Below are 65,226 nucleotides of genomic sequence, written 5' to 3'. Positions count from 1 at the left end.
ATGTGCTAACGCTGATGACAGACTGTAATTACAGTCTGATGAAGAAAAAAGGGAGCTTTTATTATCATTGCACCATGGAGTCCTGACCTGTTCCAGTTTTGTCTTTTATTGCTGGAGGAAAGTGATATAGACACAGAGACAACACACTCAGCTCAATACAGTGTAAAATTGGTGTTCATGCTCTTTTCTGCTATTGTTACTTAGGAGTTAGTTGCATCATGAATTCATTTTTACATCATTTATGCAACTCATAAATCTAGTAACATATAGAGCCCATGAAAATGAGTAGTAAGGTAGCCTGGAAGTGTGATGTGTCTCTGCAATATCTCAGGAATGTAAATGTGTGTGTTTGTGCGTGTGTGTTATCATCTGCACAGCTGCAGCCTGACTGAAGGCCTCTTTTCCACCAACAAAGAGTTGGAATCTGAAGCCACTGGGGCACACACTAGAGTTCATGCCTCCCCCAGTGCAAAGGGTAAAGGCCATCGTATGCTTGTGAGTGTGCGGTCATCGCATGTGTGTCTGGGTTTGTGTGTGTGTGTATTTGGGGTGCCTCTCTCCCCACTTCCCTGGTTGTCATGGCAGCCAAAAGGCAATAGAGCCAAGATCAGCACAGCAACACTGTTTAACACATTATGAAATGCGCGTGCATGTGTGTACATGTGTGAGAGTGAGCGGGAGGGGGGAAGGGGGGGTTCCCTGGCAGAACAATATAGGCCAGTCAAGAAAAACAGCAATGAGACCACTTCAGGGTTCGTGTGTGTGTGTGTGTGTGTGTGTGTGTGTGTGTGTGTGTGTGTGTGCACCGTGTGGGCTGCATCCATAATTGTGTGAATGTGTAGGTGACAGCCACATGCACAACTGTCACATCACCTCATTTCTAGTCGGCCATCCCCCACCAGCAGACATCAGCTTTGGGATTAACTGGGATGTGGTTTTGCTCCCAAGGTCACGAGGATACGACACACTGACTCTGCTGGTGTCTGTGTGTGTGTGTGTGTGTGTGTGTGTGTGTGTGTGTGTGTGTGTGTGTGTGTGTGTGGGTGTGGGTGGGTGGGTGGGTGGGTGTGGATGTGTGGCCTGCATCACTGCTTGCAGGGAAATCTGATCAGGATGCCACTAAAAATATCACTTCCTGCCTCTCAGCTAGGGCCTGTGACATCACTTCCTGACCTGCTGAATGAACACTATTGCTGTGTTTAGGAGCATGAATATCGTTCCTTCCTTCCCTCTCCCATTTTGTTCCCTCCTCACCTTTCATGGGGACTCTTTAAATCATAGGACAGCTGCTGAAACTTATTTAAACATTGTCTCATCTTCCTTTTCCTGTTTTCTTCCTGCATTCTGAATTGTTAAGAAATCAGCCCCACCCCAAATCAAATATATACACATACCAATACTTATTTCAAATAATATAGTTGGATTTACATTCAATACGTCTGGTAACAACAAAAGGTAATTTTTCTACTTTTCTCAGATATCTACTTGTTATTTTGTTTTAAAGACCATAATCTAGATCTGATTGTTGACTCACATGATGCACATTTAACATAATATGTACAATATGTTCAGCTCATATTATGGTATGTAACTGCATTTAAATGTACATTTACAGCTATCGCTGGTAGCATTCCAAATTCATTATTATCAGTTTTATACCCAGTTTGACTGACAGCTCCACAGTCGGGATGTGTCTAAAGGAGCTCTGTTGCGCCGTCTACTGGCCGAAGGGACTCACTACACCTGATTATGCACCGATGACTATGGTTTATTTAATCCTTCCTCTGTCTCCCTGTCTCCCTGTCTCCCCCCACCCCCCGCACACACACACACACACACACACACACACACAGATTCAGTTGAAGTGGCAGGTGTCGCTGGTCATTGCCACCACTTTCCTGTTGTCTCCCCCGGGTCCCCCCTTTCTTCCTCTCCCTCGTTCTTCCCTTTCTTCCTCTCAGTGTGCCATCCGCTCTGTTCCTTCTTCTCTTACATTTTCAGAAAATTTTGTATGCTAATGGGACCTCAGACTCCTGCAACAAAGAGTTGAGGCCCCTCTAGAGCTCCCCTACTTACTGGCACACACATACACACACATTCACACCAGCTGTTCTTTGTTAGTCTTATTACACACACACACACACACACACACGCACACACACACACAGTTCCATTGAAATTGTTGCTTTATATTGAGATATGAATATTTAGTTTCATTCAGACCTTCATTCATCTCTAAAGATCTTTATTTCAAACTTTGCTCTGATCACCTCAACAACCTAAAGAGGAACCTAAAGAAAAATGTGAACTTTGGGCAACTGTAACGTCATCATTGCCTTTGTGGAAAATGGTTTACCTGATTCTTTTACAGTGTTTTTTCCTTCTGTGGTTTCTGTTTCACAGTGTGAATAATTGATTAGTGATAATTGATAATGGATGACAGCATGTGTGTGACAGACAGACCATCTGCTGACACATAAACACACACGCTCACACCACACCATCATCCAGTCACTACATAAACACACACACACACACACACATGCACACAGGAGGCCATTTTAAGGTCCACACTGCAGCCGCCTGGAAGTAAAACCAGGAGTTACACCAGTTTCAATCTACTACGCACAAAAGACACTTTGTCTCTAACCTGCTCATCAAGCTCTGAATGACAAATGTCAGTATTCATTTGTGCATTGTGTTTCCTATTATATACTGTTTATGCAATAAATATACCTGCACTAGACTGTTGTTGGCCGTTTCTTTCACTTTTGTAAGCTGTTGCCCCAGGTTTTCACCTGACTCGGCGTGTTCGAATCAGAAATATCCACATTTTCCATTTTGAATGCAGCACTTCACTAAAAAAAGTGCTACAATGCGCATCACTTACATCACCTGTCAAAAATATGGTTTCCTTGTATACATTCGCTGGATGGTATGGCTGAAAATGAAAATACCTTATTGGTTTGTAGACCCAGGAGCTGTTTTGACCATTCAACATCCAGCGTTTAGGATTCTGCTGCCCCCGGTGGTGAGAACACATATTGCAAAACCTAAATCCCCGCATGAATATCAGTAAACAGCCGGCCGATCCCCTGGTGCACATGTGTGCAGCGCCGGCTTTGTGGAGCAGAACTGAGCGTGGCTTTTATGGAACGTTTCTGGAATTTTACCCTGCAGATCGTCTCATCAAGACCTTCTGTTGTCAGCTGAGGCGACGCAGAGGTTGAACGAAGTTACAGCATTTTCACTGCATAACTGAGCTTAATGTGTGTCAGCCGCAGCAAACAAGTCTCCACTGTACGGCTCATACGGTGATATAATGTGAAAATTAGGTCAGTGTGAGGAAGATGAACACACACACACACACACACACACACACACGCACACGCACACAGACAAGATCCAAGCAAATTCCTCTGACTGAAGAAAATGGCATTGTGACTAACCCAGTTATCTGGGTGTTACCAAAGTTGCACGAGTTGTACATAAAAAAGAGCGTGCACTTCACACACACACACACACACACACACACACACACACACACACACACACACACATACACACACACACACACAGCTCATTTTGCTTCTTATATAACAACTTGTAACTCAATTTATGAGTGGAGAAGCAAATAAAGGATAAAGGTGTCGCCCCCTCCTTTCCCTTCTTCCCTTCTCCCATCTTTTTCTTTCTTTTTCTTCGTCCATTTCCTGTGTCTTATCGACGGAATGACGGAGAGTGAACAAGAAAAGAAAGAATTTACAACAGGTCTGTGATTAGACACTCCTATGAAGGTCACTCATGAGGCGTCGACCTGCAGAAGACAACCAATCAGTGTGCAGGAACTAATCTACACTACTCACACACACACACAACACATACACACACACACACACACACACACACACACATGAGCTGTACAACATATGTGCGTTTGCAAATGTATGGTTACGCAACTGGGAGCCTGTGCTGCAGGTTGACCTACATTTTTGGGGTTTGACTCTATCCCACCATTCAGGGAATCCCATCCCATCTCATCTCTCCACACACACACACACACACACACACACACACACACACACACACGGGCACAAGCAGTAACATCTTGTCCTGATCCTTCAGGCCCCTCCCCTTCTTTCCTTCCCTCTCTCCCTCATGTAGCCTTCCAGTGAAACCTGAACTGAGCCCATCCTTTTCTCCACATTTCCAACACTGCAGAGGGAAACGTAGCTGTTTTATTCAGCCTCGCTGAGCAGCCCGACCCCCAGCCTCAACCAAGGGATGCCTCGCCCCAGTCTCTGTTTTCACCCTGGTCTTCCTCATTTGTGGAACAATAAAGTTTCCGCTGTTCTGGCTGAGCACACACACATACATACCAGAGTTTAGGACCGGTGGAGAGGAGGTTAAAGACGTTACTGCTATCTGATAGAAAACATAGGACAAAAAGATCAGAACTGACAATTACGTTGCCCCCCTACTTTCTCTGTCAGCTGCTGTTTTTCAGGTTTTGCTGCAGGATGAGGAGACCTGGACAGGCAGGCCCACATCAGACAGGATACCACGCAAACCCCGCGCATAATCATGCAAGATTCCTTCTCTCTCCTATCAATGAAACTCGTTCCCCCTGTTTCTGGTGAAGGTCGAGGGAGGAGAAGGCTGTGGGGAATGTACCAAGTCAGGCCTCGGGCAAACAAACTGCCCAGCGCTTTAATTAGAATCTGTCTATTCATTTCCTGTGGTAGGATACTGGACTACTGCGAGAGATCTCAAATATTTGATTAGCTCGGAAGCAAATGACTAATTCGTTATCTGGTGCTGATGTTTTGATTTGCAAAACTTGATCTACCAATTGAAAGACACGCGATGTGTTGATGCAACCCCGGTGAAGCAATGTGTGCCCTCTCAGCTCTTCCTCAGCCCCATCCAATCACAGGCAAATTGCTAAACATTAGCAAATATATTGCTATCAGCAGCCATTTTATGGGCACTGAAACCGAGAATATGAGAGATTATCCTTGATTGAAATGCTTTTTTTTGCCATTAAACTCCCAATTCTTTTACTTTAGATCCCCAAACTTGAAGGTGGTTCAGCATCGCCTCACTGACACAGGTGTTCTGAGACCCAGAGGGAACCTCTGCTCTTTTTGCTGGAGGATGTGGCATCATGTTCTACCTGCAGAACTAGACCTTTGGACCTCTGGAAGGTTTACTGCCTCACCAAGTTGGAACCTTTTATAGGTTTGGGTTTCCACTCTTTCACTTCTGCTCTTAGTACAGGGCAAAGACTTGAGACTTAAGTAGTTTTGGACCTCAGGAGTCTGTTTTCAGTATAACAGCGGCCTCTATAACTCTCATTTCACCATTGGGTGACCTTTCCCCTCTTTTTGTTGCCACTGATTCAATTCTAAATCTAGAAACACTGAGGAAAACTCTTAACTCAAGGAAAATGAAACGACTAAAACAGGAACCGTGTCAGTTCATGGTGGGAGAAAAGAGAAATGATGTGCTGATGACAACTAAAAAGCCTCCTGTTGCTGCTTTAAAGCTTCCTGTCCTTGTGCCTAACAAACACTGACGGGGTTAAAACTGATAGAAGTAGAATAGCTGCAGTGTTCTGGTACAAATATTTGCCCTGTGCTGCAACAGTGTCGCCGTCGGAGCGCACGTTAACACCATCTGTATCCATCCCTATCGAAGAGTAACCTTATATGGAGTCATATAGAAAATAAAAAGGAAGTTTCATTGTGGTTTTTTTTCGCAGGCTACAGGCAGCAGCATTGAGCAACGTCAGATGCAGCTCACACAGCCACTGCGGCTCCAGGAAGTGCTGATTTTCTTTTTTTAAGAATATCATTACACATGAGGATATTGTAGCATTTCACCTCTGACACTCCTTACCCTGGGAGGGTATAGTGATCAAAATGAGCCCTCACACACGCACACACACACACACACACACACACACACACACACACACACACACACACACACACACACACACACACACACACACACACACACACACACACACAGTACATTTTTACATCCTCCTGTGCAGTTTCCAGTTAGTGATACATAATGTTAGAGAGAAGTGAAATTTGGTTTCTGAGCTGTAAATTCCCCTATGATCTCCATCGTTCTCTATTGCTTTGTGGCTGCCATGACAACCAGAAGGTGGGGGGCTCCCCAATCACACACACACACACACACACACACTCACTAATACCTATGTAGATGATTGTATGCTTGCTTTAGGGTAAAGAAGACCTGCCTACACAAGCTTAATGTCATGGCCCAGGTGGTGGTGGTGGTGGTGTGTGTGTGTGTGTGTGAAGCTGATTTCCTTGAGTTCCATGTGACCGGCCTTGCATTCCTCAGACTGCTGTCATGTGACAAACTTAAATATGTCCTTTTATGGATGGAATCATTTACCAGCGTGGGCGTGGCCTCAGTAATACACTTGCAGGTCAACAAACATATAATACACACAAGCACAGGAAGAATAAGCTGAGACGATGCTTCTTGACACAGTACTGCCAAATGAACCCCCCGTAAAAAAGTCCATACAAACGGCCCCCTGAGCACGCAACAGTGTACCTGCCATGATCAAAGGACAAACGGCTCAGGTCGTGGTCGTGACACACCCCGAAGACTGTACTTTAGTAATAATTGTCAGCCTACATAGAATCAACTCATAAGCCTCTCCCTGGTGCAGGACAAATGACGGTTAACAGAAAGAGCCCAACCTGCAAAAACAGGGTTATATTCTAGGAAATCCCTCACGCAGCAGGACAACATGATCGGGATTATTTAGCATTTTGTTTTGGTGTGGGTAGGATTGCGAGTCATTTCTGTGTTTCATTTTGACTAGGAAAAGACCCATTCTACGGTAATCTCTTGGTTGCATAATTCCACAGCAAACACCCAGTAATGCAGCCAAATTTAAGATATACATCAATGTGAAATTCCAGAATATGCTTTTTAACCATGAACTCTTTTACCCCCCTCCTTTGTTACATTACATCACAGTGGGATCATAGAATATGGTCCAAACATGTGCTGCTACATAACTTTGGGTGAACTTTGAACGCAACTGTAAAGCAAAGCTCATGTGCTGCAGTAAGCCCAAAGATTGCTGCATGGCTGCTTGTATGACAGCTTTTTTTAAAGACTCTAATCAGCACAGGATGTTTAAGAATGAGAGGGGCGAGAGGAGGGGTGTATGCTGAAATGAAAAGATTGGAATAATTGGGTTTTAATAGTAAAAGGGATGAAGAAAAAGGTGTGGCAGTGTCTCATGAATTCTCCATTGGTCGCACATTTCTCTGCCGCCGGCCGGCTCGCTGCTTCCTCCTTCCTCCACTTCCTGTCTCTGCTGCTGCCCTGTGCCCATATATGGCAACTGCGCACAGCCAATCAGCATTGGGCGAGCGTCCCATTCAAACGGTGAGTGTGAGAGATGAGAAGGGTGGGAACTGCAAACAGAGCTGAACCCCCCCATCCCTGTCCCCCTCCCCGTCCCCCGTCCCCCGTCCCCTGAACCAAATAATGCACCCCACCAGGGCAAACTCACAATCCTGGCTGTGAGGTTAGAATGGACAAGAGAGGAGGCGATATGCAGCCAGGCAACAGGCAGCAGGTAAATGCTGCAGTGCTGCTGTGCTGAGACACACACACACACACACACACACACACACACACACACACACACAGAAGAGACTGAGGGAACAACAGAGAGTCGGAGTCCACCTCTCAGGCTGCTGTTGAGGGGGGCAGCAGCGGGCTACGGGAGACCAGGAAGTAAATGCAAGGTTCAAAATTCCATAACAAGCCAATCAGGAGGACAGTAGCTTGTGCAAAGAGCCAATGTGGGACGAGAAGCCCTCCCACCAGACAGAGACAGATGGTAGAGGAGAGATAAGCCTCCCTGGCTTCTTTACTCTATGTAGGGGTGAATCTGTCTGCATGTGTGTGTGTGTGTGTGTGTGTGCGTCTGCACTTAAAGCAAATATCTATAATCAGGTGTTTAGTTCCTCCTCTGCATGCAGTAAACACACCAGGATGTGGACACACGCTGTGGGCTCACCACCGACAGCCGGAACTTGACACCAGAATAAGCCTTAAAAGGCTTATTCAGATCCAACGTTTGGCCAATGAGAATAGAGAAGAGTGAAGGAAGTAAAGCAGGGGTACAGGAAAAGGAAGAAGAGAGGACAGAAGGTTGTGTGTGTGTGTCTCACGCCTGAAAACTGGGTCACTCGATGACTCCGACAGCAATCACATGATGTTTTTTCAAAATGGATGCTGATTTGTCGACGAACTTTTAGATTTTATTAAATTAGCCATAGCTGGTGATATTAAAAAAGTAGCTGCTCCAGCAGCTGGAGGGAGATCAGCACAAGTTGTGACACAGATTTGGGAGAAGATGTGCCGAGCATGCAAGTCGGAGGAAAAATATCTTGGCATCCTGGCAACAATGCGAGCGACCGTGATCCAAAAGTCTTTTTCTTTTAGAGGAATTCATTTAGCTACAAAACACACTGGAAAATATGAGCAATGTATAAAATTTGGAGACAGCCATGAGATATATTTTCAGTGAAGTTTGTACAATAAAATGCTGCTGTGTTTGGGGTGTGGTCAGCTGGATATGTGTGTGTGTGTGTGCGTGCGTGTGTGTGTGTGTGTGTGTGTGTGTGTGTGTGTGTGTGTGTGTGTGTGTGTGTGTGTGTTTCTGTGAAGAAGTGGGGGCTGAGTCAAGGATCCATTTGGGCTGTAAATGGGAAACTAATCCAATCGGGGCACGAACAGGCCAGCTGGCAGGCACAACACACACACATAACACACAAACGCACACACGTAACACAACACACAGCTGGTAACTGGCCCGTGCCTCCGAGTCAGACCATCACCACGGCGATCCACGGATCAATGACGCTGCAGAGGGCTAATCTATTGGCTATTTCACTTAGAGGGGCGGGTGTGTGTGTGTGTGGATGGGGGTGATCCTGAAAGGGGGTGAGGGGAGAGCAGTGAATAGGACTTCCCTCTCTAACACCGTGACCAGTCACAGATGGCAAACAATCGTTCAGCCAGTCACTTTTCAACAGGCTGCAAACACAAGTGAGAAGCAAAGGGTGTGGACAGAGAGGAGAGGACGGAAATGCCCACGTAGCTGAATGAATGAATGAATGAATGAATGAAGGAAGGAAGGAAGTGTTGCTCCCTCGCAGGGATCGATGAGAGGATTGATGGAACACTTACCTTGTAGTGAAGGGGTGGAACAATGCAAGCTACTGTTGGTCAGTGTTGCGCTGTGCTACTCAGACTGACCCTTCATTTTTCAGGGAACAATCCAGCCCAGTGAACAGCAAAGCTCATAACGCTGACTGCCAAATGCTGATTGGGTCACTTCTGTGTTTAGTAAGGCCACGGGGTAACTAGAAAGAAGCAGCCAGTGGAGTCCACAAAGGAGAGATGACATCCTAGCATGTGGTGCGCGTGAGCATGTATGATCTGACCAATAGGCCCTGTGAGGAACCAGCAACCACGACCAAGTTTAGCCATAGCAGCAACTAATTTAGCTTCTGCTTTAGGTTCAGGCCTAAATTGTGACCGAAAATGTGACGTGATGAAGCTGTGTTCAATGCCAGAAATAAAACAACGCTTCATTCTGTGATATAGCTTTTTTTGGACCAGTCGATTTTTGTAACTGAAATGTAGAATAGAGGCTTGAGATGCACTTTCAGGTTTTGTAGTCAAAATGTTGAAGCAAAATTCTCAAATCTATTTTCATATTTGTTCTTTCACACCCCTGTGGGTAAAATCAGAAAAGCTTTTTGCTAATGGGCAAAGCAGAGGACACACACAGACACACACACACACAGTTTAATTGACACTCGACGAGGTTGAGGGTCAATGCAAAAACATTAGTCACAATTAACCTTGAGAGAAGCTGAGAGTAACTGTGGATGTTAAAAGAGGAGCAGAAAGCAGTCCGAGGGTGTGATGAGTGAGAAATATTAAACCATTAAATGGAACCAGAGTGCAGTAAAGATGGGTGAGATGATCAGAAACAGAAATTGTGTTAGAAATGTGGGAGTTTCCACTTAATGCAGTGTGTGTGTGTGGAGAACGCACTGCGTAATACACACGCGTTTGCTCCTTCAGACGAACGCTTATAAACCTTAAGGCAAAGTAAATTCTGATGACAAAAACCAGCCGTAATATCAGATCTGTGTGACAAAGTATTGCTAAGGTGGTAAAAGTGAGGAGCCCATGACGTCACCCGGGGGCCACCAGCAGCTGGACAGGAACGCGTGTGTGTTTGTGCCATTGCAGCCCCTTCACATCGCCTTATTCGGCTTATCTCAGCTCACTCATACTTGCAGCATCATCAAAGATAGCATTTGTTTATGATCATCTGCTGTCATTTTAAATTCTCTGACCTTCGAAACGCACACACGCCCTCATGCGTGCGACACCGGCCCCCGCGTTACTGATTTACAGGGTACACTGCGGTCCACGCCGCCATCTTGGACTGTTGGTGGGGTTGGTGCTGGAAACGGCTGCTGTTGAACTTGAACACGTAACCATGAGGGAAAGCCCTGTAAATTCATTTGCCGGTGTAACCCGTTACGGAGTAGGTCAGTCACCAGAAGAGCGGTGACGCTCTCATCACGATAATTAAAATACACAGACAGCGGCAAGGCCCCGCCGGGGGGAGGGGGACACTGGGGGAAAGTATCAGGCATCATCTCAACATAATTAAAGCCACAATGTTTGACTTTGACGTTGCTAATCTGACTGCTGCTGCTATCCTAAACAGGCCTCTCTGCCAGCAACAATACGTGCACATCTGACACACATTTCCAGTTAGGTGCACCCGAGTATCATCTTTTTAAGTAGTTCTTCAAGTAACACCCGTAAGTTGAAGTCTTCTACAATGTTTGCAGCTAAATCTGAATCTCCTTTCCCACCGTTGACCTGCGTGTTGTATCCGTGGCAGTACTATTGACGAGTGCGGGACAGGACAACGCGGGTGTTTGTGTATCACAAAGAAGAAAAGATGAATGGCAGCAAGTGTTAAAAGGCAGCAACACAATTCAGCTAAAAGCTTTGTAGCACCTGGTCGCGGCCCCACGTTGGCTTCCACTTTCAGGCAGCTAAATATCCTTTATGTTTATGTGCAGCGACGGTGTTTACTGAGGGACACAGCACAGATAAACGACAGCTATTTCCAGGACCTCACTGACTCACGTTGACTATAAAAGAACGTGAAGCTCATTGTCTACCTGTGGCTGTGCAATTAAGTGTTACTCACTTTGACAATAGGTGTGTTAAAGTAACCACAACTCCCAGTAACAGCCATTATACACCTGCACATGAACTACTGCCTGCACAGGAAATCCTTGGTTCAAAAATTCATCAAGTGGCTGGACATCGCTCAAGAAGAACACTTAGGCAACCAAGGACTCCCCCCACATGAACACAAACGCACACTGAGACGAAAAATGAGAAGAAACTTCCCAGTGCCGCATTCCAGAACTGGGATAGCAGAGATTACCACTGGAGAGCGTTGACAACACGGAAACGGACGCCTCACACACGCATGCATGCACGCACGGACACACTTCAACAGCTTATCCCAACGTTAACATTAAAATGTGCGTTAAAATGGTGGGGCCCGCATAAATGTCCAAAGTCCTGCTCACCTGAGCTCATGATTTAACAAACAGATAAAAATGTAGCCTTTACACAGTCATAATAATAATTATTATTATAATAGAAATGATGATAATAATAATAATAACAATGAATTGTTTATTTATGGAGCTGCATAAATAGATTCAGGACTGTCCATTCCATAAAAGAAACACACTTGATTCAAAGTGGAACTAAGAGACACTCCTGGTGGGTCAGATTAAATATTTCCCAGCCAAGCCCTGTTTACAGCATTACAACATCAACATTAGGAATCTTGGCTCTTCACCTCCGCCCGACCTTTTAAGATGTTCACATTGCTAAAATGCATCTCAACGTAATGTTTGAATAAACCTGGAGAGCCTTAAACTTTTAGATTTACGGTCTGTTAATGAATAAGTGGACATGGCAGACCTTTGAAACACACTTTGTCCCTATATAACGAACATTGCTATCTTGCATAGTTATCAAAAGTGTGAATAATAGTGCTAAATATTCTCCTTGTGACAAATGTTCACTCACAGTTAAGTTATTTGAGTGCGTTAAATGCTGATATGTGTTAAATGCTGATTAAAACCCTCGAGTCTGCAGATTTAGAAGGAACTTGTCTTTCACACATCTTCTAATAATACAAGCTTATAGAGATGGAAATCATTTAAAAGCAGCCCACTAGAAGGATAATATTCAGTGGGAATAAACTGAATAAATACATATAAAGGATGCCACTCAGAAAGGAAAAGCAAGTGGCAAAGTAAGACAAGCACATGTATCTGTGGGTGCTGGTTTAAAAGGGGAAGTTGCTCAACAGAGAGGAAACTCGGGTGTGAAAATGGTTCACTTTATAGTTAGATTTCGAACATTTGGTGTTGTCATCGTCTCATTTTTGAAGATGTGAGCAGAATAAAGTAGTATTTAACAATATTAGACAGTGGTATAAGGGTTTCCTGTATGGTTCAACTGCAGCTGAAAGCACAACAGATAGTGCTCTTCCACACTTCCATTGTGTTTAATTTAATATAATCTGAAAAACTTGCTTGTTTTAACACCTGCATGTGCAATGCTGCAGGCAATGCAATCTAAATATGATGACTGCCATATCTGTGACTGAAAACCAGACACATACAGCACAAGAGCTTGATCAATAAGGGAGTCTTAGCAGCTGAGGAGTGCAGAGAAGCGATGGCCTACATATGTGGTCATTCCCCAGCCCTGCCAGGGAATCTTGTGTGTGTCATATGATTGACCTGGTGATGGACTGGCTGTGAGCCACAGTGAAGTTTTTGCAAATCGAATGCTTACATCTGCATCGCCTCTGACATCGTTGATATAAAGTGAAAAGAAGAGGGCAGCCATTGACTAGCAGCCTTGGTGGAGTCTGTACAGGGAGGGGTCCCGAGTACAAATCTCTTCCGTTAACACTTAAGTATGTACTGAAGTCTTGGTGGCAGGTGCAGGGGCTGTTTGAAGAAAGTCCCGGCATCCTGTAATTGCTAAATCAAACCGATTAGCAAACTATTATCTTATTAGACCTCGTGGCATTACCCACGTTCCTTTTATTTTCTTCAGTTCTTTGCTATTATCGCCGCTCATTCTCAACCTCTCTCTTCCCCTCTCTCTCTCTCTCCCTCAAATCGCTAGCCCCCAGTGCAGCAGTGTGCACGCGACGTGCCCTGGTGCATGACGCTGGACCAATCAGAAGGCACGATTCCGAAAGTTTACCTTTTATGGCTCGAGCCGGGCAGCTGACCTAGTATAAAAGACAAGCGCCCACAATCCATAGACTCACTCTGAGCGTCGTCACACGCAGCTTGTGCGGGATATCATTTGCCTGTAACCGGTTTCCTTAAAGCGAAAACCCCCCCACCCAAAGGTAAGGCTATGGAGACGTTTACAAATGCTTAACATTAGAACGATGTTTACTACGTAAGTGGTGACGTGGCAATTTGTTTTTCATAGTTTTTACGAAATTTGGCACCGGCCACGAGGTTCTTTGTTTAATCACTGACACTAAACGAAGTTCTTTACCCTAATGTTTAAAAATGTTGTACAACTGTATTTTGAGGCGTCTACAGTAATTAATCGGGCGTATTCGCTAGCCGCAGGTGCTTTCGGATGCAGCCGGCTTTTGTCTCATGCGATGGAAATAACTGTTTTACGGGTTTTGATAAGTCATGACTTATGTGCGGATTCTGTACTAGCTTGCCCGGTATGATTCCAAACGATGTGGAGTTAGATGATTTAGGTTCCGGCTGCTCCCTTTGTGCGACTGCGACGGGGTGTGACCTACTTTAGTTAGCACGTTAGCCTAGCCGCACTATGCTAACACCGCCCTACACGCCATGCATTTTTGAAAACCTGCCTGTGGTTCACGGTCGTAGGAAATCTCGTAGGTAACTCAAAATTTCACATATTTAGACTTGTATACGATTTTTTTTTGTCTTCGTCTCTATTCAACGTGCCGGTTACATAAAGGGGAATTTATGAATGACGATCAGTCCTGGCGAAAGGCGTGGCTTTCGGGAAATTAAAGATCAGTCTGGAACTTGACCCATTCATGAATCGGCATGAGTAATGACGCAAGCCCTCATTAAGGCGTCAGTAATCAGCCCGAGTTAAAGGATATTAAGCGAGCCGTCTGTGACGCAGCTAAATTTAAGTTGCGCGTGATTCATTGTAAAAGCATAAAGACGTGAGGAGGGGGGAGGAAGCTAGGGACGACAAGGAAGTCTGGCTTGTGAAGTAGAGGGAGTGGTCGCTCAGCTCTGGGCCCGTTAACGCGTTAAGTCCGTTATGGATGTTCCTGGCAGCGCGCCATGGCGCCGGTAGCCGCAAAGCTGCTCGAAAACGAAGCATGTCCATATATGGTAACGATGGGATGCGGCGCCATTTTCTTTTGTCTGAGTCGGAATGTTGGGTAACGGCGCCCCCTGTCGGCGGTTCAGTCGACCTGCAGTCTGATCAAAGAGTGAGCTCATCGAAGCGGATGCTGGAAAGGAGATCTGATACTTTAACGTTTTTCTCCCCCCTCCCTCTTCCTGCAGTTGAGCCATGGAAGATGAAATCGCCGCACTCGTTGTTGACAATGGATCCGGTATGTGCAAAGCCGGATTTGCTGGAGACGACGCCCCTCGTGCTGTCTTCCCCTCCATCGTTGGTCGCCCCAGGCATCAGGTAAACTATTTCTATGGCATTAATACTGATACTTTCATTAATGGTTCTTGAATATAGTTAACCCATTTATTTATTTTTTTGTGTTCAGGGTGTGATGGTGGGTATGGGCCAGAAAGACAGCTACGTTGGTGATGAAGCCCAGAGCAAGAGGGGTATCCTGACCCTCAAGTACCCAATTGAGCACGGTATTGTGACCAACTGGGATGACATGGAGAAGATCTGGCATCACACCTTCTACAACGAGCTGAGAGTTGCCCCTGAGGAACACCCAGTCTTGCTCACAGAGGCTCCCCTGAACCCCAAAGCCAACAGGGAGAAGATGACCCAGGTAATTATAAAGCACTTGGCTCAACAAATCCAGCCGTTCTGAAGTAGTTGCCTCATTTCCTTCAGTTTCCTCATTCTCACATGGTCGTTCCTCCCCCTCTCCTCCAGGACTTCTCTCCTATATGATGATCTGTCATCAGCAGGTCTCTTAACTGTGTGCTTTTATCTGAATTTTTTTTTTTAAAGAGTCCCTAGACAGCACCTAGTCTGCATCTGACATGCACAAGTGTGAACGGATGTTGAGCTGCACTTGCTCCTACTAACTTGACTTTTAGCCCCACTCTAATGCATGTAGTGAGTGCAGTGATGACTACTGTGTCCAGGAAGGGTTTCTGAAGGTTCTCCTCTTTACAGATCATGTTTGAGACCTTCAACACCCCCGCCATGTACGTCGCCATCCAGGCTGTGCTGTCCCTGTATGCCTCCGGTCGTACCACTGGTATCGTCATGGACTCTGGTGATGGTGTGACCCACACAGTGCCCATCTACGAGGGCTACGCTCTGCCCCACGCCATCCTGCGTCTGGATCTGGCCGGCCGTGACCTCACAGACTACCTCATGAAGATCCTGACAGAGCGTGGGTACTCCTTCACTACCACAGCTGAGAGGGAAATCGTGCGTGACATCAAGGAGAAGCTGTGCTACGTCGCCCTGGACTTCGAGCAGGAGATGGGCACCGCTGCCTCCTCTTCCTCCCTGGAGAAGAGCTACGAGCTGCCTGACGGACAGGTCATCACCATCGGCAATGAGAGGTTCCGTTGCCCAGAGGCCCTCTTCCAGCCATCCTTCCTTGGTAGGGCTCCCAGCACTGGCAGCACAGTTGATGTTTAGACTTTGTGGTAACACTTTCGCTCATCTTCACAGGTATGGAGTCCTGTGGAATCCACGAGACTACTTACAACAGCATCATGAAGTGCGACGTCGACATCCGTAAGGACCTGTATGCCAACACTGTGCTGTCTGGAGGTACCACCATGTACCCCGGCATTGCCGACAGGATGCAGAAGGAGATCACAGCCCTCGCCCCATCCACCATGAAGATCAAGGTGAGCTGACTTGCCCTCGGTGGCGGTAAACAGATTAGTAGTTGGGCTGTTGTAATGCTTCTCTGACCCTCCTGCAGATCATCGCCCCACCTGAGCGTAAATACTCTGTCTGGATCGGAGGCTCCATCCTGGCCTCTCTGTCCACCTTCCAGCAGATGTGGATCAGCAAGCAGGAGTACGACGAGTCCGGCCCCTCCATCGTCCACCGCAAATGTTTCTAAACAGACTGTTCCTCCTCCCCCCTCCCCAACCAAATGCCCAACAACTTCAGCTCTGTGCAAAACACCACACATTTCTCATACACACTCAGGCGCAGAGCCTAGACGACCAACTCATTGGCATGGCTTCAGTTATTTTTGGCGCTTGACTCAGGATTTTAAAAAAACTGGAACAGTGAAGGAGGCGGTAATGTTTTTGGCTAGTTAAGAAGGTACCCCAGGGTTCTGTTGCATCTGGGGATCAAAAAAATGTACATTTTGTTTCTTTGAGTCATTCCAACTGTTCACTGCATTGTTCAGAAACATGATTCCAAATGTTAACTGCATTGTTCAGACATGTATTTGCCTCTGTGAAGGCTACCCAGTGGTTGGCGCATACTTAAACATGGTTGTAGTATCGCTTGTATGTAATTTATGTCTGGGTTTTTTGTACTTTCAGCCTTAAATATCTTGGTCCTGTTATTTTCTTTTTGTTGATGCAAAACCCAGTCATGACCTTAATCCCCGGGGGTATTGGGGCAAAGGGGTCTCGAGGTGATGGGGTTACAGGGTGCCAGACTGGTGGGGCCAACCTGTACACTGACAAACAATCCCAATAAAGTGCACATGTGTTCCAACATGTCTGAGTCTTGTTCTCCTCTTTTAAACCTGTTGCATCAGCTTAATTGGACAGCATGGTTAAATTCAATGTAACCTGGACGCATCTTAGTTTATCAATGACTTGACTAGTGTTGGGCCGATCTAGGGTTTAATAAAGTTGAAGGCTCCAAGTTGGTAAACTCGAGGGCGGAAAAAAATGCATGTTTGCTTTGTCCCCAACATACTGCTGACGTGAGCAGCGTTACTAAAATCTCGCTTTGTGCTCCTGCGAGCTGCAGGCAGTGGTCCAGTCTGGCCAGCAGAGGCCGCTATTGTGCAGCTGTGCCACACCTCCACTTTAATACCTGTATTGTTACATTCCAGTAGAACTACAACGGCAGTTACCTTGCAGACAACGCTGCGACAGGTTCATGTGCGTGTAACCAACCAAATCAGGAACATGGCTGGTATTGCTGATTTAGTGTTCCTTTTTTTTTTTTAAATAAACAGCTGTACTCTTACAACCTTTTTGCTATGTCTGCTCTTACTTAGCTGTTTTGTGGATGAATTACTCTGCTTGACTCAGTCTAAATCAAGTTTCTCTGCTTTAGCTATTTCAATAGACATTTGAAAAATTTGGTTTACAAAACAAAGCCAGCAACAACCCAGAGGTCAAAGGTTACATTTTAGAAAATGAGCAATGGGTTCTACAAAAGCGCCAGACAGGAGGGTAAGACGGGTGTTAGCTGGTGCTGTCGCACCTTGTCCTGTCAGACTGTCCCAGTTAGGTGTGGCATTCTGGGCTGCATGAGAACATACGACGGGCTTTTTTGTCCTGGAGGCAGAGATGTTTGCATGTGCGCGTTACCTGTGCAGATGTCTGTAAACGGAGCAGGGTCACTCTGACAGAAAATGGAGCACCTTTTCTGTCCGCTCCGCTGCTCGGGTCACGGATTTCCCCTTTTCCTCCAACAGATGGGGCAGCTGCGCTACATGTGAAGTGGGTGAAAGGCGAGCGGAAGGTTACTGCTGCTGACAGAAGGAGGCCAGCGGGGAAGCATCGATCATATTCAAATACACCACTCCAACCCCCCTTGCACGCCTTTGAGTGATTCTCAGTCTGCGGAGGGTGGCGGCTTCTCTGCACACTTATTCCACTATTCATCTGAAGGACTGACGGGATCTGGTCAGTGTAATGGAGCGTGTAGTTCAGCGTATCAGTGCGCTGGATTACACGCGGATTTAAAAAAAAAAAAAGAAATCAGAGTTAGTTGATTTAGAGAGAGTGAGGCAAACAGTCTGTGCGAGTTTCAGCAGTGCTGACATGTCACCGCCGCGTGCACTCCGGTGCGTCAGCGCGCCTTCGCTGGCCCCGGCGGTGTGGCCCAAAGGGTTTCTAGAGAAAACCCCTCCCCTCGACGTCTTGAAGCTCCAACCACAAAACTCCAGCACATAGGAGCAAAATGCCCCAAATACACATCCTCTGCGCTGCATCGCTTACTCAAGGCCCCTGGGCGAACATCGCCCCCCATCGCCGGCAGTTGCAGATGGAAATGTCGGTATGGGGCTGCAGATAAGGAGCGTGTTTCTGTTGAGTCCTAGCAAATGTTAGCAAATGCGTGTGGTGCGTTAGGAAGAAACAAAATAGTGGGTCCTGAATTCGTTAGACACGCTTGAAATGCAGACGTGCAGTTGCACGCACGTTTATCGTTTCCACATACAGCGTCCAGCTCGTTTAAATCCGCACGTGACGTCACTCCATTTCAAATAAATTCTCCCCAAACTGCGTTTGCTGACAGATAATCGCGTACTGTCAGCCTGTGTACGCGCGCTCTTGAATTGCATGACCGTCACGGTGGTGTGCACGCGGCCAGTTGTTTGTCCTGTAGCCACCCCTCCTCCACACACACACACGCACCCTGAGGTGGTCTGCCATAAAACCCTGCAAGGCTGTGTTTGATGATTGGCAGGTCTCCCATGAGGGCTGGACGCGCGTGAGTGTGCGCGCGGGGTGATGTCAGTCACCGCTCTGAGGCGTTTTTATCGCGTGTGCGCGCGTTTCTTCCGCGCACCCGGGGAACATGACAGTGCAATTAGCCCTCCTAGTCAGCGCGCTCTCGCTGCAGCGGTGCAGCGACACAGAGAAGTTGCGCATAGGGAGGGGGATGGGGGGTGGGGGGTGGATGCGTGAACCGTGCGCTCGCACGCTCCTTCTGCGTGACAGGGTTGGAATCTCGACCGTTGCTTCCATCCGTCCCTTTAATGGAAACTGGCACAGATGTGTGTCATTGTCATGATAAACATGGAGGTTTTTTACAGCAACCTCCCCTCCTGGTCACTGCAAAGGGTGAGTGGTTATGCAGGACATTTTTCTGTATTTATTTATGTCTCTGTGTAATAAACACCCCCCTACACGCGCGCGCACACAGTGCTGAATCAATCAATGGCGTCTCTGTGCGCAGTCCCCAGTGGGTTAAACTGGTGGGTACGCTTACGCACCCGGGGAAAGTCTGCAGTCTGGCCAGCCGTTCACATCATCTATCCCATCCTTCAAATGACAGCAGCATAATTAATACAAAACTGGATATGTGGAGGATGCGAATATACAAGTAACATGGAGGAGAGGTTATGGATAGCGTGTTCTTATTCTGTTCGTGGAAGAAAAACAGCGATATATACCTCATCTGAAAAAGTGCTCACACTGCAGCGACATGCAGCGCCTTTTCCTCCTCTTGCAGCAGTCTACTAGACTAATGTCTGTTGTTTTGGTTCATATTTGGGGGAATGATTTTGCACCAGACCACCTACAAATAAACCAGACAGTAAAAGAATAGTTTTAATATATCGAAAAAAAATCCCCTGTCATCAGAAAACGCTGGCATTAACCTGGGAAGAGAAGGTGGCTGCAGGTAAATGCAACAATAGTGCATGCGTTTATGAATCATTCCCCGAAAACAATTTTTAAAAAGCCTGCGCAATAAACCACACGGACTATTAAGGCGGTTCAATTAAAGCAAGGTGGATTAGTTCCCCTATTCTTAAACAGGCGAGGATGCTTTTAAGGAACCCGTCCGGACATCCAGGACCCACCTCAGAGTGGAGCGGACCCAAAGATCAGAGCGTTATTTAACAAAGAAAAGCACCGAGGAGAAACCTGCCTCCTCCTCACAGGCTGAAAACAAGGCAACAATGGGGCCTAATCTAAGGTTATTGTCTGAATTCCCAGTCGGAACGATCAGGAGAACAATGGTCGGCTTGGTCCCCCCCCCCCCTCGGACGACTTGAGACGGGACATCGCTTCTGATCTCGGCCTGGTAATTCCCTCCCTGGGTCCCGTCAGGGGTGACGGAGACCGGGCAGCGGGGCGAGCGGCGTCGCTCTGCGGCCTCTTCTTCACGATCACGTCGGCGATGTGTTCGTTGTCCAGACGGCCGGATAACCAGCACTGTACGAGCAGAGAAAGGCTACGGAACCTCGCCGGAGTGGCGGGTCTATTTTATCGACCACTCGGACGAAGCTCCGCCGCTGCCGCTCCTCTCCCTCCGCGCGCCCAACTAGGCTATTTCTCCCTAAACTTTCTCCACGCGGAGGGGCGGCCTTGAAACAGATGCCGCGAGGGGGAGGAGGAGGGGCAGGGAAAATGGAAAGGGCAGCTTGAAACCGTCTCCGCTTTTTAATCAACATTTTTTGCGACCGTGTAACGTGGAGCGGTTCACCTCCAAGGAAAATGCGTAAAAATCCGCGATAGCCGGATAGTACCGTGCGTGTGCACGGTGTCACGTGAGCGGGCTTTCAGGTCCCAGACCGGGCGACCACCGTCAACAGCCCCTGTGAATTTAAGCATAGTAACACCAAGAAGTGGACCACTTTTACCCTTTTCAAATGGTAATTCGCCCCCTCCCTGCTAAATCTTAACGCACATTATTCGACCTTCAGTTCCTGCCGAAACCAACCACCCATGTTTGTTCGCAGATACAGTGAAAGTTGTGCATTCTTTAAAAAAATACTGATTAAAATGACAGTGCGTCTGTTATACTAAATTGCCTGTTTTCTTGCGCACACTATCTATCTATCTATCTATCTGTCTGTCTGTCTGTCTGTCTGTCTGTCTGTCTGTCTGTCTGTCTATCTATCTATCTATCTATCTATCTATCTATCTATCTATCTATCTATCTATCTATATACACACACATACATATTTGAGGTCACAATAAGGCACATTTCTTCCACCTGGGAAAAGATCTTGCGATGTTTACATTGTATCGACTCGAATCCAATTTAATGAGTTGTCCTCCACTATTTAGTTAATCAAACTAAACATCAAGACTTTACGGGGTTTGGCGTGAAAGTCGCGTCTGGACAGTATTGGAGCGCCCATTATAACCACTGTTGAAATGGGTGGATTGTATGGGGGAAGAATTGCCCCCAGCGCACACACACATACACACACACACACGCACACACACGTCCTCACTAAAAACAGAAACCCTCTTCTTGTTTTTATTACTCGCTCTTGAAGGAAAAGGGGACCTTGAAACGGCTCAACCTTCTTGCTCCATAATTGGTTTTATAGTGCTGGCGAGCGGCCAGTGTTGTTTTTAAGACTTGGAATTTGATTGACACTCGGCGCAGCCAGTCAGAAAGCAGATATGTAAAAACTGTTGGAGCTCCGACGGGATTGGCTGGCAGCGGGGAAGATGGGAGGGGCTTGAAAAACAATGCTGTGTTTCATTGCTGAGGAGCTTTACGGACTCGTCAGGGGCTGCTCCCCCTCCAAGTTACACCCCAGTTTACCTTCGGACGAGCTTGTAATGGGCTACAGTTCTCCCAGCAAGCTGGAAGAATTTTGAGAGACTGTAGCATAATTTTTTTTTCAAATTCCAGTTTCTCTACTTTCAAGTAAGCGCTGGGCTTGTTCTGCGTTTCCCATGTCGGTTTCATGTTGTTTTCATTCGAAAAGACCCAACAACTCGGACACTTGAGTCCGAGTTGTTGGGTCTTTTCGAAAAGACAATTCGGGTTGGAAATCTGGCTAAAATGGGCGCGGGTGTCATTGCGTGCGACATCGTAGGTTTGGGGGTGCAGTTATCGACGCGAAAAGACCACTTTAGAAACATTTCCGCCGAGAAAGTTTTTTTGCGTGGCGTTTATGGAACCGTGAAAAGTTTGAAACGTGGCCGAAAAGCCGTGTTGCTGCGCGCCTTGCCGCATGGATCGCGACGGGGAGGCACGCCACATTTTTAAGACCCTTTCGAAAGCTATCTGCGACGTTAAAGAGATCGTTTGGGATTTTCTCCCCCCCAGATATGAAGGGCTTTATTGTGATTTCTGAACGAGCCCTTCTTCAGATCCCGCCCGCCTGCATATCACGAGTCAGTGCTTTAAGGTGTTTATTCTATCCCCTGGATCTTAATTCGACTTTCCTTTAATTTTCAACGTGATTATATTTTACCATCGCTTATATAATTGCGGTTGATATTAAGAGATGTGTGTATACAATCTTCAATTCCGCATTTTACCACAGAGCCAGTTATTATTATTGTCGTGTATCTCGCTGCAGCTTTAATTTAATTTGTTGTTGTTTCGCCAACATGCTCATTTGCGTGTGAAAACATTCGCATATCGCGAAATTATTTAATTCGACCTTCTAAAAGTCGCGTTGCTGCGAGTCGATTCCATTTCATCTGATTTTGAGATGAGCGTGGTTGTGAAAATCGGTTCTATATTTTGACACCGGGTTAAATTTGGTGTAGTTCTGCGTTAAAGTTAACCAAGCGGAGTTTTAACCAAAGCCTGGTGTGTTTACGGGTGGTTTTCTTTCCCTGGGCAGCACCCATGTCCACTGGCGAAGTAGTGTTAAACTCGATATTCGGTAACCCAACTAATGAATGATTCAAGCGTTATTTATTTTTAACCCGTTTGGAATTTATATTTGATGCCTTTTCGGCGTTAATGGTTCATACGCGGCTAGGCGGTCCTGAATTTCTGCTTTTTGCGTTAAAAGACGACCGGGCAACGGTACAACATCGATTCGAATGATAAGCTCGGACCGTGTGCGTTTCTTTCGCGGGATCGGGAGCGACCGTTCGAGGCCAGGACAGAGCGGCTGACCGCCTCTCTCCTGGTTGTTCCTCCCCGGGAAGCGCAGCTCCGGAGCGGCTGGCTTCTGTTCGCGGTGCGGTGGGGGTGGAGCGCTGCCGCTCGCAAGCGATTAGATCAAAATATTGCAGCTTTCGCGCACTGCATATCAAACTGCAGTTAAAATCCACGAAGACCAACACACGCCATCATCCCGTCGATCAGCCCGTGTTCAGCGCTGAGTTTTCGAAGTGGTTTTCCAAACTGCGTCATTGCACGTTTGCACCGACCGTTCGCTGTAACGATGACAAATCCGAAAACTACCACTTACAAACTGTTTGCTGGGTTTATTCTTTAGACCCTGGGCTTTTCCTGCTCATTTATTTCCACATCCGTGTGTCGTTCGCAGGTCAGCAGGATGGCTGGAAAGGAACCCGATTCGTCTGAAAAACAAATGACATTATTATAGCCAGAATTGGCCATTTCGGAATAAGGGGCCTATCCGCTCGGACTATTTCTTTTCACAACTTTTCTCTGTGTGGATAATGGATGGCAGAGATTTTGGACCTCCCCGATCCGTCCACGTACCACCTCCGTTGTTGGCGGGGATCGCGATGGACTCTCACCGACTCGGAGCAGCGGCAGCGGCCGGGAGGCTCCCTCCCTCCTCCGGCCACTTGGGCGCGAGTCACCCGCCGTCACTCCACTCCGGAAAATTCCTGCCACCGGCCATTAACCTACATCCAACCCACAGTAAGTAACTGATAACTTCGGGGTTTCCGTAACCTTCCACCTTCTAAACATTAACTTAAGACCGCGCTGCGCAGAAATAACGCGCACGGTTTGTACCTGCGAGCGCGAATATCGCTTGGATGTGGTTACACCATTCTGTAGGGAATTACCCCCGATTCAAACGGAATAAGGAGGTGTGGCTGCTATAAAGCAATGGCAACTTTCATTTGTGAAAGTATGGTATGCGAAGGCTTCCTGTCGCCGCGCATTAGTGGAAAATTACTTGATCTTTTGCCGCGCACACGGCGGCGGGCGAATTCTGCAGCGCTCGGTGGGTCAGGGTGCAACCATCCAGAACCTGCATGCGGACCATTTCGCCGTGCTCGCTGCGAAAACAGCTGCATTTATTGGAGGGCTGGGTTGTGATGATGTGGCCAAGCGGGAATGACTGTTCATTTCTTCCGACGATGGCGACTGGAGAGGAATGACAGCAACACTGCGACGTTTGTAAAGTGCCTTCATGTGTTTGTAATTCTGGTGGACGTCTTTTAAAAGACTGCAGGATGTGTGAGTGAAAACTGTGAACACATAAATGTGACCGGGGTGGAAGGAAAACAGTTGTGTTGAAATAGAAATGGCACGAACCACCTCTTGAAATCGGCAATTGCCTGTGTTTACATCACCCTGTCCTGTGTGTGTGTGTGTGTGTTGCTGCATGAGCCAAGCCATTATTTCACCCATAGAATGTCTCTCTCCCTGCTGAGCTGTTATGTTTTCCCCTTGACTCTGCCTGCATAGGGAGGTGTCTGCCATCTGTTTGTAGTGCAAGCATCCAAACGAAAGGGGCGAAAAGATAACGTAGGAGGCTCGCATGCAGTTTTGTAGGCAGTGGAAAAATCCAGGGTGCCGTCATCTGGGTCGATGTCTGAGTCGCTCGGGTCATTTGGGAAAATGAAAAGTCTGACAAAAGCTCCCATTGAGATGCTCGCGTCCCTCTGAATATACTGTAGCCTGCAGACAAAGATGCAATTACTCTTGCCGTGGTTTCTTGTTGGAGGTAAACCCTGGAGATAATAGCATCGCAGTTTTGCCTTCCCCTCGTCATTACCGCCGAGCGTGGGTTCAAGGCAACGCTGGGAGCGCGCACTCCAGAGGTCTGTAGTAAAGTAAGGTTGTGCACCCAGGGCAGGGCTCGGATGAAGCGTTAATTCGGCACGTCTACAGAGCTCACATGCGCGCACGGGAAAGCTGTCAAGAGACGAAATCGACTCTGCGGGTAGGGTGACGGGATGATTGATGGGTGTGTGGTAGGAAACGGAGATGCCACAGTCCCGCTACGACTAAAGTATGCAAATATTATTTCGTTGCGGCGCATCTTTAATGAAGCAGAAGTGTATCTATTGGGATGGCATTTCCAGAACGCTGCGTGCTGAACAGCCGTCCTCTAAAACATTCGTTCCAAACGGGATGCGTTTAATCTGCCCACACGTTGACCCCCTCTCGCTCCGAGTCTCATCTGCTTTAACGCATAATCTGCGCCTCCACCCACAGAAACACGCCACCGTGCGACACAGGTCATTTAGCTTTACAGCACTCCTCCATCAAATCCCCGTGCTCCGCTTTAACCCAAACTCAAGTGAGATCTCAGTGAGTCCCACACTCTTAATAACGCCGCGCAGCTCCTGTTACCAGATAATTACCCGGCAATTGCAACTGTTCATAATGTTCCTATTTAATTGCAATAAACAGCATGAATCCTGCTGCCTGAGACCCTTCGTCAGAGCCAGAGTTGGTCCCTCTATCGTTGTTTTTCTCCTTTTCTTTCACATGTGTTTGGATTTGAGTCATTTTCTGCGGGTTTGTCGTTTTGGGCCGATCCTCTGATAGCTGGCTCTTAGCTAACAATGTTTTCCCTCCGCAGTCTTTTATTTCCGTCCAGCTTTTCCATCTGAGTTAACATTGCAGCGTATTGCTCACTCTGTACGCAACCCGAGTGCAAAAAAACACTTGTTTTGAGAACCTGTAAATAGTTATTTGCCTCTAAGCCAAATAAAGGGTGGGTCGTCTCTGACCGATCTGTTTCCACTCGGCACCTCTCTGGCCTACGTTACCTTCTCATTCACAGAGGCTGCGTTTATGTAAACACGATAAGGTCTTAGTCACCATTTATAGACGCGACAGAAATCGCCCCCCATTAGCACATTGAGACAACCTGTTCTCTTTCTGCCCCGATACGTCCAAGAACGGAGGTGGGACCTGCTGCAGCGTGCACACATCGGCTTTCCTTCTATTTGATTAGTGTATTTCCACAATCTCCATTTCTGTAGAAGAACCAAAGCTGTGAAATCTCATTTACAAGCATTTTCATGTCCACTATTGACTTCTGAGGTCAAATATGCTCAGGCCCACGTGTTGTCTTACTGAAAGGAAGGGCTTGTTTCTTTACTAAAACCTACCACCAGGGGTAAGTGAGATACTATGGCTGCACATTTAGCCTGCACTGACAACAAGCAGGCAGTATATTTCAGTTGTGATGAGTGTTTATTATGGTATAGCCTTACACAGGTTTGTAATGAATAAGGCAGAGTTGTTGAGGGTGGCGTCCCATGTATGATAGCGTGTCTGAACTAGCAACTTTTCAACCCTTTGTCTTTCTCTCCCAGAGTTTTGTGTTCACCAGGGACTAAAAGGAGTGAGACACAGAGGCAAATGTAGGTGTAGCGAAGGCAGCAAAGGCAAGTCAATAAACCGAAGAAAATGGTTGAGACAAAGGAGAAGTGGTGAATGGGCACAGTCCCTGAGGTGCAAAGTGGTGTTTTGTTTTCAGTGGATAAGACTTCAGCGGTTGTTGTTTGGGAACGTTCCTGTCAGGGAAACAGTGTCGATGGGAGGCTGGAGGTCTTGTTTATGGGAATGGGAGCATGTGATTGTGCTTAGTGCAGTTCGGGCCCCGGAGTTTCCCCCATGGGGCTTTACAGAGAGTACAAATTTACTCTGCCCACAGCAGATTCAAATGGAGTCAGACAAACATGGTAGCTCTTCAACTGTTCTCTCTGTCTCACTCACGTGTAAAACGCTTTCTTTTTCACTGCAGTAGTGCGTCTGTTTTGGTTAATAATAATTTAAAAAAAGATAGCTGTGCAGTGATTTTGTGTATTCAAGAAGCGTGTCTCTATATGTGAGAGGGTAGATGCAGTTTGGAAATGTGCCCCCCCCCCCCCCCCCCCCCCCCCATCCCCCAGATTGATTGAATTCTACAGGAGAGAAAACAGACTCCTTGAGAGAATGAAGCACAAGACGCTGCTGCTCTGCTACAATAAACCTGTCAGTGGCAGACAAACGACACAGTCTCACACACACACACACACACACACACACACACAGAGCTGTCAACTGTGAGAGCAATAGGTGCGTGCGTGTGTGTTTTGGTGTGAAAGCAAGCGTGCCTTGGCATGTTGAAATACCTAAAGCATTAGCTAAGATTTTCTCTTTGCCTTAGCCCTCTCTTTAAGTCAAACAGCTCATAAAGGTCACACACACAGGTGCACCATGTTGCGTGTATGTCTCTCCGGTTGTCTTTTTTATCCATCTCCTGTTACATAATATTCCTCCAGGTACGCCCGGAGAGGATGATTAGGTCATCCAATATGTTTTTTCGTCACTGAAAAATACATTTCAGATTTGAGTAATACAAAAACATTCAATCGCTTGCTGTATTTAGGAGCCGGATCCATTTATTTTTTTAATTGTCTTCTGAAACTGTGACTCTACCCATGTTCCAACTGTGCACGCCAGTAGGCCCGTTTGTCACACCGCACAGGGATGTGTGCCATTTGCAAGCATGTTGGGTTCTGCTAGCATGGAGGAGTGTGTCAAAATGACACCTGCCATCTTTGCAGGGGATTTTTTTTGGAAGCGTGGACCCACCAGGCGCTCTAGCACAGTACTTACTGATTAAAAATAGCTGAATGTGTAAAAGCATTGAAAGGTGGCGACATATTCCTTCCAACCAAACAAGCCTTAGTTCCCTCGGATTCAGCCTGGATTCAACTATTTCTTTTCTCTCTGTGTTTTTAGGCAGAAGTAATTCAAGGTTTGTTTAATTAGCATCATTGCAGCTTTTTGTGGTTTTTGGTCTGTAAACCGTGCTACCATATATAGTATTTGGAGTCCTTTCGCAGCACACGCTGACTCACTGCAATGGCTTTTTGACTGAACAGAACAGATTTTACTAACATGATTATTAGCCTTCATGGCCTTCCTGTTGTCTGCTGTGGAGAAGCGCCTGTTTCCATTTGTCAGGTTTTGAATGAACAGATGAAGCTTCGATGCATCGGAGTTTCCAGGGAGGGTGTTTCTGTAGGAATCTGCTCAAACACTGATCACCCTTTTACACAGTGATATGGCAGAATGCTCTTCTGCAAATGTTTCGGAGAACATGTGGACATTTAGAAACCATTGAGAGATGTGGGACGTAAATGCGAGTGACAAGTGCAAATCTCACATTCTCAGTCTGTCGTTTCCTTTTCTTCCCTGCCAAAGACGGGTGTTTGAGGAGCTGCGAGAGATGGCCGTAGTAGCAGAATTTCACTCTGCTTTTTTCCAAGGAACAGAAAACAGGAAAGAAATGTTGCGTTAAACCTGCATCTGAGCTTGATTTCCCTGATTTTCCCTGTGTGGGCGTGTTTCATAGCTCACAGGATCCATTTCTAGCAGAGGTTACGCTTCAGATCTGAAGATCCAGGCTCAGCGTGTGTCGGGGAGGCTGAGATCACGTTTTTGTCATCGTTTAACTCACTTTTCCAATGTGAGAATAAATATTCTTGGAGACTATAAGATGGAAAAGAGGAGTGAAAATGTGAAGGAGCAGAAATGGAGAAGAATGCTTTTACTTTCATTTTTATTCCTCATTGTTCAGTAAAGGGACTGGAATTTTTATCTTTTGGAGCTTTTGATAAAAGGCCCATGGGCAGCTGTGATGCAGAGATTGATCGGCATACCGTGTGTGTGTGTGTGTGTGTGTGTGTGTGTGAGACCCTGGTGTTTGGCCTAAAGGAATGGAAACCGTTGATATCCTTGACAGGTGGTGTGTTATTAGATGAAATGTGTGTTGCTCTTCAGAAACCCACACAAACACTAGACAACAATTAGGAAGTGAATTAGAACCAGAATAATTTTTTAAAACAGCATTGTTGTCACTGTTCCAACGCACAGGAGGCACAGAGTTCGCAGCACTTATAGCTCATATGATCAGGACCAGCACAGGACCCAGGAAAGTCACGAGCTGGTGAGGAATGCACAATTCAATCCAGGCTTTGAGTCATTAAATCAGAAGGGAAAAGTACCTTCCTTCTATTTTTCTACTTAAGGCCAGTAAAGAACAGAAGTTATGTTATCTTGCTTGTCCTGCTTGTAGCAATATATAATCTGACTGTAATCTATGAATTGATGTTCACCTCAATCCAAACCTGAATAAAATAGCTTCTGATCCCAACTCTGCCGCAGTCTAACAGTCCCACACCATACCAGGTTTAAAGCGGCAGCAGCGTGATTTGTGATATTTATGTTGAACTTCCTACTCCCGCTCTCCTCCCTCCTTGGCCTTGGATGCATTTCTGACGTGCCAACTACATATTGACACACCAAGCACGCTCTCGTGGTGCAATATTTAGTGCACATCAAACAGACTTTGTAACGTTCAGTCTGCACATGTTGATACAGTGATAAGGAGACATTTGCAATATACCGTACAGCTCTAGTTAGACTGTAATCTCTGGTTGCACAGGAGTGTGTGTGTGTGTGTGTGTGTGGACCTGCTTGCACATTAATATACTGTGACTGATGACTAATTACAGGCTGTGGCTGCACCTGGGCACCCTCTCCTGCCTGCATATATCCCCCACGTCCCGCATATGTTTGTGACTGGCCGCGCTGTTGTGCACGTGTAACCTATCTGAGTGTTTATTTATTTGTGTGTGTTGAACCCCCTGTGGCCTCTCTGACTCAAAGGCCATTCACTGTAAACCCACACAGACTAGCTTACACACGTCACTGGGCACACAGCAGTGGTGTGCAACCCCCTCCCCCCCCAGAGTTGGGTCTGTGGGGTTTTCGGTGCACAGAAAATGACATCGCTCGTACTGGGGGGGGGTGAGCGAGGAGGGTTTAAATGACGCTGGAATAGATGCAGAAGAAGTCAAGAGTACAGCACGCCTCTCAAGAATCCCACAGGACCAGTGCAGACGCTCACACTGGGTCCCTTTCCCCCCCCCCCCTCGCAGCCTTTCCCCCACACACATGGTTAGTTTTATCAGAGTAATGGCTGTGCTGTGCATTCAGTAATGGCCTGGGTGGGGGACCTCAGAAAAACACCAAGCCTCTCCCAGGTCTCCCAGCCTTCTGATTGGAAGAGACAGTAATGGGTCAAGGGGACAAAGTTTACTAATGGTAGAATTTGGATGTGCCGACCAGGAGGCGGAGCCTAACAAAGGCGAGTTTATTGGAGGCATCCAATAATGACATCATGCCACATCATTTGTGGTTTATTGTAAACCTCACGCTGATGCAGCAGTTTTCACTGGTGGTGTAAAAATGCTTTAAATAACGGTAGGTGATCTTCCTGTTGCGGGCAGTTTTGCCACAAAGAATCCTGACGGCAAATCTTGTTATTAAAGACCAAGTCCAAACTAAAGGGCTGATCCGACATGTTTCCTGTATAAATAGTGCGGCCCACTGTGCTTTCAATTTCTTGATTGTGCCCACTCATCAATGTTATGATGACCTGCTGCATCGAAACACTGAAAGCTAAAGATTTCTAGCCTATGTTTGGCGAGTGAATTATTCATGGTATAATGTACAATGTGGAGCGCTGCTGCATTATTTAATAGCCTGGCCTCAAGACCCTGGAGGGCGGTCCAGGGTCCACACTCCCAAGAGGTTCAATTTTGCACATTTTAAAGTTAAATGCATCAGTCTGGTAAACTCCAAGAGCAGATTAGGATCTCATGAACAGCGTCCCAACCGATTAAACAGTTTAAGAGCTAAAAGAACCTAACTATGCTGCCATTGTACCTCCTCTTTTTAATTTCCAACAGCGTGTTTGCTTCACTTTCTAAACATTGGTGCTGCTTTTTATTATAATGTCTGGAGCATGCGGAGGGAGAAATGAAGAGCTTAGAGTTATGTAAACGTCCAAGTTGGTAGAAATGTCTGCTGTTTATTTAATGTGCTGTCAGGAGCGCTCTGCATCCTCTCTGCTCATGACGTGGAGCCACAACCCCCTCACATCACCAACGGGCCCCTCCCGTGCTCCACTCCCCACCACTGTTTGCCATTAATCCCTTCAATGAAATGGTGTATTTAGACCATCCATAACAATCTTGTGGCAAAAAGTGTTATTTGGAATTGAAATTAAATTCAACATTTCAGCACTTCAGTACAGATGGGAGCAATAACAAATAACACGTAACAAGGAAACCTTTTAAAATAAAGAACACAACAATTGGATTACGCCAAATTAAATTGGGTGATTAGATGACTCCGATTAGAGTTGGAGAGTAGATGTGATCTGATTAGTGTGTGAGGGTTACCACACACCATTCACTCCTGTGGTTTTTGTGGTTTGTATGAGGCGGCGAACATTGAGCGAGCGCACCTCCCATGTTCAGCCTGTCTGTGGTGTGTTGATAGCCCGTTCACGGTGACGCAGTAATAATGTGATTACAATGGACTCGCTGAGCTATGACCTATCAGCACATATTGATTGGGCAGCGCACACACGCAAACAAGCAGGGAAAGTGATGAGCGTGCACAGTGTAAATCGGTTGTCTTATTTTCATGACTGACCAACGTCATCCATTCTTCTACGCAGGCGATGGCTTCCCAGCAGGCTCCAGTCCCTTCCTGTCAGGTTATCCGGGCCCCTCCCCCTTGACCTCTGACCCTTCCTACAGGTCGGCCAACTCCAGCAGTCTGCAGATGGCTCAGCTTTGGGCTTCACACGCTCACGATGGTAAACCACCATATGCCTCAGCCAACACTTTCATTTCTCCATCTCTTTCTGTCTCCGGCGCACTTCTTATATCCTCAAAGACACAGGCAGCGTTATATTTTTATTTGTCACAACGAGCTCCTGTCCAAAGCCCAGGAGGCTTGTTCCTTTCCCTTTCATTGCTTCCACCAATGGCATCCTGTTCCATTTCTGTCCCCCTGCTGCTGGCTGTGCTCTTGGCTCTGTCCTATATGCATCTCATTTTCCCTGTCCTCCACCTGTCTTCCACTCACGCCTGTCATACATGACTGTAATCTATCCCCCGTGCCCCGTGTTCTTTTTTTAAGCTTTCTGTCCAATATGTACTTTGTCTTTGGCTATATCTACTCTCCAACTTGTCCATGACATCGTTTTCTGACCTATGAGTTCCAGAAATATATATGTGTGTGTGTATTTGTCCTCTCAGCGTTTGTGCTCTGGCCTGTTCACTGAGTGAATTAATTTTTGTTCGCATTGTGCTCCCTCCTGTCCTTCTGGGCCTCCTTATCAAATCTCATGGGTGTAGAAGGTCAGGCAGGACCGCATCTCACCAGGCATTCTATCGTAGTAAAGAGAGAGGTGAACAGATTCCATTTCAGATTCAGTTAGAAACTGATTGCATCGTCTTTGTGACACAGAGGCGTCTCCAAACACAGCAAATAACATGGTGTGTCATTCGATTTAAGATTTAGTCTCCGTCTTCCACTGTGTGGACAGTTCAAGGACAACAGCTTCCAGCTCTGTTGGTCGTCTTGCCGTTGTTCAGCTTTTAAATCACACTATAGAATAAACCGTATAAACACGGCGGCGCGTCGCAGTTATTTAAGTTATTCCAAGGCCTCCTGATCGCCCTCTTGTGGCCGACTGCAGTAAGAGACCACACTAACTCTTCCCACAATATTTTAGAGGGCACACGGGCCCAATCTGAGATTAGGATGGCTATTAGGTATAATAAAGGAAGTTCTGAAATATATTTCCTGGTGGAGAACTCTTCTTCTCTTGTCTCATTTTCCTCTTACCCATCTTTGACTATTTTTGCTTCTTATTTCGCCCCAGGATTTTTTTTGTTTGTTTTGAAAGAGCTATTTTGAGTGTGGAACTGTGTTCTCCAACAGTTACTGCTGGAATGAGAGCGTATCCTTCAGAATGTGAGGATGGGGAATGTTTTGCCCTTTGGGTGGGTGTTGATCTGTGTTGCTTGGGGCCTGTTTCAACAGCCAGCTCAGCATCAACAGAGAGAAATTAGAGGTGTTACACCAGGCACATGGTTTTGTCTATATTAAGATCTGGTCTCCGAGGGCAGCAGCTGGCTGTTGGGCAAACTTAGGCTGACCACTTTAACAATCTTTACAAATGGCCCGATGCTTGCCAATTCTGTGTTGTTAGTATGAGGTATTTTTTAAGGAGGAAAAAGTGATTTGAGTTCATCCTTTTGACTTGTTATGTCAACCTTGTATCAGCTCATTTCCAGTGCTGTAAAGTGATCGTTGTTGACATACGATGAAGGAATGTTTGTACAAGGCAGTTGTAAATTAGAATTATAATGTAATAAAACCAAAGATCTACATTTATACCATATTATTGTCCTGGAAATATATGTAGACTAGACTATGTGTCAAGGTGAAAGGTGTTGGGGGAAAACCCATTTTGTGACAGCTGGGCCCACACGAGGCACAAATACAGCCGTCCCCTCTGAAACGATCGCTAAATAGCAAAGAACCCACCCTTATTCAAATGCCATTTTTGACCCCTTACAATGAGCCAGTTGTACTTTGTTACCACTTTGCAATGACATATGTTATGGGCTGGCTTGTTCGAACCAGGAAATCTCAAACGGTATGCCTGTGAAACCTTGAGATTAGATTAAATGATACAGGAGGGTTAAAAATCAAGTTTATTGGAGTAAAGCAGAAGTCCAGTCTGGCTTGTTTTCGTACAGCAGGATTTGACGTGATGAAGTGTTTTTCTGCGCCCCTCCAGGCTATGCTCCTCTGTCGAGCAGTCTGTACTCCAGTCCCTACCTGTCACTGGGCCACCTGGATCCTCCCACGCTCTCCCAGCACCCTCTGTACGACTCGCACAAAGGTCAGTACCTGACATCATGCAAGAGTGGCCGACTTTCAGTCCTTGTCCTCTTCTTTCCTGTGGTTATAAACGTGATAGAGAAGTATTTTTAACTAGAGGTATTCATTTAGCTGCAGATCTGTGCAGAACATTCAAGATACTAATGACTGCCTTTCCTTTTATTATATTTGGCTGTTGCTGCTTTCATGGTTTATGTGGTTGATGTTTCAATTCCTGCAATACTTTGAACTATTTCTGACAATGTGCCCCAGTTTGTTTTGAATCTTGTCATAATTTCACATTTGTAAACATTTACTGGTAATTAAAGCTCTTCCTTTGAATTACTGGTGACCCACTTTTTTGTAGTACTTTGGTCTTTTTGGTGTCAAACCTGGGAAAAGACCAGGTTTGATTTGAATTGCGCTAAAACGTAGCATTATCTGTATATGTTCACTCAATTGTGTTTGTTTTGTGCATCTTCTAGAAAGAGGCTCATTTTGTATTTTTGTGTTCTAGAGGGGTTTTACATGCCAGCTTCCCTCAACCCGTTGCACCTCCACCCCCCATCTGCACTACCAGCCACCCCATCCATTTCCACACCCTCGCAGAAGACATCCCGCGAAGTGATTAGGGATCGGCACTACCGTGGCGAGAGAGACAAGGAGCGAGAGCGTTCACGGGAAGAGCCGAGGCCGCACAGCGTGGTGGACCTGACGCAGGACGCGCGAGGCGAGGAGGAGCGCAGGGCGAGGAGCGGCGATCGGGACACGGAGAGAGAGCGGGACAGAGACGCAGAACGGGACATTTGGTCCTTTCACCCCCGTCACCACCAGCAGAAGTCGTACTCGCAGCCTTCCGCATCGGAGCACAGGCAGTCACCTCCACGGCCCACCAGTAGATTCCATGGACCCGAAACGGACCGAGGGGGTCCGGATGAAGTGCACCACGGCCAAAACTCGAACACTATCTCGGACAGACATTGGACAGGCAGGAATGATTCTCTGTCCGCAGGCGCCGTCCACATTTCCTACGCCCACCCACCTGCACTACAGCCCTCTGCGGTCAGCCTGCCCCACCCCTCTACACCCAGAGAGCTTATCAGAGAGCAGCGAGTCATCGCGCCAACATATGTGCCTTCTGTGGAGGTTTACGATGAGCGGACCGGGCCCATTCAGATCGCATCACAGGCCCGTGACAACAAACACAGGGACAGGGAGCGAGACAGAAACAGAGAGAGGGAGGGTCAGAGGTTACCCGAGAGGAGCCTGATGGAGCATCCCCGACTCTCCAGTGACTCGGGCAATCAAAGAGAGGAAGGTTCCATCATATGTTCTAATGGATCCATCTCTAATCGGGGACAGGACACTTCTCACTCTTCCAGTCAATCAAGGTTCAGTCCGGAAACCAGGGAGATCCCCAAACACTCGCTCCGATTGGGCATAGAGCGAGCAGGGGCGGAATCTAAGTGGAATACCATCAGCCCTTTAGCAAACTATGCCACCAGTCACATGGCTGCCCTGGCAGCCCAACACGGACACACACTATCCTCGTCACAGAACCAGCAGTCACACACACAAATGGCCCGTTCGCCCCACACGGCACAGTGGTCAAGCAACAGTTCGCACTCCACCCACAGTCATTCCCCTCAAACGCACACCTCCCCGCATGGACACGCAGCCGAGGAGGGGAGTCAGAGACGCTTCCTGGAGCCTTCCACCCTCTACCGACCCAGTGGCTCACTGGGACCCAGTGGCGGCGAGCGAGGCAGGGGGGGGAATCCAGATCCTAAAGAGGTGTCAGCCATGCAGAGCCTGATTAAATACAGTGGAAACTTTACTGCTGAAGGCTCGGGATCCTCCAGACACAGCGCAGACAACAGAGGAGCGTTCGGGGGTCTCGGTTGCATCAGGTCCGAAGCAGAAAGGGAGAGGGAGCGAGAGAGGGAGAGGGACAAAGACAGGGAAAAGCTGGCATTGAGGATTCCTCCACCATTGAAGAGGGACCCAGAGCGACCGGACAGCGCCCGCTCATTTACCCGTGAGGGGGAGGGAGAGGTTCGCCATCCTCCGGTTGGCATCGCCGTGGCCGTGGCCCGGCAGAGGGACAGTGGGAGCAGCAGTAAACAGGCAAGCGGACCTTCAGATGCACAGAGAACCATCCTGCAGTCATCCATTAAAGGTAACTAAACGTTGCTTTTGCATTGTTTATCTGGAACATCATTGTTGGCCCCTTAACAAAACCGTGTCATTTAGGTGACATTTAAAAAAAATATTTTATCAGTTACAATCAAGGAAATTTTAAAAAGATCAAGGGATAATTGAAAACATTTCCAAATACAATTGCTGCTTATGCATTCTGATGTCTGCTCTCCGAACCGCAGTGCTGGGAACTCGGATCCCTTTGGTTAAATCAAGCAAGTGCAAATGAATCCTCATCGCACATCTCATGAATAATGAACGACTCATTTTCCTCCCAGTCAAAGTCATGTTCCCTCAGCCCTGACTTTTGTGGTGTTCATGCATGTAACGTGATTGGAATGGAAACTAATTACGCTGTGTGTTTTAAAGCAAAGCTCCTCGGAGGGTATGTGGGCTTTCTCTAAGGCTTGTCCTGCTATGCACTTTTTTTGTGCAAGGTCATTCAGCTACATTGTTCCTTCTCTATCAGTGCCCTCTTCATCCTCGCCCCCGCCAAGCTTACTCCTTTTCTTTGGTCTTTTTTTGTAGCACTACTCTCTCCTCGTCCCACCACGGCCTCCTCTCTTTCTCCACTCTTTTCTTGAACCTCAAGTCCCCCCCCCCCCTTCCTGCATTAAGCATATTGTCAGAGAGCAGCTTAAAGTGACAAACAAGCCTTGAATTACAATAAGACCAGGGCTGCGTTGCTAAGCAATGAATCAGCGATGAAGTGTTGGTGTGTCTTTGTGTGCACGCATGTATAGGAGTTAAAATAATAACAGATGTTTGTGTGTTGGCACTGATATCCCTGTTTATTGTGGTATAGGCCTGACACAACTCTTGCAATTGCAATGTTCTTTTTTTAACAGCAATAAAGTCGTCTTTTCACAGTTTCACACATGAAAATCAAAGCACATTGGGAAAAAAAATTCTCAGAAAGTGGTACTACTATTTAAAATAAGAGGATTTAAATCGTTTACACATTCATAATGTAATAGATTGGAATATCTTATGACTTAAAAAAAAATAAGTGTTATAGCATTCACAGTGATCAATGTAAAAGGAGACGGATGTGATCACTTTAAGAGGTTTGTGGTGCGTTTCTGCACTTGAGCAGAGTGACTGAGCTTAAGTAGCATTAGTCTGTCATGCCAAGAAGATCCCTGAATAAACAACAGATTTACCCATAAAACACAAACAAATGGACTGCTAGATGGGGCAAATGGGGAGGGCGAGTGAAGTGATAAGAGCTGGCTGTAGATCAATAAGGAGATAGAGCAGGAGTGAGGGGGATGTTTGGAAGTGAGTGTGATGTGATTGGAGGAGGAGGAGGAGGAGGAGGAGGGCATTTCCAGCGCAGCTCCTGGGCTCTCTGTTTCAGAGGAACGCGTGGGGCTGGCTTCCTGGAACAGTCCCAACATCTTTTCCCGTGAAGGCTGTCAGAGTTTGTTTCCCCCTACCTTGTTCCTTTGTAGGCTGCACACATTCACGCATTAATGTGAAACATTCAGCTCTGTTGTATAAAACATTTCTGCCGTTCGGGGGCCTTCAGTCAGAGCTGATGGGGTGGAAGAGGTTTGGAGATTGGTGTGAGAGGAGCGGCTCCTCATGTTTATTCTAGAGTGCTTCAGATGGATGCTGCTGCCTTTTTTGCTCCATCTCTTCATGCCATTTGCTTTCGACTCTCATAGTAGGCAGCTTGTTGTGTGTGTGTTTTGTGTTGCTCACGTGTCTGTGGCACGAGACTAATAACTGATTAGAGCTGACACTCGAAGCAAGAGCTCACTCCTCTTGTTGGTCTGTTTATGATTACTCAGACCATCTCTCTTTCCAAGTTCGACACTGCGTTGTGTCGCCCTAACGCCGCCAGCATCGCTGCTTTTTCTCCCCTTCTGCCACCACACATCTTTCCAGGCCTGCTGATACCGAGTGTGTCTTTCCGACAGCTGGAGCGCCGCATGTTTGTCTATTAAATGTACAACTGGGGCTTAAAAGATTTTTCTGTCTACCCAAATGCATCACAGATGAGGAGCGAGGTGAAGAGCGTACTCGTCACAATGACGACAGACTCATGGCTGTTCGACTGGAGCGTGACCAGGAGAAGGTGCTCAGGTAAGTGTTGCCATTTAGCACCTCGGAGTTTGTAGACGCGTTTAGTTAGCGTCACTTTTCTGCTGCATCATTGTAAATATGTCTTGTTTATTTCCAGAGAGTCCAAAGAACTGGCAGAAATAACTCAAATGCACCCTCCCCCGTTGTCGAGCGGCTTGACGCCCAGTTTGATGACCCCGAGCCTCATGACCCCCAACCTTATGGTAACAGGCGGAGCTGCCCTGGCAGGGGCAGGACGGTGGCCTCCTGAACCCTCAACTCTGTCCTCTCACCCCTGGATGTCTCGGCCCGGAGCTCCTCCAGTTTGGCTTTCCAGCTCCCCATACAGTAAGTAGATGTAATGTGTATGTAATTGAACCCCTGTTGCATCTTCCCCCAAATCTTTTTTCATGTAATGGATAAAGCCAGGTCTGTATTTGAGCTCAGCTATCATGTGCAGTTATTTGTCTGATTCTTATTAGGCTTATGAGTCTCTTTCAGTCCTTTATTTATAGCAGTGACAAATCGTTATGAATGCTAGGCTTGCTCTTTCAATTGGAGCAACAGCAAATGCAGATTCCTTTGTCCAGTCATCTTTTACGGTTCGACTTTCGGAGGCATTCCTGTTGCTCCAAATCTATACGCGTGCTTTTATGAGGTCAGATAGTCTAAAACGGATCATTTATAGATGTGTTCTATACTGTAACAGTATGGGTCCTATAACTCATTCATTTGTCGTTCTGCAGGCCTGGGTCCATCTTCACTCCACCAAACGCTTCCACCAGGATACCCACCATCTCTTCCAGGCTCCATATCCCCTGCCTACCAGTTTGCCAGAGACCCACAGTCTGGACAGTTGATAGTCATCCCCACAGAGCACCTGCCACACTATGGTAATGCCTGTGCTGTCTGTGGGTCTAAAGGATGATGTCAGCATTTCTTCTGACCGTGTGTCTTTTCTCTTCCCCTTTTAATGCTTTAAAGGTGGTGACGTAATTGAGCGTGGAGGCCCCGTGTGGTCAGGGATGTACCCTCCAGGAAGCTCTTTGCAACACGCTGCCCAGCTGCAGCTCCTCTCCCAGCAACAAATGCTGCGGCAGCAGGAGCTGCTCATGATCCAGCAGCATACAGCACAGGTCCTAGAGCTGCAGAGGAATGCACAATTCGTGGTAAGTAGATTCAGTTAGTACACACACGCCACAAACTGGCATATAATAAAGCAGACGGTAATATATGGGAGGTGTTGGCAGCACAAAGAATTTGTAGATGATGTAATTAGAGTGTAAAATTGTTTTACACACTTGTCCCATCTTCTTAACCAGTTTATCCCTTTTGGGGACATGGGGAGGGCGCACAATGGGGGAAGGCAGGTCCACCCCTAGATGAGTCGCCAGTTCATTGCAGGGCCCTATATGAGCAGTTGTAGGTTTAGTACCTTGTACCTCGTCAATGCTCTAAAGGTGCATAAATAATGAGCTGTCATTTTAATTGTAGGTTACATGGTTACATTTAGGCTTCCTTTCCTATTTATGTGATGATTTAAGGCTAATTATACTTAACCTGCAGAGCTGTGTGCACATATAAAGAGCTTAAGCATGCAGTAATATTTATTCCCTGATTAACAGTCACTTCTTGTATGCTGCTTATGTGTTAACCATACCTCTACCTTGTTTTAGGAGCGTTTAAAGGCCACAGAGCACCGACCAGAGACGGAAGACAAAACAGACAAGCGGAATGCAGACCCCAAGCCCCGCCTATCCTCAATATCATCCACATCTCCTTTACCTGTCATGCACCCCCACAAACGTCGTCCTCCTTCCCACTCACCTACACCATCCACCTCCTCCCCGACCCCACTACCTCCGGTCCCCTCACCGGTGACCGCCCTCAAATCAGAAGACAGCGGACAGAGGCCTTTGTCTCACCCACCCACGCCCCTGGCTCACCCGGCTTCCCCGCGCTCTGCCTCTCCACCCCCATCCTCACCCCGGCAGCCTAAACAGGAGGCGGCAGAGGAGGGGGACCTGGGTCAGCAGGAGCTGAGAAGTGCACAGAAACCCGCGTCAGGACCTTTTCAAGGCATATACTCAGGTGAACAAAGTAGCACAAATCTTGTACAGTGCAACTTGCATCTTTTTTTTTAAATGAAACTGGCACAGAAGCAGGCTTTTTTTGGGTCATAACGGCTTCATAAGGGTTCCCGAAGCTGTATTTACCAATTAAATCAAAGTCATATGTGATGATTTCATACTACACAGTAACTGATTACTGTATTTTTCTTTATTGATACATCAGATCTCCCTCCAGGTTACCCATTTCAGTCCATCACTGCCCCGTTTGGTTCGCCTCTTCCTCCGTATCGCATTTCGGCACCTGCAGCGGCCACTGCAGACGTCGTCCCCGTCCACCGATCCCGCTCTCCTCTTTCTCCGGCCTCTTTGCCTTTGGCAGAATTGCATTCGCGGCTTCTGGAAACGGATGCCAAGCTACAGAAACGGGAGCTGTCAAAGATGCCATATCTCAAGCAGGAAACTGGGACAGTGCAGCGTCGGCACGATGTTGTGTCCGAGTCTCCGAGTCCTCTTTGTCGCAGCTGCAGCCCCATGTTAGCCAAGCAGGACAAAGAGGGTGTTGGGGACATCACAAAACCTCAACGGCTTCCCCTACATGTGTCCAGCCCCTCCTCACAACAACTTGAAAGGCAGGAAGATGTCCAGAAGGAGGAAAAGGAGGGTGGGCCAATCAAAATGGAACTGTCATCTTATTCATGTGAAGCATCTTACCCCCTACCTCCTCCACTCACCCAAGCCCAGCCTAAACCAGAAGTTATCAGGGCTCCAGAAGGATATCTATCATGGACTGCTGCAGATTCAGAAACCCAGGAATCTGCTCTCGTGTCACAAGAGCAAACTTCTACCTCAGCGTGCGCAGAAAAACGGCCAGATGCTGCGATCAGCCTCCTCGCCCCCAGTCAGAGAGACATTTTGAGTGACTCTTCCGTATCTTCTCCTGCCATCTTGAACTCAATGGTGCCCAGCCCCGAGGACCCCATGGCAGGGATGTTTGCTCTGCTAACTGCCAGCGAGATGGCAAAAGCTCAACCCTGCGCGCCTGCTCCGACGCTCACAACACAGATGGTGCTACCAGACTGTAGTAACACCGGGGCCCTGGAGATGGTGGCGCTGGAGGGCATGGCCCTGCTTAGTCAGGTGGCCCAACAGGAAATGGAACCCCTGAGCCAGGATGAAGGCGAGTTGACTAAAATGATGATAGGATCGCCAGTTTCTAATTTGCAGATTTAAAATAGGGATCATTATTTTTCTCTCATTACTGTTTACAAATGAATGTAAATACTCAAATGTTTTAATTTCCTCTGCTTCCTGACCAGATGCTGAATTAAAGGGTCTGGACTGTCTTCTTGAAGCAAGCAGACAGATCTTGTTAGAGGCCATTGAGAAACAGTCACACATCGATTTGCCCAGAACACTAGATTCAAGCAAGAAGTACAGCTGGAGGCAGAGGAAGGAAGAGCCGGTACGGTGCAGACAAACGCCGATCGTTCGAAGATAAAAATGTGCCCGTCTGGAAAATGTGATGCTTTCATCTGGTCCCTTCAGCTGTTTGGTAAAATGTCTCTGGATGTGCTGGATGCGGTAGAAGTGGAATACCGCGTCCACTTGTCTGAGCTGCAGAAGACCTACAAGGAGAAGCAGAGAGATCTGAGCAAACTGCAGCGACGCAGAGACAAGCGGTGAGTGATGCCACTTTAGCTCACCACCACGTGCACGGTGGAGCAACTGTGCTCATCACATTCACTGCGTGTGCACCAGGGAGCGGCGGCAGCAGGAGGATGAGAGGAGGAGCCTGAGCAGACGTGGAAGAGGGCGACCCAGGAAGAGGACACACTTGACCGCACCCCTGAAAATGGACAATAGGCCTGGAAAGTGAGTCAAATAATCCCATTTTTGTGTTTTAATCCATTATTCTGATGACGGTTTTTCTAATGCAGACCCACTGATGACATTTTGACATGAATACTCGTGAATAAATGAACCAGAATAAACAATTTTAGATTCAGTCAGTACAGAGTTGGTGTGTGTTGTATTTGCATCATTGATATTGTGATAAAAGCAGCCAAGCACTGAGTTTCTATCTTTCATGCTTAGGGTGGGAAGATCAGTGCAGTACTCTGAGGACTCTGAAACTGGGGACGGACAGAGGAAGAGGTTTCGGCTGTCCAGAGAAGAGGAAGAGATGGAAGCTGGGATTGGAGATGTGAAGAAGAAGAAAAAGAAGAAAAGCCGTCCTGACCAGGAACCATCCACCAGTCATACTTTGGAGGTAGGCTGCAAAGACCCTTGCTACGTTTTATTTTAGAATTAGTTTGAATAAATCAGGTGAGTTATTTATTTATTCACTTTCTGCAGGGGTTGAAGGTGAAGCGCAGCCATTTGTGCGAGCAGGAGCAGCTGGCTTCAGACCTGGACAGAGCTCTTTCGCTCTCACAGCTCGGCTCACTCGCATCGGCCCCCAAACTTTCCAGCAGCTCCAAGTCAGAGAAGTTGAAGGGCAAGCCCGGGGACTTTCAGATGAAGGAGCATGATGTCCACTCATCCACCAAAGCAGGGAAGCACAAGCTGGCTGCCAAGTTGTCTTCGCAGAGCGTCCAGAAGGTCAAAGGTCAGAAGAAGACTTCTTTGTTTTCTTCTGTGAGATCAGAGCTCAGCAGCTGCTCCAACAGTGAGTACCTGACCCCCCCCCCCCCCCCCCCCCCCCCCCCCGACTTCAACTGATGTTGTCTTGAACTGATAGAATTCAAGTAATGCCCTAATGTGCCTTCATTCCCACTGTGACAAGATTCTGTTTATTTCAGGCTCTGGTGATAACACACATCCAAAATAATGCAGTCTTTCTTTATAGGATTGCAGAAATTACTGAGTTGGAACTCTTGTTATTGTGGGGGGGTGTGTTTGTCACCATTCTAAGAAAAAAACACCAGGATGCTGATCCAAATACTGGTGTTAAAGTCTTCTACCAACTTAGAAGCCAGCACAAACAGCCTGTTCCCATTTAGAACCACTGTATAGCCACCTAGCTGTGGGGCTGACTGCACCAGTGACATTTCAATTAATCATCTTTTTTCCACCCTCTTCTTTCAAACGTACTTATTTACAAGCATGAAAACTCATCTACCTCATCCATAAAGATCTGTTGACATTCCTTCCAGGTCATGCTACTGAGGTTGAGGGAAAATCTTCTTGGTGTCTAAAACTTTGCTTCGTGAATCATTAACCATACTTTCTCCGCACCAGACTCGGATTCAGAGGAGCAGAATTTTACTCAAGGGGGCTGGCCCCCTTTCTCGGGGATGCGTTCCCATGGCAACCTGAGCAGAAAGAGGCGGTCCGCGTCGTCGCTGACGTCCCTGCTGTCCAGCCAGAAGTCCCAGAAGAAGAAACACAAGCACTTATCCCTGTTGCTGGAGGAGGCAGACCTCAGTTCCTCTGACGACTCCTTCGATCAAGGTTACTGACCAAATCTTAAAGCTCCTTGCCGCTCACTGTCCCGTCACACGACGACGTGTCTCTGAGCCTCGCCACATCTTGTGTCTGTGGCCACACTGTGCTGCGGCAGCTTTTTTCAGACTCTTCTTTGGCACGACCATCATCTACCTCTCTTGCTGCTGGCTTCTGTGCAAAAGTTGCCTTTAAAAAGTTTACCAATTTTATGGTGTTTTTATTGCCTGGATTGCAAACTATTTTCTGTAGCATTTGTACATTCAAATATTGTGTGAATTGTGAGATTTTTTTTTTTTTCTCATAAATTTGTATTGCAGTTTGGTACCAATAAGATTTATTAAAGGTGTTGATTTGATTGGCACAGAAAGCAAAGCGCTGTGGTCCTTGTGTCTGCTTCATCTGTCTGTCTGTCTGTCTGTCTGTCCCCGCCTGTCTGTCTAGCTGCCACTGCACTTCACACATCCTTTAGATCGCTCCATTTGTCAAATATCCCTTCAGTTTTCTCTGTAAACGGGGCTGAATTTCAAGTTTACTTATTGGGGGAAACTGAAAAACTGCATGATTTGTTCAGAGCACGCAGCTAAATCTGATAGGTCAGATGAAACATTTACTTCCTGGTCAGTTTTCAACCTTCAAATAAAGGAAAAATTGAGTGTTGCTTTTGAATTTTTTGATGTGAATATTTTTTTTTAACATTGCAATGTTTTTTTTCTTTTTTAATTCAAATCCTCAATCCTGCTGCCAAACAACGTCAATGTTGGGGATATTTGGACAAAAGAGCTCCACCTGTGTCTACTAAACCTTCAAATAACCCTTTTCCCTTTACCCTCCTCTCGCAGACACCTTGCTCAGTCTTCTCACCTTCCCTCAAACCCTGTCGTACCCATGATGCTTTTAGTGTCTCTCAGCCTGTTCCGTGTGCTTGAGCTACTGCTGCAACGTTACCGAAGCTTGGCTATGACTAGCGCAGCCTTTCAGCCTACGCTACCTCGCCGCCGCTAGTCTACGCTGAGGCTAAAGCTTTGCTTGAGCTTGACTGTGCTAAGGCCAGGCTACGCTACGGCTAGGCTCCGCCCTCGCCGCTGCGCTGTCCTGCCCCACCCTGCCTGAGGCCACACCCCTGTCACCTGCTCTGTAAGTAGATGGGGCCCTCTATATTCTTTGATCTCTAACTTGGGCTATGCTGAAATCAAAGTACTTTTTTTTCCCTTCTCTTTTGCACATTTATTATTTTCTAAGAAATTAAGCACATTAACAAGCCATGGTGCCTGAGCAGAGCTGCTCCTAATGGCTTGTAAAAGTCTAAAGGAAGACATGATGCACTATGGGGACAGAGGATGTACCCAAGGTTCATCATTCCAGCATTACTCAAGGGGCCTCACAGGGCTGTCCTCTCAGAGCCTGTCTGTTCTGTTCTGTTTGCTGCAGTTAACAGTGGATTTACAGTATAACATGCTGATCTGGCTCCAAAAGTTGAAAATTTGTATTTCATTTTAATCCTCTTGATTATTAGATGCACATGATTTTAACTGCCAAAGTTTTCTGCAGTAGTATCAGTTCTTGGTGATAAAAGAAGCATTTATACTGTGCATCCACCCTCAACGTTAACCTTCTAACCCTTAGAAAAACACCTCTGTTCATTTGTTGGACTGCTGCGAACACCACATCTAACCAAGAGTGTCCGTATAGAGTCAATGATGTAGGTTTTGATTTTTGTCTTGGACAACACACAGATTTCAGACTAAATCAATATTCTCAGCAGCTGTAAGAATGTCTGCGCATTGCTGTCAGGCTTTTCATGCATGTTGCAAATGTTTTTCTCTACTGGTCCGTTGATATCTTTGAATGTAGAGGTGTGTATCCATGGAGAACGCTTGCTCCAGGGTCCCATTGGTTGTTACACAGAGCTCCCTTTTGCCTTTAAATTTAGTTTAGCATATTAGAATTATTTTTTTTGACAGTTTTATTGTTCATTCACAGTTACACCCTGAAGCCTTTGGACAATGACACAGTCTTTTTTTTTTTTTTTACTTCTGTACATTGTCAGATTTGGTTTGGCATAATGTGTGGGATTGAAGTGCAGACTTTCACCATCTAAGTTTCCCTAAAAAGTGCAACTATCGTACAGGTATTACAGCCATGATTGAAATTTTATGTAATTGGTTAAAAATCATATCCAGGCAGTGACTATCTGAAATTAAGGGAGTTAATCCCATCGTGCTCTTGTATGTTTTTTGTTTATTTGATCAGATATTGACGATGGCTTGAATACTAACATACCTATCTAGATGATACCTATCCAGATGTTGTATGGAGCTTTTCTTCCATTCTTTAAAGATACACCTTCTTCCATTTTGTCCTAGAGCTTTGGATTATCACAGTACACATGCCAGTCCAGGTCCTGATGACAACTCGGCATTTGTGAAACCTCTTAAAACTGCACTTTGGTCACATCTTCAATTGTATCATATCCCCTCTGATGTGGCGTCGTCGTCCTGTTCTGTTGAAACCCAACTGTTTGAGTCTTTGAGATACAGTTTAATGTCTTTTGATGGGCTGATTTTGGTCTAGAATGTAAGACATAGTGACCTGAGCTGAAAACCTTCTTCCTACAACAGAAACCTCAGTGGAGGAGGAGGATGATGATGATGACGAGGATGAATCAGACTCGGACTATGAGGGCTGTGAGGAGAGCGGCCTGGGTCTGCTGGCCAGGTTTGCAGCCAGTGCCCTTCCTGTCAGCTCCACCCCGATGACCCTTCACCATGAGGGCAAACACCGCAGCAGGCAGAGCACTCTGGGTAATACCAGCATTTTAAAGCTTTTAGAAGTGTTGCACAGCTGTGCTAAAGGAAAGAAAAGCAGCACTTCAGCCCATTACACTCTATTTCTGCTTTTTGTACTGCCTGTGACCTCTCAACTTCAGGAATTATATTATTGATTCATGCTTAGATATACTTCCATTTATAACTGTTACATCAGGGTTCATGTAATGATACAAATTTGAATTATTTATTAGTGTCAAACAGATTCACAGGGGTATTCATTTGAAAATATTACCACCTCCATTTATGCAAAGAGTCCTTCTGCACAGTGAGTTCATGTGTGGACCCTGTGACCTTCTCCCCCAGGGTCGTTGGAGTGCGAGTGGTCCGACTCTGGCTCGGACCTGCGGCTGAGGAAGTTCCCGTCTCTGCTGCACGGTAAACGCTCCGCCCCAGAACTTCCCCTGCTGCCCCCCGCAAACTGCCGGATCGACCAGACCAGCACCCCAAAGCGGGATGAGGCGCTTGCAGTCAAAAGCAAGCCCCTCCCCAAACCGCGCCCCTCGCCTCGTTCGCCACGGACATTCAGCTTCGACCTGGGCTCGGCCGTCGGAGGCTTCAGCGAGGACGACGCCTGGACTCGACGGAGGAGCGAGAGGATTTTCCTCCACGACGCCAACGCCTCAGCCAGTCAGCCAGCGGTGCACGCCAGTCAGAGCTGCTCCTCCAGCTCGGCCCCGCCTCTCAGCTCAAAACCACCCTCCAGACCCAAACCCCCAGCACCCAACCGAGATAGCAAAGACGGGATAAAAGTACGTCAACAATTGATCTGGTCTTAAGATGAGGGTGACTGACAGTGTCCCCGCTCTGTTGTTGTCCCGTCCTCTGTTTGCTCCTCATCGTTTTCGTCACTTCTGTCCTCCTCCGTTGTCTGGTTCCCTCTCATCTCTTTTGTCTCCCGTGACACCTCTCTGTGTCAGAGTGTTTAAATGTGTGTGTCAGTGCCAGCAGGGTTTCCCAGTACTTCAGTCGCTGCAGCACTCCCCTGCTGTCTGTGTCATGTTGATGACAAGAAAGGACAACTGCAGGCGGCCTGACACCATTCTGTGCTCACACTGTGTGTGGGTGTGTGTGTTTGTCTGCGTGTGTGTCCAGGAATCTGCATCAGATCCTAATCTTTTATATGCACAGTTTAATGTTTTTTGTGACTTTTAAAAATGCAGAAGAAGAAGCCAAAGGATTCTCCTCTGCCAGTGAGTCCGGCTTCAGTGTGCAGTCCCATCAAAGACGGCCCTCTGAGTCTCGGTCCGTCACGCAAGAGCCACCCAAAATCCAAGAACAAGGCCAGAGAGGTGGGTGAAATTAGAGCTCCGGAGTTATCGCGCGTGTGATCTGATAATCCTGTAAAAAACCTGTAAAACCCCAACAACATTTTTATTAGACCCAAGTGAAAAAACACGCACTTTCCTCGTGATTAAGTATGGAGAATGTTTATCACTTGGTTTGCATTAGCGTCCATTTGCAACGTCCAAAACTCAAGTTTGTTTTGGAAACACTTGTTCACTTGTGTGAAGAGCTGAGAGGAGGTTGTGTGTACGGTGACATAATAGTTGTAACCTGATGTTTCAATTTCAAATTTTTGATTCAATATCTGGTGCAGTAGCCTTGTGTGTGGGTAAAATATCACAAATAAACCTCATGCAGCCGCACAATTCCATCCACATCTGGATTTCAAAACCATTGAGCGACAGTCTTAAATAAAAGTGCACATCAATCTTCTTGCAGCCTTCCAGGGGGGCTGTGAGTCGCTTGATGGAGAGCATGGCGGCGGACGAAGATTTTGAGCCCAACCAGGACAGCAGCTTCAGCGAAGATGAACTCCTCCCACGACGAAACAGCAGCAGCATATCGGAGAGGTCCTCAACACCCGGTTAGTATAGAGAGAAAACCTGCTGCTTCCAGACACAGATCGCACCGTAAACAACAGCATCTTCTTCTATTTGAACGTGTTGTTGGCGTTCAGCTCCAGTGCAGTGCGTGCTCGATAAGGATTCGCTCGTGGACGGATTAAGAGTTCTGATTCCAATGGACGACCAGCTGCTCTACGCAGGTCACGTCAACACTGTCCACTCACCTGACATGTAAGTCGTGTTCACAATTGGCTCTCCTCTCATCTAGAAAACATTTGAATCAAAGAATCATTTAACACCCCCCCCCCTGCAGATACAGTGTGGTGGTGGAGGGGGAGCGAGGGAACCGACCGCACATCTACTGCTTGGAACAGCTGCTGCAGGAGGCTGTGAGTAAAGTGTGGCATTTCAGTATTTACAGAAAGCACAACACTCCACGTGTCGAGCTGCTGCTGAGATCTGAGAACGCTTTGAGGATAGTAGTAGCATCTCTTCATTCTGCGTGTGCAGATCATTGATGTGAAGCCTCCCTCTGTGCGCTACCTCCCAGAGGGCACCCGCATAGCTGCCTACTGGAGCCAGCAGTACCGCTGCCTTTACCCCGGCACTGTCGTCAACGGTATGGAAACGACAAAAAAATATTTATTGAAGCTGGCAAAGCAAATGCAACTGTTACAACAGTCCGCACTGGATAACACAGCATATTTTAATATCCAGAAGATCCAGATGGCAATTTTAACCCTTTCATTTTAGTGATACTACAATCAAACTATACAAATTGACTGGATCACACACATTACATTGCTTGTTAAATATATACCGTATATATATATATATATATATATATATATATATACACGTCTTCCAACAGGAAGTTCAGATATCGATGAGAATGATGATCTCATCACAGTGGAGTTTGATGACGGTGACACAGGCCGCATCCCCCTCTCCCACATCAGACTGCTGCCACCAGACTACAAGATCCACTGTGAGTTCACACACATGAAGACAAACTCTGGTGCGCTTGGGAAAGTTAAGCTGCTTTTTTGTATGCTTGTTCATTGAGGACATTTAGACATTAACTTTTGCCTCATCTGAGTAGTTGTCCACGAAATAGTGAAAGCTTCAGAAGCAGGAGTTGCTCTAAATCGTTCATCTTTTGTCGTCGTCTTTGTGTCCAGGCGCTGAGCCCTCCCCTGCACTGCTTGTGGCCAGTTGCTCCAGGAAAAGAGTCCGCAAATGCAGCAAAGACGCTGGACCAAAGCCAGAGGAGGCCGCTCCTAAAATCAAAGGAAAACCTGGTCGCAAACCCAAACCCAAGCCAGGTGGTTAGAATTTTCTGAGCTGACCCGGGGATGGAGAAAATATTTTCTTTTAACAGAATTTAAGTGTCTAAAGTAGAGATTTGTGTATTCCTTAAAGAGTGATTAATCCTTCCACAAAGCCTATTGAACACGTTTGGGTTACACCTGTCATTTTCAATCAAACATTTGTTCAAAACGGTCATTTGCAGCTGCTGACACTGGCCGTGGTTCTGCTGTGTGAGCAGTTCTTAAGGGCAGCGTTTATACTTTGTTTCATTGCTGATGTATGCACCCTCCTCACCACGTCCAGACCACAGAAATCATAAGGCCGCACTAAGAAAATGTCAGCAAATCTCGTTCTCCATTTAGAAGGTTGTAGAGATGTTAACTATTCCTCCTTTTTTTCTTTATGTTCCAGATTCTGCTCTGAATCCAGATGGCCGAGAGAAAGCTGATCCTCCATCTTCCTCCACCCAAACCACAGAGAGACCCCAGGCTCCAGGCAAATCGTCCCAGGACAGAAGCTCCTCTGTCCAGAAGGCAGCTCAGGAGAAGCCCCAGTCTGCATCTCGACCACTACTAGGGAGTCAAGGAAAAACAAGCCTCAAAAGCCCCATCACATCTCCCACAAGCAGTCCCTCCCTTTCAAACTCTGTACCCAGGAAGCCCAATTCAGCCCAGAATCCTCCTCCCAAGCCTGGGCGAACCCTCCCTCTGTCCCTCTACCCCTCCACATACGGGAAGGTCCTGACCGTGGACCTTTACAGCGAGCCTAACCTCAGCTCGTACAACAGCCAGCGCAGAGAGAACAGCAGCAGCATCAGTCTGAACACCAACGCCAGTAGACCTCCATCCAGGCCCAGCATGCCGTCATCTGCGGCTGCAACAAAAACAAACTCATCATCAGTATCCAAAACTAAATCCTCATCAGACCACCACAGCAGCCCCAGGTCCAGCCTCATCGCTAGCACCATCTCCAGACTGTCAACGGGTAAACCTGTCTCCACCATTAGCCCTAGACCTCCATCATCACTGCCTTCATCCTCTTCCACCCCCAGACCCAAACTGAAGATGCCGTCCGACCAGCTGGCCCCCAGACCTCGACCCAAATGCAGCTCAGGTCAAAATGAGATCAGTGTGAGGAGGAAGCCCACATCTGCAGAGCCCCTTGTCAAGCTTGACCATGAAGGCGTCACCTCCCCCAAGACCAAGAAGACCAAGGCCCTGATGCTGCTGGAGGGTCAGGGTGCCAGGCGAGAGCACACACCCATCATGGCCACCAATCAGAAACCGCTAAAGGCTAAAGTGTGCGACAGAGAGACAGGCCCACCTGAGGAAGACCCCAACTACAAGGCAGCAGTGCTTAGTAAGGAGAAGGCAGAGAACCATGGGAGGCAGGAAATGAGCACCAAAGATGACTCGCAGAGTAGCAGCAGCTCCGAGTCTGAGGAAGAAGTCCAGAAAGGCAACATCAAGATAAAGAAGAAGTGCACCTCAACTTGCTCCTCCTCCTCTTCGTCCTGCTCTGGTTCCTCCTCCTCCTCCTCATCTTCGTCCTCGTCCTCGTCGTCCTCGTCCACTGATGACTCCTCGAGCAGCTCGGATGAAGAGAGGCCCTCAACGCCACCTCTAGGCCCAGCGCCCTCTCCTCCACTTCTGGACAAAGTCAAGGAAGAGGTGAAAGAAGATGACGAGGAAGAGATGAAGACAGAAGACCAGACAAAACTGGAGGAAGAAGAGTCGTCTCCTCCTTCAGACTCCCCTTCCTGTTCCCCCTCACCTTCTCCTGCTGCCTCTGTTCCTGCTAAATCTCCCAAACCAGCCACTGGCAAAGGTTCTGGGCAGAGGGGCCGTCCTCCAAAGCCTAAGACCTGTGGTGGGGAGGGCAAGGTGGGAAGACCGAAACGGAGAGAGGGGGTCCACCTCCCAACAACCAAGGAGCTGGCCAAGCGTCAGAGGCTTCCCAGTGTGGAAAATAGACCCAAGATATCGGCTTTTCTTCCTGCCAGACAGCTCTGGAAGTGGTTTGGAAAACCAACCCAGGTGAGAAGCAATTCCTACAATCATCTACACGTTTAAATGGGTCGCGTGACACTGTCAGACGAATTTTTCAATAATTAGGAGAATTTGGGGCACTCAAAATGTCTCTGAGGAAACTCCGACCTTCTTAGCATGTCCTGATGCTGCCGCGTATTCCTGGGAGGTTTTTTTTTAAAACCCGCTGAGGCAGTTTCAGAAAGGCCGGCTCAACGACCAGGACATGTGCAGGTGCAGCGAAGGACGTCGGTAAAAATAGAATTAACGTTGCGCAGTTGCCTAGTTCAAACCATGAGCGAGGAGGTAAAACCCCAGAAGCAGCTGAGGGTCAGAGGTTGGGATTGGCTCCTCCTTCCTCTCTGGTGTTTTATGGGATGTTTCAGCTAAGTAAAAATAAATATTGGCAGTGCTGCACTCTGGTATTTGACATGGGTGACATGGACTGTGTTGCCACCTACTGGCCTGGCATGTCTCTGCGTGTGTGTCTATAATATTTTATAAAGTTGGGATGAGTGAAAGGGATTTTTATTTCTTTAAATGGAGGTGGTAAATGTCTGCACTCACTCACGGATCCACGTGCCCTTTTTCCCCCCCTGCAGCGGCGGGGCATGAAGGGGAAGGCGAAGAAGCTCTTCTACAAGGCCATCGTGCGAGGCCGGGAGATGATCCGCATCGGCGACTGCGCCGTCTTCCTGTCGGCCGGCCGGCCGAACCTGCCTTTCATCGGCCGCATCCAGAGCATGTGGGAATCATGGGGCAGCAACATGGTTGTCAGGGTCAACTGGTTCTACCATCCGGAGGAGACGAACCCCGGCAAGAAGCTCACAGACAAGAAGGTGAACGATTCGCTGAACAATATAGTGGCCAAAACCAGATTAATCTTCACCTGATAGGTTTTTGTGTGAGACTGATTCCAGTCTGACTCATTTGCTCCCCAGAACTGGGATCAGATGTGTGGTCAGTCGTTGCCAGCAGCTCTGCACTCGTCCATCCAGAGAAAAGACTTCATGGAGGTGAGCGACAGTTGAAACGGCTTCTTCAACGCTGAACTTGTTTTTGATTCTCACTTCTTCTTTTTTTTTTTTTAAATCATGACATCAGTGAATTCTGGTGAGGTAGTTTAATTAAGATCAATATTAGCTGGAAGATGATACAGCATCAAGTAACAAAAGCTGAAAACCGAGTTTACGCGATCCTCTTTAAATAGTTTTCTTAAACGACTGTAACTCTGACAGCCGTTGCTCGCTCGGTTGTGTTGCTCAACGTTCCCGCCACATTAAGCCAGAGGGCTTTTCTCCCCGCCACAGCGCGCCCTCTACCAGTCCTCCCACAGCGACGAGAACGACGTCCAGACCATCAGCCACAAGTGCCTGGTGGTCAGCGTGGAGGAGTACGAGCAGATGACCCACACCCGCCGCTACGCAGACAGCGAAGATCTGTACTACCTGGCCGGCACCTACGAGCCCACCACCGGCATGATCTTCAACACCGACGGCGTCCCGGTCGTCTGCTGAGCACACGCACGGTGGAGCTCATCAAGAGTCGCTAACAACCAAACCCAGGACGGGACGGGAGGCAACGTCGGACCCCCGCCGGAGACTCACCGCGAGATCTTTCTTAGTCTAATCACTGACGCCCGCTGTTGACGGACACGGCCGGATCTCCACGGCTCTGATGTCACCACACACTTTGGACGGACTGTCTTGGACAGCCAGCACCACACAGACACTAGACAGTATTAGACCATATCGACTAACGTTTGCACACAGTTAACACACACACGCCGCTCGCTGTGTGTGTGTGAGAGCTTCAAACTACACACAAGCACGTCATCCCTGTAAATAGCAACTCCATGAGCGCATCTCCTGCCTGCACGTGTAAATATTCCCCTTCATGTTATCCCCACAGCTATATAGAGGAAAACCTGAGTGTTTATTTTCCTGTAATAGATTTATGTCAGAGTACTTTTTTTGTAAAAGAGGTGAACAGTCGAGAAGCTTTAATGAACTGTGAACGCCGATGACACAGGAGCGAGACCCGTTTCTGTCCGTCCACCGCCGTCGGGTGGACAGCGTTACGGCCCGACAAACACGCCGGCGATGTGACGTTGTGCTTATGATGTAGCCGTGGTGATGTTACAGTCGTGTTACCGTCTCATGTAATGTACCTAGCGAACAGCAGGACCGACAGACGCGAACGGACGCGGCGGGACGCGCAGAGCGAGAGGTGGACGCGGCTGTCCAACAGAGAGCACTTAAACAAATGGAAGCCCTTTGACAATCCTCGCCCGGGCGGGCGCACCGGCCTGCGCGTTACAAAATCGTTTGGCTCCCTCGGAGACTCAGGCTTGAAGAGAAGAACAGAGGGGGAGGAAGAAATGTACAGTTTGAACCGCATCCGCCATCCTCATCCCGAAGGAAAAATCCACCTTGAAAACACTGTCAGTGTGAAAGCTAATTGGCTGTCGCACCCGCAGCCTCCGAGGGTGGATTCTTCCTCCTTTTTTTTTTTTTTTTTTTTTTTTTTTTGAATATTGTTATTGAAGACGTTGTACACACACACGGCGGTCTCCAGGATGCATCAAGGTCACGGCACTGATGTAAGCATGCAGCTGCCAGCACTGATTAGCTGATGAATATAATTCAATTCCAGGAGACGTCTTCAGCACTTTGGCTTCATTCATTTAATTTGGCTGCAGCGTTTTTAACCTCTAAATGTCCTGCGTGCCGTGCAATGTCGTTCTGTTCCGCTTCCAAGTCCTGAGTTTGAACACTTTTCACCCCTCCACCCCCACCCGCCCCCCACCCCTAGCGATCGGCTTTGACGCGAGTGCACTTTGAATACAGAAGAGCCTTTTTTTGTCTTCCTGCACAGTATCTACTAAATCCCTCCCGCCACGGCCTCTCCTCTGCCCCCTTCAGACACAATCGACGCCACCCTGTCCCCATTCTTGTCTCACGAAAGCTGCTTATACATTTTTTGCGTGCCTAGCTAAACTCTCTCTTTTTTTTTGAGTGAGACTGATGAATGTTTTGCTCAGGGTTGTGAGTGTTTGGGCGGCCTTACTCTCCCTGGCCTTATGATAATGCTCGCCAAAATTCTCCTTCTTTAGCCCCGCCCCTTGAGGTATAATCACATTACCACCACCACCCCAGCGTCTGCTGACAATGGCAGATTAATGAATTATATCTTAACCAACCCTGAGTTCCTGCACTCTTAAATCACTTAGCTACTCTAGTGTGTATAGAGTTTGTGTCAGTATCTATATAAAGTATATCTAATCTGTGATTATCATATTGATTTTATGATTCCTGCCACATTGCCGGCCCTCTGCCTCGCTGCAGACTGAAGATTGTCTTGTTGATATTCAATGGTTAAATATTTTCTACTCTTCTTTCTTTTCTTTTTTTTAGCTCTTCTGGTTACGTAAGGGTCTGATTTGTATTAAATATATAGAATATAGCTAATTTTTACTCTCTGATTGCTACAGAATGTCCCAGTATGTTTATTTTAACGTTAAGCTGACACCTTCCCAACATGTGACACACGGGCCAGATTGTGTGCACGTATAGAAGCCACCCAGGTCTGATGTGATGCTGCTAGTCTTTGTGTCCTGACAGTGGTTTAAACTGCTGCGCAGTGTTTACCGATCGTTAAGCGGCTGCCCGAAGCTCCTGCAAACTGAAATCAAGAAGTTCAACAGCTAAAGGGACGGTCTGCCACAAACGGATGCGTGGCCCTGGGAGTGTGATGGTACACGGGCCGCACGCTGTTTGCAGAGTGAACACGTTAAAGTGCCCGTTATGAATGTCTGTTTACCCCCCAAGCTGCTGACCGCAGCCCTCCCCCACCCCCAGCCCCGGTGTGTGATAAGATAACACTCTTACCTCCCCGGTATTACACACACACACATAAAAACACAGACGCACACCAGCCTGTTAAAGTGTGTTGTTGCCTTTCAATCTCTATTACGCTGTGTCTCCATCCCAAGCCCAGCCTGAGGCCTTCAAACAGGGTCCAACAAGTTAACACACTCTCACACTCATCGCCCACGCCTTCACGTTCACCCGCTGTCATGTTTTAAAAGCATGATTTGTGCATGTTCTTTTTCTTATCATGTTCTGTGTACTGCTTTCAGATTTGTGTACATATTATTGCATGATTTATTTCTTCTTGCTTCCCCTCTCTGAACAATCATTCACACCTCTCAAGCAATACTGCTGACTGGCACTGGGAGCTAGCTGCTAGAGAGAGAGAGAGAGAGAGATTGGAGTGTAATTGGAGAGAGAGAGAGAGAGAGGTGGACTGGAGGCTGGTTCTTCGTCTGCTGTTCCTTCAGTATCGTTATTGTCCTGTTACAGAAAAAAAAAGAAAGATTATTTTGAAAATAAATAGAAGAAATCATCTAAGTTTTGTAAATGAAGCTTCACCAGGGAGAGGAGAGAAACCACCAGAGTATACTTTGTACACATCTAATCTTGTATAAATGCAAAAAAAAAAAAGGCTAGATTTTAGAGATGGATCTGAAGCAGATGTACCCCGTCGCTCTATACTGTACGTGTAAGGAACCCTTTCTTTTCCCGTTTTTTTTACAGACAGCAACCACAGTTGTCAGTGTTTCTTTTTACGATTGTTTCAGTAATTCGATATTTTATAGTCGATCAATAAACAGATGCAACTGTAATATGCTTTGATGTTTTGATTTTGGACACAGTTCTTCATTGGTGTGCCTCGTTTGTCGCCCGTTTGGCTGATTCAGCCTTACATTAAGAAAGCAACAACAAAACAAAGATACACTACGGATTTAAAGAGCGTCCGTTTACAAAGGGCTTCTTTATCTTTTGAACGGGATGTGGTGGATTAGCGTAGCATTAATTTAGAATAACAAATCCTGGATTTGTTGGCATCTGGGGGTGAGAAAACAGATGGCTAGAAAATGTCCCCCATCGCTGGTGTGAAGAGCAGAAGTGTTTAAAGGCAGTGAAGTTTATTTCTGCTTGTCTACTCGTCTGCCGCGCAACACGCTAGCGCCCACGTAGGGGGACCCGCGTCAGTGTTTACACAGAAATCCTGCATGAAAAGAGTGATTTGGTGCGCCAGAGTTGTTACTACTGACTCTGAAAAGTGAAAAGTACACCTTTGTGTATTTGACTGTCAAGAGATTATTGAGCATCCTCTGCCTTTAGTGTAAGAAGGAGGGGGAGTATTTATTTAATGGGTAGCAGTTGCCAAGCAACCAGCAAGGATCCATGAAGTGTTCCCAGCAGATAAACTGCATGTTGTCGTATCAGCTTATACAAAGTGAGTCGAAATCTGGCATCTCAATGATTCCTGGAAGTGTGTTTTTATTTCATATTGAGGTCGGGCAGCCTTGTTGACTCCAACTAGCTCGACAGCGGGATCGACCGCGGATCCAGAATCCTCCCAGAGACCTTCTGCCTTTCTCACCACAGCTGGGGGGAGCGTCTCGCTCCACGCAGAGGAGGCTGCGGCGGCGGCGGCGGCGGCTGTGTGTTGACCGCCCCTTTAATCAACGGTGGGCTCCATCAGGCGTCCATTTTGGCAGAGGAGTAATGAAGCTGCCCGTTGTGATAAAATGGAGGAAAGTTCAACTGCCTCCGCTCGGCTGCGGAACGAACGACTGGGGACACCTTGAAAAGCTGGGAAAGGGGTGTGTGTGTGCGTGCGTGTGTGTGTGTGTTCTGAATTCCTGTGTGCCCACGTGTAATTAAATCTGACATGAAGTGGCTGTGTGTTCCTGTTCACAGCGAGGGCAGCAGTCGGGGGTTTGGCCGGCCCTCTCTGGTTCCCTCAAAGGACCAACATCAGCAGAACATCACACCCTGCTGGGAGCTTCCTCCCTCTCTCTGACACACACACACACACACAGGTGGTCCACACATCCCAGCACACACTGACACACACTCTCCTGCTGCATTCTGCCTCGGCAGTGTTTTACACACCCTCGCGGGGGAGTGTCAGCTTCTAGCCTTCTCATTGGCCAGCACCTCACGGATGTGAGCGTTCTATTGGATGTGCTGAGTGTGTGTCTGCACCCCGTGAAAATGTGTGTGAACTCATTACCGTTGAATCACTGCGCCTCCCGTTCTTCAGCCCTGCGTGTGTTTTAGTATCTTCCTGGGGACCGTGTGGAAGCTGCTCGCAGTGTTGGAGGCAGGTCCTGGAAGCATCACATGTCCCTGATGAGATCCAGGGACTCAAGGTTTGGGTTTGGCTGCACATCCAGAAACATGTGCAAAGCTGAGCAACAGGCAGTGGCTCACACGCACGCACGTGCACATGCACGGACACAGCCGTTTCCCAGGAGACGGAAACGTAAGTGTGGGGGCGTCCAAACACACACTGAGCACCTGCAGTTCTTTGGCTCTCAGACTTTTCAGAACACATTTGTCCTTCAGACATCAAAGAGAAAATAAATGGGGTTTCCATCTTCACTTCTGCAGCGACTCTCTCTCCCTCTCTCCCCCTCTCCCCCCCTCCCCCCCCTCCATCTCTCCCTCTCTCCTCAGCTCTCCATCTCTCTCCCTCCCTCCCTCCTTCTCCCCCTTCTCCCTCTCTCTCTCCCTCCCTCCCTCCTTCTCCCCCTTCTCCCTCTCTCTCTCCCTCCCTCCCCTCTCCTTCCTCTCCCCCTTCTCCCCCCTCTCCCTCTCTCTCCCTCTCTCCTCAGCTCTCCATCTCTCTCCCTCCCTCCCTCCTTCTCCCCCCTCTCCCTCTCTCTCTCCATCTCTCTCCCTCCCTCCCTCTCCTTCCTCTCCCTCCTTCTCCCCCTCTCTCCCTCTCTCCTCAGCTCTCCCCCCTCTCCCTCTCTCTCCCTCCCTCCCTCTCCTTCCTCTCCCTCCTTCTTCCCCTCTCTCCCTCTCTCCTCAGCTCTCCCTCTCTCTCCCTCTCTCCCTCCCTCTTCTGCTCTTTCATGTCCCCGTTATTCTTCCACTCACATTTGAGCACTTGCACATTGTGTTTTCTTTCTTTTGTGTGTCCGGTCCAGGCGCTCTCACTCTGCTGCCTCACTGCTCCAGGTCAGCGACACTATGAGACACATTACAGATGTATCTGATGCTCTACTGTATAGGAGCTGCGTCACGAACAATTTAGGTGCCTTTGGTTTTGTTTTTTTAATAAGAGGCTGAATAAAACCAAAACTGTGTAACTCTTTAAAGTATACGCCCATATGTCTGACGCCGTGTGCTGTACGTGGCGTGATGGTTACGGCCGAGCTGCGATCACCTCATTTGTGTCCCTGATTCTGATGAAAGCTGACACGCTTTTACTTTTGATCCTCACTTTTACTTTCTTTTCTCCACTGTGATGATTTCAAATCTGAAATGACAACTGAGCTCTCAAATATTAGCTCTGTGTGTGTGCATGGCGTGTGTGCGTGCGTGGCGTGAGTGCGAGTGCATGTGTGCATGCGTGCGCATGTGTGTGAGATGGACTGCATATCAATTAGCTATCTATTATTCATGTTGACAACATAATGAATGAAACATCACGGTCTTTGAATTTCAGGCATGTTTGCTCGTCTCTTTCTCTGACTGTCACACACACACATACACACACACACACACACACACACACACACACACACACACGGAGCTGCTGTTAAGATGCATAGACCAGAGTGACAGTGTGAATCAAATAAAACACTGTAGCCGTGAGGACCTGACAGCTGAATACAGCTTTGGAATTCAGCTTCTTGTCATTCAGAGTGTGTGTGTGTGTGTGTGTGTGTGTGTGTTGGGGGGGGGGGGTTCTTCAACCTAGCCTACTACCAGAATACCAATTTCACTAGTGAATTGGGAACGTTTTGGTTGTTTGAGGGTTCAGACTAGTTTAGGTTAGATGTGGTTTAGGTTTCGGGTTGGGTGCTTAGTTCTGATGGTTTGGATCAGGGGCTGGTGAAGGTATCGCATCAACAGCGCTCCTCACAAAAACAGGAATCCAACGGTGTGGATTCTTCCTGCCTGGTCCTGATGATGAGGCTGGTTAAGCTGCTGGTTCTGGTGGCTCCATCCACCTTAGAGCAGCTCGGTACTGACGTGCTGCTGAGGATCGCATGAAAACTTGTATAGAAGCGTTCATTCAGGGTTTGATGCTGTTTTTGGATCCTTTTTTCTCCAGTTTAAGTTCACTTTTTAGCCACAGATCAGCTAAATTCCAGGATGAGCGGAGAAAACTGTCCCCAAGCTGCTTCATATCAAGTCCGAACAGATTAACGGAGATTCTCTGCATGTTTTAATGGATCCTCTGGAATTTTCCCACCCGGATCTCTCCCGTTCTGTAGGACCACCCTCCCATTTTCCATTTTTCTGTTTCCACATTGGCGTCTCCGGTTATTGCCCAGTGATGTCATCTTTTACAAACCCTCTCTGACACGTGGGTCGTTGGCGGGTCTCTCAGCTCCGCACTCACGCTGGGATGATGGTGGTGATCCAAACGCACAGGAAAAGATGGAAAATGTGAATTGTGTCCTCACAGCTTCTCTACCTTCGTCGTCGTCGTCATCAGAGTCTGACTTCTGGGAAGTTTGTTGTTCCAAGAGAGTCTGAGGCCATTTTGCATGTTGACCTTTGACCCCTGTGTGATTGGAACACATTAGTAGACCTCTTTTCCTCAGGCTTCTTCAACCCCACCCCTCCTCCTCCTCCTCTTCTCCAGTATGTGGAGCAAGATGACTAATGATCACTTGTTCTTGTCACACACCAGGGACTCTCTTACCCTGCAGTCATGTTCCAAAATTAGCAGACTTAAACACACACACACTCACACACACACAAAGTAAGAGGAAAGTTAAATTAAGCCTTGTTTCTTCGAGGCTCTCTTTGTAAAATGAAAGAATGCCGTTGTGTTTGTTCAGAGAGTTTTGATGTCATTAAATAATGTCTAAATTTAAGCCAGTAAATTGATGACGGTCGTTAAACTGACGTGCGTAAGGGCCGGCTCCCAGCCTGGGGTCTCTGTGTGTGATTATATCCCAGCAGAGCCAGAAGTCTATTTAATTAGAGAATATGTTACTAGAAGCTAAATTCTGTAAAAGGACACAATGAAAAACACACTTAAGCCTCTTATTCATTGTCAACATATGTTCACCAGATTTCCCAGTTAATGCTAGAAATTCTTATATCAGATAAATAAAAACACCAGAATTTTAAACTTGACATTATGATAAAATGTATAGTAACAATAATCATCATCATTTACAACCTAAAGGGTGGATTTCAGCTGGAAATATGTATTATTACGAAAAAATGTTTCTAAAATCTTTCTTTACAGTAACTAATACTGATTTGTCGTCTATAGTAAAGGCGTTTGTCTCGGAGCATCAGCGCCCCCTGTTGATAGAAACGGTCATTACATGATTCTGAAGGAGTCCTGCACAAACTCAGAAACAATCGCGATGTCCTTGACTTTAGGGACACATTAGGGAGAAACAACAACAGAGAAAGAGGCGACCCACAAAGCTCTAAATAAGTATTTTATTGAGCTGTGATGACAGAACAATGCAGCACAGGACCAGGAATAATCAGCACCTTCAACCTAAACTGGGATACACGTACAAGTTCAGCCTTATTATTGAACATTTCTGCCCACTCTGCGGTAAACCAGCAAACGTTGAAGTTAAACTTTTAAAGACTTGAAGGACTCCCCCCCCAAAAAAACTGAACTCTTATTTATTTAATCACAAACATAATGAAAGCAACAGAAAGAGAGAACTCCTAATTTGCAGCCGGCAGCTAAACTAGTTTTCACTAATGGAATGGGCCACATTCCTCTTACAATGTTCTGATACATCACAGTGTGCAGTCGTGTGTGTTCAGGTCCGACTTCTCCCTCCTCTGCCTGGCATGATGGGATGCAAACATTCTTTCCCCATGTTTTCGTGCCCTTTTTGCCCCGTTCCTTTAATGCTTGGGCATCTTGAAGGGCTCGTTTTAGTTCCTGCCCAACAGTTTTTCACCCTGATAGAGTTTAAATGACCGAGCCAAATGTGTCCACTCATCTGTAGACGTTTATCTCATGGTTTTGGCACCTTTCTACACCTTCTCCCGGTTTGGATTATTCAAAACCTTTTCAAAGTATACTATTTCTTTCAAATGAAGGATTTCATTTCGTAAAATGAACATCAATTAAAAAAAAGATGACATTACTCTAAATCCTGTTGGAGTTTCACCCCATTTTGCACCGAAATACAGATTTCTCCCCCATCTCAGCCCTGCATGTGCCGATGCTGTCAGGTCAGCTACATCAGAGCTGTTAGCTTCACTTGGCATACATACGGACAAGGAGGCTCGTCCGATCCAAAAATAGGAGACAGAACAAAAACACACAATCCACTTGAGATGTGGCACATTATTACACTTTTAGAGGTGACGGTTTTACCTTTGAAAAAGACAGTGAGCAAACTCGGAGCAGTTTCAGGTGCTGCACTGTAGCTGTCTGGGAAACCTGCTAGATGACAACATGCAGTTACATCTGAGACAGAAACAGGCAGGAAAGATGGAAAATAAAAGCTTCCACTTAACAACTAGCTGGGAGGCCAGAGGCCTCGGGCGATAACACACCTCCAGTAATGAGGTTAGCTCCCAAACGTCCCCTGCTGACTTCAAACAGCGCCGATGCGAGGCTGAATTTAAGCTCCCACCTACCAACGGGCTCAACTTCCTAAAGTGCCCCCGCCGACCTCTGACGTTCTGGAACAGCAGGTGCAGGCGAGGGGTTCTGCAATCACTCGCTAATAACACAAAGCACAGCTGAAGCAGGGTGAACACGCTCGCCGTCTCAGCCTGAACATCTACAGACGCTCGGGGGAGAGCGTCCACCCCTCCGTCAGCTATTGAGCGGACTTTTTTTGGCACTTATTCGGCACCACTGAACCCTCTATCAATAAAAACACCATCCAGGGGGATTAAACGTACCGCAGAACTCGTTTAAACTTGGAGAACGAGGGGAAATCGATCATTTTCTGATAAGTCACATTTCTGTGGCCTCTGCTTAATTAATTCTAAACAGCATGTCATCAAAGAAACTAACTTTTCAAGGCACGTGGGAAAAAAAAAACCAATATATCTTCTAACTTCTGTTACAGTGTAAACTTGTCTCGCGTGTCAAATGTGTGTCATTATAATTGTTTGCCAAACGAGGTGGATATTATTACAAAAACCTCAAATACAGTTAAATGGATGTTAGCAAGCGGCTAACATTAGCAGCTACCACATTGACATGATTTTAAGGGAGGTCACTTTGTCTTTAGTATGAACGAATGTCATGGAAAACACGGTCATACAAACTACTGATGCTGTTTACTGCAAACAAGATGCTTGCGTATGTTGTTCCGGGTCACCATGGTGACAGCAGAACATGTGGTACCCGTGCCAGAGAATCTTTTTATCGTCATAAATCCTGAAATGTACAGTAATCCTCTCTTCTGTACAAACCCCTGATGAAGATGAGGGATAATAAAGTCTGAATCAAACAACTTTATCACAAAAAGAGCTCAAACAATCTGGAATGACAGCGATCTTCATCCTGTTTATCACAACACTTGTGATCAATTGTGAAGTGTAAACACACACATTCATCCTTGTCTTTCTACCATAGTGAGGCCTTTCGCAGACATGAGGACACGCCACCCTCTCCTCACTTCCCCAAAATGTCCTCACTTTGCAGGTAAAGAAAATCACATTCTGTAACTCGTACGAGAAAACACACACACACATTAAATGCTTCATCTGTTTTGTTTTTTAACTTTAGAGCTCATCGTTGTTTGATTGGAGATGGTAAGAATGAGTGAAGGGTCTCGGGCGTTGGACCTGAATCCATCGGCTTCACCGCTCTGCCCGGGACGTGTGTACTACGTGTAGGTGCGTGTTATTTTTGTGACGCTAGCAGTCAATATCCCGTACCGTTGGCAGGCGCGTGCGTGCCGAGCGTGGGGATCTTGTGTCCCGGAGTGGTGAAGCTGTAAGCCGCGTACGCCACGGTCGAGCCCACCATCAGGCCCGACATGTAGGAAACCGTCATGGTGTTCCCTGGAAACACGGCGAGCAGAGAGGAGACGTTGCTAACGCTGTGAGACACGCGACACCTTCGCAGGTGGATAAAGTGCGTTTACAGAAGCCATATTACGAGCACATTCGGGGGACCCTCACCTGCCAGCTCCCTCTGCTCAGGGGGGACTTTTCCTGCCGCCTGGATCATCGGCACGGACCCAAAGTACCCGTTGGTGACGCCCATGAGGAGGGAGAAGAAGCACGGCCAGGCGGGGTGGGAGAGGGTGGGGGCGTCGGCCGGGTACACACACATGACGAACAGGGGGATGAAGACCACCCTGAGGCAGGAGAAGAGGAGCAGGCGTCCCCCGGACCAGTCGTAGGGCAGCGCCGCCAGGATCTGGGAGGGGAGACCACAGAGCCAGCTCCAGACAGAACCGGCTTATCTCGCGCCGCTTCTTTTCAGCTAAAATGCCAAACTGGGCCGGAGGATGAGGAGCAACTTTCCAGCAGTCAGGTTTTTTAAATTAAATGCCAGACCTCCTGACTTTAGGACACCCGATAAGGTTTTCATTTCTGAAGTTGCCGATAACGCCTCACAGCTACGTTCAATTACCCCAAAAAACACACCGCCCCCGCTCCCAGGGTCAGTAAACGCAGCGGCGGCGTTAACAGCCTGGCAAGGTCAGCGCCGGTTCTGCTGTCAGCCTGATATAAAAATGAAACCACATCATCTCAGAGTGCAATAAAACTGACGTGCGGTTCAGGTAAAAGAAGGTTTAAGGAGCAGCAGGAATGGGTTTTATAGGCTGGAACCTCCTGATTAAAAGGCCGGCGAGATGTTCCGTGCACACTTTTACAATTGTACTCATTCATGAGACAGAGTCACGATCTAATATCCTCCGACGCTCTGCTGTGAAACGCAGTTTAAAACGTTAAAATCACTCCTGGAGCCGTTAAGTTCCATTCTGCTAATGCACCAGCTCCTTTTCACCCTCAGACAATCAATTTTGAGCCACTGAATCGTTAAAGCTGCTCGTTATTTTTGCGCCACCAATAGGAAAATAGGAATATTAGATAAAAAGATTATAAACCCACGCTCGGGACTTGACCTCTGACCCCCTCGTGTATGTTTTCAAGCTAAGGTTCCATCACAGGGTGGCGGCAGACACGAGCCGAGGAGCTGTCGCTCTTTGATCTGAAAACCTCCTGAATTTTACAGTTTATTCATGAGCTGCTGCAGCTTCGTGTGGTTTCATCTGAGACAAGTTTGGTCAGGAACGCTTTAACGGGAATTAAAATATTCCACGCTGGGTCCCTGCGTCCCTTGGTGGAAGCTGTTTACAGCCTGCGAGGACAGAAAACCCGGCTGGATTGTGGCCCTGGGCTCCGGTACCCTGGAGTATCTGTGCGTGTGTGTGTGTGTGTGTGTGTGTGTGTGTGTGTGTGTGTGTGTGTGTGTGTGTGT

At 47.2% G+C, this 65,226-nt stretch overlaps 3 protein-coding genes across 6 annotated transcripts in view; 2 read left to right on the top strand and 1 right to left on the bottom strand.

Annotated features, from left to right (window-relative positions):
* The first annotated feature begins 13,416 nt into the window (after positions 1-13,416).
* Positions 13,417-17,084, top strand: actb2 (actin, beta 2). The gene is made up of 6 exons (XM_003964421.3): positions 13,417-13,573; positions 14,745-14,874; positions 14,963-15,202; positions 15,556-15,994; positions 16,066-16,247; positions 16,325-17,084. The coding sequence occupies exons 2-6, from the start codon at positions 14,752-14,754 to the stop codon at positions 16,466-16,468; spliced, it is 1,128 nt and encodes a 375-aa protein (XP_003964470.1). The 5' UTR covers positions 13,417-13,573; positions 14,745-14,751; the 3' UTR covers positions 16,469-17,084.
* Positions 17,085-21,783: 4,699 nt separating this feature from the next.
* Positions 21,784-56,434, top strand: tnrc18 (trinucleotide repeat containing 18). Of its 3 annotated transcripts, none has more exons than XM_011603743.2 (30): positions 21,784-21,943; positions 23,532-23,875; positions 31,725-31,865; positions 33,864-33,968; positions 34,464-36,125; positions 38,149-38,236; positions 38,334-38,563; positions 38,962-39,108; positions 39,200-39,384; positions 39,892-40,306; positions 40,511-41,464; positions 41,604-41,749; positions 41,833-41,966; positions 42,046-42,159; positions 42,382-42,556; positions 42,643-42,955; positions 43,528-43,740; positions 46,353-46,535; positions 46,866-47,311; positions 47,723-47,851; positions 48,285-48,429; positions 48,523-48,640; positions 48,723-48,798; positions 48,920-49,028; positions 49,281-49,397; positions 49,591-49,734; positions 50,132-51,756; positions 52,350-52,586; positions 52,689-52,763; positions 53,058-56,434. In XM_011603743.2, exons 2-30 carry the CDS (start codon positions 23,668-23,670, stop codon positions 53,262-53,264), a joined length of 8,841 nt encoding a protein of 2,946 aa, XP_011602045.2. In that variant the 5' UTR covers positions 21,784-21,943; positions 23,532-23,667; the 3' UTR covers positions 53,265-56,434. The 3 variants fall into 3 exon arrangements, with proteins under 3 accessions (XP_011602045.2, XP_029691715.1, XP_029691716.1); XM_029835855.1 differs by having other exon boundaries at positions 40,523-41,464; positions 53,058-53,264; XM_029835856.1 differs by having other exon boundaries at positions 42,643-42,895; positions 53,058-53,264.
* A 4,797-nt stretch (positions 56,435-61,231) lies between these two features.
* slc29a4a (solute carrier family 29 member 4a) overlaps positions 61,232-65,226 on the bottom strand; it is an 11,130-nt gene continuing 7,135 nt past the window's right edge. For both annotated transcript variants that reach the window (XM_029836743.1, XM_011603744.2), the window contains exons 10-11: positions 63,918-64,158; positions 61,232-63,797 (exon numbers count right to left, since the gene is read on the bottom strand). In XM_029836743.1, coding sequence (XP_029692603.1) covers positions 63,658-63,797; positions 63,918-64,158 — 381 coding nt within the window. In that variant the 3' untranslated portion in view covers positions 61,232-63,657. The remainder of the gene's footprint in view (positions 63,798-63,917; positions 64,159-65,226) is intronic.

Source organism: Takifugu rubripes, chromosome 5 (genome assembly GCF_901000725.2).
Source record: "Takifugu rubripes chromosome 5, fTakRub1.2, whole genome shotgun sequence".
Lineage (NCBI taxonomy): Eukaryota > Metazoa > Chordata > Actinopteri > Tetraodontiformes > Tetraodontidae > Takifugu > Takifugu rubripes.
This window is presented reverse-complemented; position numbering and strand designations above follow the sequence as displayed.

Coding starts and splice junctions, on each gene's coding strand:
- actb2 (XM_003964421.3), top strand. CDS start 14,752: ATGGAAGATGAAATCGCCGCACTCGTTGTTGACAATGGATCCGGTATG. Junction 15,203..15,555: donor ACAGGGAGAAGATGACCCAG/GTAATTATAAAG, acceptor TCCTCTTTACAG/ATCATGTTTGAGACCTTCAA. Junction 15,995..16,065: donor CTTCCAGCCATCCTTCCTTG/GTAGGGCTCCCA, acceptor TCATCTTCACAG/GTATGGAGTCCTGTGGAATC.
- tnrc18 (XM_011603743.2), top strand. CDS start 23,668: ATGGATGGCAGAGATTTTGGACCTCCCCGATCCGTCCACGTACCACCT. Junction 39,385..39,891: donor AGAGGAATGCACAATTCGTG/GTAAGTAGATTC, acceptor ACCTTGTTTTAG/GAGCGTTTAAAGGCCACAGA. Junction 43,741..46,352: donor TGACGACTCCTTCGATCAAG/GTTACTGACCAA, acceptor TTCCTACAACAG/AAACCTCAGTGGAGGAGGAG.